Source organism: Triticum urartu, chromosome 1A (assembly GCF_056163025.1).
Source record: "Triticum urartu cultivar PI428250 chromosome 1A, HENAU_Tu73, whole genome shotgun sequence".
Classification (NCBI taxonomy): domain Eukaryota; kingdom Viridiplantae; phylum Streptophyta; class Magnoliopsida; order Poales; family Poaceae; genus Triticum; species Triticum urartu.
In genome coordinates, this window is record NC_141873.1 from 489481966 (window position 1) to 489554054 (window position 72089).

General features: G+C 46.5%; 2 protein-coding genes across 2 annotated transcripts; both read left to right on the forward strand.

Moving 5' to 3' along the window:
- Positions 1-26716: 26716 nt before the first annotated feature.
- LOC125553145 (ammonium transporter 2 member 1) lies at positions 26717-29514 on the forward strand. Its single transcript, XM_048716928.2, has 3 exons — positions 26717-27424; positions 28292-28577; positions 28785-29514. The coding sequence occupies exons 1-3, from the start codon at positions 26813-26815 to the stop codon at positions 29333-29335; spliced, it is 1449 nt and encodes a 482-aa protein (XP_048572885.2). The 5' UTR covers positions 26717-26812; the 3' UTR covers positions 29336-29514.
- A 2874-nt stretch (positions 29515-32388) lies between these two features.
- LOC125521338 (histone H4) lies at positions 32389-32944 on the forward strand. The gene has a single exon (XM_048686399.2). It carries the CDS (start codon positions 32476-32478, stop codon positions 32785-32787), a length of 312 nt encoding a protein of 103 aa, XP_048542356.1. The 5' UTR covers positions 32389-32475; the 3' UTR covers positions 32788-32944.
- The last annotated feature ends 39145 nt before the right edge of the window (positions 32945-72089 follow it).

Here is a 72089-nt window from a genome sequence, read left to right on the forward strand (position 1 = left end):
TACCCTTGGTATTATGGAGTATCAATACTACCCCGAACAGGTCTACGAGTTACACGCCTTTCTTCATGGTTTACGGAGTAGAGGCAGTTCTCCCTAGTGACATCCGTCATGACTCACCCCGTGTGGCGGCTTATGTTGAAGTTGATAATGAAAAAGCACGTCAAGATGCACTTGACCTGTTAGATGAGGAGTGTGACCTCGCGGCGGCTCGATCAACGATTTATCAGCAAGATCTGCATCGTTATCACAGCCGCCGGGTTAAGACCAGAACCTTCCAAGAAGATGACTTGGTGCTCTGGCTTATTCATGATCAAACTGATATGCATAAACTATCCCCACCTTGGGAAGGGCCTTTTGTGATCAGCAAAAATCTGAACAATGGATCATATTACCTCATTGATTTTCGAGACCACAAGGACTCACGCACGTCGGAGGAGGAGACTCGTTGGCCGTGGAATATTGCTCATCTTCGGCCTTACTACACTTGAGCCGTCGGCTCTTACGATGTACATATCCTGAAAATGTATATATTATGATGCTTATAATAAAAATGGCACCCCTGCTAATGCAGGGCCTCTGTTTGTTTCATCTCAAAGAATAATGAGTCTTTTTCACTATAAATGGACATTTGGGGGCTTCCTACTCATATTTGAAGCATAGTTGTGAATATCCCTCTTGATTCGATGCAACGCCACATCTTAACATGGTCATTTGGGGGCTTCCTGCTCATATTTGAAGCATAGCTGTGAATATCCCTCTTGATCTTCTCAATGCCACCCGTATGGTCACTTGGGGGCTTCCTGCTCATATTTGAAGCATAGCTGTGAATAGCCCTCTTGATCGGCTCAATGCCACCCTTATGGTCACTTGGGGGCTTCCTGCTCATATTTGAAGCATAGCTGTGAATATCCCTCTTAATCGGCTCAATGCCATAACCCACTTGGGGGCTTCCTGCTCATATTTGAAGCATAGCTGTGAATATCCCTCTTGGTCTGGCTTATACGCCCTAAAGCACGTGGGGGCTTCCTGTTCAAACATGGGTGTATTCACCAAATATAACATAGCATTACTACCCTCATGAACTGGCTTGAGACAATCCAGGCCATGCAATCTTCATCCTTATGGGTCGTGCTTAACCATATATGGAGTTTGATAACCCGGACTACTTTTCGACTATAAGTCGCCAGTATATGATAAATAGCCTATGTGCTTGGAGTTCTGGTTTTGAACTTCGGGATATTACCCTTTACTGTATATGATAGTTAAACAGGTCATTATGTGTCCAATCTTTCTAGGTTGACACCCTTACTGTACTGGTATGGTAAGCCGGCAGTGCGATTAAATATCAAAGGTATGATATTCTTTGATTCTATATGATTATGATTACACCGGCCCTGGTCATGACCCGTTTTAGTCACCAATGGTTTATATAGGGTATTATGACCCGCCCCGCAGTAAACCACCGGGGCACTTGTGATCTGTTGTGTGCAGGGTATTGTTAAGTCTGAGCTGCATAAATCAACATTATCATAAGCATAAAGTGGTTGTTTTTTAACTGATGAATCAACAGTTTGCACAAAACCAAATGTGCACGATGGCACGACAGATCAAAGTTTCACTAGCCTATTACATGACTTAATGAGCCAAAAAGATAAGTGTTTTTTTGGAAGATAAAATGTTTAAACCGCCCAACGGATCAATCTTCTTGGCCTTGATGACTTGAAGCTTCAGGTTCATCCTTCTTTGGTTCTTCATCCTCCGCCGTCTGGAAGTTGGGTGATGACCAGTCAATGCCACACAAGGTTTGGAATTGAGATTCGTCATCTATAAGGTCAGACGGATCAACTTCAGGGGCGAGAGTATGCTTACGGATTGGGGGAATCAGATCCATCACTTTATAAGCCAGCGTGGGCATCTTCTGGTTTTCTGCATCATAAGCCGGTTGATATTTTGAGAGATTTGTTTCATCAGCAATCAGAGTCGCCAGAGGACGTATCTCTTTAACACAGGCAGCGAAGTCTTTCTGGTCAAAAGAAGTTCCATCTTCTTTCAAGCTTGGATACCCAGTAGCTACCTCAGTTGGGTCTAGCTCTAGTAACCATGCCTTAGCACGGCTCAAGGCCATCACGGCGTCGGCTCTTGCACATGACCGTTTTATCTCTTGAATCCTCGCAGGCAGAATGGACAATTTTTTCAAGACATCACTCAGCAGATTGGGTCCTTGATTTGTTGGAGAAACCGTGGCTAGTGTGCGCTGAGTTCCGGTATATAGCTGTTCAATAAGCGTATACACGGCTTTAAGCTTCACCAGCGAATCTTGACTAAGGTTACTGCTCCTCGGACTTGTGTAACAATCATGGAGTGATCGGCGGTATTTTATGATATAAAAAGAAGAGATTCAATTTTGATGTTGGCGAGGCAGCTCACCAAAGATAGCAGAAACCATCTGGGATACACGGTGTTTTAAATTGTTAAGCTCAGTGGTCACCTTTTGAAGATCAGCCTCCGCTTTTTTGGCCCGCTGCGTTAGAGCAGTTTTCTCCTCAGCCCGGGCGGTTCTTTCAGCATCAAAATTGGTATTTAGCTTTTCTGTCTCCTCCAGACTAAAATTGAACTTTAAGTCGGCTTTCCGGGCCTCAGATTCTTGAACCTCCAGTCGAGTTTTCATATCAGCCAATTCTGATTGAATTTGAGCAGTAGTGTCCTGTATAGGCACAGATTTGAAACCATATTCATAAGTCAGCTTATGTGAATAAAGTCCCAAGCATTTTGCAAGCAACAACACTTGGCACTTGGGGGCTCATGCCTGCTGAAAAAATTTGTCATACAAACGGCTTCTATAAATAAGTCCCAAGCACATTGCAAGAAAGAGTACTAGACACTTGGGGGCTAATGTACGTTGCACGTCTTGTTACTATTTTATGATGACCCAGTTGCACTGCAAATGACCACAGCCGGCTCATGGGGACTACACAAGTAAGCTCTGATTTATAAACAATGATATACAAGTACCGTTCATTCATACTGATTAAACCGGCCCTTGGGGGCTACGGATGCAATGTTAATCATTCAAAATCTGGTTTTAACTCTAATGGTGAAAGACAGCCTTCCAAGGGTTCTATCAAAGATGTTTTTATACTCATGGCTACTCTAAGTCTACAACATATTCAATCATATCAATCATATCATATGACAGGATATGCATACTATATTAAGCCGGAATTTATACCTCATACTTCTGGTGCATCTGTTTCACCATGTCAATCTCAAGATCGCGACTGGTATGGACTTGATTGAGATATCCAGAGAGTACTTCACTGGCGCTTAGTTGAGAGTAATCAGCAATATCAAATCTCACTTTTCGCCTTTCGAGGTACTCCTCCTTGGCAGAGTGCTTGGCCAAGACAGTGGGTTGTCCCAGTTCTTTAAAGCCGGTCCCAGTGATCACAACATCGTCTGTGGATGTTCCTGACAGTTTAATGGGGCTTGATGATTCAGTGCCCAAAGGATTGACATTTGTAGGGTCAATGGAAAGGTCAGGAATTTCTGGTGGAACGTCATGGACGGGTTCTTGAGGTTGTGGCATGGAGGTGTCGGAGGCTGGAGTTTGTTGTTCCAGTTCATGGGCTTTGGGATCTTCGACCGGTTTGGTCACCTTTGCTTTGCTAGGCTTTGCTTGTCCACTGCACAGGTTATGAGAGATTAGTACAAGTATAAGAGCATAAGGAGATAGAGAATAGAAGTGATGTTACCCAGGGGCAGTTTTGAAAGCCGGCAACTGGGTCTGAGATGAGTCGCCGGAGGAAGAGCGAGAAGCCTCCTGATAGTTTGAATCAGAAGGGTTAAGTGGCTGGCGAATGAGACCCGCCAGTGGGTAAAAAGAGTTTAAATTTGGAAAGACCTTGTTTCGACGTTTTCGTGGAGCTGGAGTATTTGGTAAGCCAGACGATAACTCTTCACCTCCGCCGGTCTGAGTTTTTCGCCGGCTCTCGTGCTGCTATTGCTTCAAAAGAAAGTGAGGATCCAAATGAGCTAAGGGGTGTGAAAAGCTTACTTTCCGAGTTACCCATCAAAATTTCTGTCTTGGAAAAGGCTCTGAGTCGGATGAAATGATAGTTACCTCTTCTTCGACTGCTTGACTAGTCCGCGTGTCATCCTGATGATAATCAGTGTCAATAAGATGATTGAAAAAGGAGCCAAGGGAATCAAGGGCTACCTCGAACTCAGAACTGTTGTCTAGACCAAGCATCTTGGAAGCAGTTAATTTCTTCTTATTCCTCTTGGCTGCTTTCTTGACGGCTTTTGTTTTGGCCCTGCCTTTCTTAGCAGCTTCATAGTCATACTCCTTGTTCCAAACATCAGATGCAGCTTGTGAAAATCATCAAGGTTAAATTAACAAAAATTGGAGTAATAAGGTGAAATAAGTAATTTAAAGACTCACATATGGTGGTGGGTTAAGTTTGTAGAAAGGGTTCAGCCCTACTTTGCTGCGGCTCCCCAGGCTCTCATTCAGAAGGGTCTTTATCATTTCATTGATTGCATCATCAGTGAGGCACACGGAGCTGTGGCGCAGTGGATCTTTTGCATCACCCGAGTAAGTGCACATTAAGCCGGATCGGCGGCTCAAGGGTATAATTCACCAAGAAACCCAACACTGAACCAAGTCAATTCCAGTTAACCCATTTCCCAATAGGGCCCTGACCTTTTCAATAGTGGGAGTAAGCTTGGCACGTTCAGCAGTGGTAAGATTTTCGGGAAGATGATGCTTTGGCTCGAGCCGCTGGACACGATAACCAGGCGGTGTATTTTCATCAGCCAGAGAAGTATCTTTACAATAGAACAATGTTTGGTTCCAATCTTTGGGATGACTTGGCAGGCGAGCATACAGGAAGATAACATCTCTTCTTCGTTGAATTGAGACCCCGCCAAGTTCTAAGCTAGGCCCGTTAGTAAACTCATTCTGCCGGTTCAGATAAAAGTATTCTCTGAAGAGTTCAACAGTGGGCTCCTCTTGAAGGTAGACTTCACAGAAGACTTGAAAATTGCAAATGTTTGACACGGAATTGGGTCCGATGTCTTGAAGATGGAGTTGAAAGAAGTGTAGAACGTCTCAGAAATTTTTTGAGTCGGGCGGTGAGAAGCCCTAATTCATGTGATCAGTGAAAACGTTGACCTCACCATCCTTCGGGTGAGGTCTTTCTTCGTTTTGTTTGGGAACGCGCCAATGCAGGATGTCTTTGGCTGGTAAAAATCCGATTTTGACAAAGTCCTTGAGCTTGCTTTCGATGACAATGGAAGGAACCAATTGCATGAAGTGACTGTCTTCGGCATTGTGAAGGAAGAAGCCTAAAAGAAACAAAATTTGCTAGTTTAAGTTGTTTTCATTAAGCTGGAAATGAATGCTGCAGTATATATTCAGGTTGGCAGCTTAAACGGGGCATAATGCCATATGACTAAATTATAACTGGTGATGTAAGTCACCATCACAGCAATGGTATTCAAGATTTTTCAAGAGCGAATTCTACTAAGTGTTAAAGCAAACAAATTTCACAGATGGATGCTAGGATTTCGGATCTGTGATACTTCGAATAATGGAAAATATTTTTGACCTAAATTATAGTGCTCAAGCAGTTCACATGTTCAGATTGGTTTTTCTTACGTGAAGGGCTAATAACAAAAACAAGTATCACGACTGCCGCAGTGTGAGAGGAGTGCGAAGTTTGAATCAAAGTTACAAGCTACAGCGAAAAACAAGGATGAACTCTGACGAACTTGCAGGAAACCCTAATGAGATCTAAAGGAAAGGGAAGGAGGAAAACTTACTTGAGCTGTTAAGCAGTGGAGGCGCGGGGCCAAACTCTGGACAAATCAGGTTGATGCAGCAGCCGTGGTCGATGCAGTAGCGGAGGTTGAGGACGGCGGCGGAGCTCGGGTGCTGGGGTGATGCGAGGAAGGAGAAAGAGACGAAGAGACAAGGGGGGAGAAAATAAAGGGATCCCTGGCCCTATTTATAAGGATGGAAGGATAACTGACATGCGCGGGAATCGAGGAGACCAAAAAATGGATATGTGACAACAGAAACGCCTCGATTTTCGGGATGGTTAGTAAAGATAAGGATCTGTTAAGATATGCTAGGTATTATGCAAAATTAATAACAGATGACATCATGGCGGGTTTCCGAAATTCCAGGAGATGATGTCATGGTGGGTTACAATATCTTACATAAGGAGGTGAAGAAGGATTTTTCTAAAATGTTGAAGATTGACATGAACAAGTTCAAATCAACCTGGGGCCTAATGTTGGGGATATGACTATTGGGCATGACCCGCCCACAAGGGGCCGGGTTATCCCAATGGCGGTTCATCAAACTGAAGCCCATGAAGATGTTAACGATGGCGGTTCATGAAGTAGATTCACTAAAGGGCCCAAGTCCCAAGGGCGGCTTAAGGCCCATAGGGGTAAAACCGTCGTATATGTATGACTTGTATTATAAGGCAAGTGTAATTAGTCACCGGATCGGACATGTTTATGAGCCGGCCGGGACTCTATAGGCCGCTGGGCATCAACCTGTGTATATAAAGGGACGACCTGGAGGTGGCTTAGGGCAAGAGACAACAAATCAAAAACTAGGTTAAGCATATTCGCTCCCTGGTAATCGAGACATAATCAATACCACCTCAAACTGGATTAGGCATTTACCTTCACCGCAAGGGGCCAAACCGGTATAAATTCCTTGTGTCCTTTGTCCCGTTTAACCCCTTAAGCTAACCCTGTTGCGATGGCTCCACGACTAAGTCCTTCTGCTAGGACATCTGCCGTGACAATTCTACGACATTAGTGATGAACTATAATATGCAAGGGATGACGTAAAACGATTCCCGAGCTCTTTGCGATGCTGAAATCAGCGAAGGTAGAAATCAAGAAAAGCATCAAGTGTTGATGGTTGACAAGACCACTAGTTTCAAGTAAAAGGGCAAGGGAAATAAAGGGAACTTCAAGAAGAATGGCAAGCAAGTTGCCACTCCCATGAAGAAGCCCAAAGCTAGACCCAAGCCTGAAACTGAGTGCTTCTACTGCAAAGGAAATGGTCACTGGAAGCGAAACTTCCCCAAATACTTGGTGGATAAGAAGGATGGCATAGTGAAAGGTATATTTGATATACATGTTATTGATGTGCACCTTACTAGTGTTCATAGTAGCCCCTGGGTATTTGATACTGGATCAGTTGCTATGATTAGTAACTTGAAACAGGAGTTACAAAATGAACATAGACTAGTTGAGGGCGAGGTGGCGATGTGTGTTGGAAGTAATTCCTAGGTTGATAAGATCACCATCGCACACTCCCTTTACCTTCAGGATTAGTGTTGAACCAAAAATAAATTTTATTTGGTGTTTGCGTTGAGCATAATATGATTGGATCATGTTTATTGCAATACGGTTACTCATTTAATTCAAAGAATAATTGTTATTATGTTTTCATGAATAAAACCTTCTGTGGTCATACACCCAAGGTGAATGGTTTATTGAATCTCGATCGTAGTAATACACATATTCATAATATTGATGCCAAAAGATGTAAAGTTGATAATGATAGTGCAACATATTTGTAGCACTATCGTTTAGGTCATATTGGTGCGCATGAAGAAACTCCATACGGATGGATTTTTGGAATCACTTGATTATGAATCATTTGATGCTTGCGAACCATGCCTCATGGGCAAGATGACTAAGACTCCATTCTCCGGAACAATGGAGCAAACCACTGACTTATTGGAAATAATACATACTGATGTATGCGGTCCGAGGAGTGTTGAGGCTTGCGGCAGGTGTCGTTATTTTCTGACCTTCACAGATGATTTAAGAAGATATGGGTATATCTACTTAATGAAACACAAGTCTGAAACATTTGAAAAGTCCAAAGAAATTCAGAGTGAAGTTAAGAATCATCGTAACAAGAAAATAAAGTGTCTACGATCTGATCACGAAGGCAAATATTTGAGTTATGAGTTTGGCCTTCATTTAAAAACAATGTGGAATAAGTTTCACAACTCATGCCACCTGGAACACCACGGAGTAATGGTGTGTCCGAACGTCGTAATCGCACTTTATTAGATATGGTGCAATCTATGACGTATCTTATCGATTTACCACTATCGTTTTGGGGTTATGCATTAGAGACAGCCGCATTCACGTTAAATAGGGCACCGTCTAAAAATCCGTTGAGACGACACTGTATGAACTGTGGTTTAGCAAGAAACTTAAGTTGTCGTTTCTTAAAGCTTTGGGTTGCGATGCTTATGTGAAAAAGTTTCAGCCTGATAAGCTCAAACCCAAATCGAAGAAGTGCATCTTCATAAGATACTCAAAAGAAACTGTTGGGTACACCTTCTATCACAGATCCGAAGGCAAGATCTTTGTTACTAAGAGTGGATCCTTTCTAGAGAAGGAGTTTCTCTCGAAAGAAGTGAGTGGGAGGAAAGTAGAACTTGATGAGGTAATTGTACCTTCTCTCGAATTGGAAAGTAACTCATCACTAAAATCAGTTCGAGTGATGCCTACACCAATTAGTGAGAAGTTAATGAAACTTCAGATCAAGTTACTATCAAACCTCGTAGGTCAACCAGAGTACATTCCGCACCAGAGTGGTGCGGTAATCCTATTCTGGAAGTCATGTTACTAGACCATGAAGAACCTACGAACTATGAGGAAGCGATGATGAGCCCAGATTCCACGAAATGGCTTAAGGCCATGAAATCTGAGATGGGATCCATGTATGAGAACAAAGTATGGACTTTGATTGACTTGCCCGATGATCGGTGAGCCATTTAGAATAAATGGATCTTCAAGAGGAAGACGGACGTTGATAGTAGTGTTACTATCCACAAAGCTTGAATTGCCGCAAAACATTTTCGACAAGTTCAAGGTGTTGACTACAATGAGATTTTCTCACTCGTATCGATGCTTAAAAGTTTGTCTGAATCATGTTAGCAGTTGCCGCATTTTATGAAATCTGGCAAATGGATATCAAAACTACATTCCTTGATGGATTTATTAAAGAAGAGTTGTATATGATGCAACCAGAAGGTTTTTTCAATCCTAAAGGTGCTAACAAAGTGTGCAAGCTCTAGCGATCCATCTATGGACTGGTGCAAGCATCTCGGAGTTGGAATATATGCTTTGATGAGTTGATCAAAGCATATAGTTTTATACAGACTTTTGGAGAAGCCTGTATTTACAAGAAAGTGAGTGGGAGCCCTGTACCATTTTTAATACTATATGTGGATGACATATTGTTGATCGGAAATGATACTGAATTTTTGGATAGCATAAAAGGATACTTGAATAAGAATTTTTCAATGAAAGACCTCGGTGAAGCTGCTTACATATTGGGCATCAAGATCTATAGAGATAGATCAAGACACTTGATAAATTTTTCAATGAGTACATACCTTGACAAGTTTTTGAAGTAGTTCAAAATGGAACGGTCAAAGAAGGAGTTCTTGCCTGTGTTGCCAGGTGTGAAGTTGAGTAAAGACTCAAAACCCGACCACGGCAGAAAATAGAAAGAGAATGAAAAGTCATTCCCTCTGCCTTAGTCATAGGTTCTATAAAGCATGCTATGTTGTGTACCAGACCTATTGTATACCTTAGCATGATTTTGGCAAGGGAGTACAATAGTGATTTGGGAGTAGATCACTGGACAGCGGTCAAAATTATCCTTAGAGGACTAAAGAAATATTTCTCAGTTATGGAGGTGATAAAAGAGTTCGTCGTAAAGAGTTACGTTGATGCAAGCTTTTGACACCGATCTAGATGACTCTAAGTCTCGATCTAGATACATATTCAAAGTGGGAACAATTAGCTAGAGTAGCTCCGTGCAGAGTATTGTAGACATAGAAATTTGCAAAATACATACGGATCTGAATGTTGCAGACCCATAGACTAAACTTCTCTCACAAGCAAAACAGGATCACTCTTTGGGTGTTAATCACATAGTGATGTGAACTAGATTATTGACTCTAGTAAACCCTTTGGTTAATAGTCACATGAAGATGTGAACTAATCACATAAAGATGTGAACTATTGGTGTGAAATCACATGACGATGTGAACTAGATTATTGACTCTAGTGCAAGTGGGAGACTGAAGGAAATATGCCCTAGAGGCAATAACAAAGTTGTTATTTATATTTCCTTATATCATGATAAATGTTTATTATTCATGCTAGAATTGTATTAACCGGAAACTTAGTACATGTGTGAATACATAGACAAACAAAGTGTCCCTAGTATGCCTCTACTTGACTAGCTTGTTAATCAAAGATGGTTAAGTTTCCTAGCCATGGACATGTGTTGCCATTTGATGAACGGGATACATCATTAGAGAATGATGTGATGGAGAAGACCCATCCGTTAGCTTAGCACTATGATCGTTTAGTTTATTGATATTGCTTTCTTCATGATTTATACATGTTCCTCAGACTATGAGATTATGCAACTCCCGAATACCGAAGGAACACCTTATGTGCTATCAAACATCACAACGTAACTGGGTGATTGTAAAGATGCTCTACAGGTGTCTCCGATGGTGTTTGTTGAGTTGGCATAGATCGAGATTAGGATTTGTCACTCTGTGTATCGGAGAGGTATCTCTGGGCCCTCTCGGTAATGCACATCACTATGAGACTTGCAAGCAATGTGACTAATGATTTAGTCATGGGATGATGCATTACAGAACGAGTAAAGAGACTTGCCGGTAACGAGATTGAACTAGGTATGATGATACCAATGATCTAATCTCGGGCAAGTAACATACCAATGACAAAGGGAACAATGTATGTTGTTATGCGGTTTGACCGATAAAGATCTTCGTAGAATATGTAGGAACCAATATGAGCATCCAGGTTCCGCTATTGGTTATTGACCAGAGATGAGTCTCGGTCATGTCTACATAGTTCTCGAACCCGTAGGGTCCGCACGCTTAACGTTCGATGACGATATGTATTGTGAGTTATGTGATTTGATGTACCGAAGGTTGTTCGGAGTCCCAGATGTGATCACGGACATGACGAGGAGTCTCGAAATGTTCGAGACATAATGATTGATATATTGGACCATGTTATTCGGACACCGAAAGTGTTCCGGATAGTTTCGGATAAAACCGGAGTGCCGAAGGGTTACCGGAACCCCTCCCCCCCGGGAAGTTATGGGCCTTAGTGGGGCTTAGGGGAGAGAGAGGGCCGCAGCCAGGAGGTAGTGCCCCCCCAAGGGGGGTCCGAATAGGACAAGGGGAGGGGGGCACGACCCCTCTTTCCCTCTCCCTCTCCCTCTCCTTCCTTCTTCTCCTAGTTGGACTAGGAAAGGGGGGAACCTACTCCTACTAGGAGTAGGATTCCCCCCTTGGGTGCGCCCCTTGTGGCCGGCCGGCCCCCTCCTCCCCTCCTTTATATACGGGGGAGGGGGCACCCCATAGACACACAAGTTGATCTTTAGCCGTGTGCGGTGCCCCCTCCATAGTTTTACACCTCGGTCATATTGTCATAGTGCTTAGGCGAAACCCTGCGTCAGTAACTTCATCATCACCGTCAACACGTCATCGTTCTAACGGAAATCACCCTCGGCCTCAGCTGGATCAAGAGTACGAGGGACGTCACTGAGCTGAACGTGTGCAGATCGCGGAGATGTCGTGCGTTTGGTACTTGATCGGTTGGATCGCGAAGACGTTCGACTACATCAACCGCGTTACCAAACGCTTACGCTTTCGGTCTACGAGGGTACGTAGACACACTCTCCCCTCTCGTTGCTATGCATCTCCTAGATAGATCTTGCGTGATCGTAGGGATTTTTTGAAATACTGCGTTCCCCAACAATAAATGGATACAATACAAAAGAAATACATTTTACGCGAGTACTATGCCTCACCTGCTCCAAAACTCAAGGGTGATAAAGTTGGATATTTAGTGTGAGAGGAACCAATTTTAAACTAGTAAAATAATGTCGGTTCCTTATGCTTCAGCTGTCAGAAGCACCTTATGTATTAAGTATGAACGCATCCTCATATTTATGATTGGGATACTTGGCAAACACGCATGTAATCCATAACTGGACCATTGGAAAGCCGTTATCAAGCTTTGTAGTATATGCAAGGTGATTATTATTACATGCTCACTAATGGTGAGTTTGATGATCAAACATTGTTTTGGCGAGGTGTGTGGACATCAAGAATTCCACATCATGTTACATTCACACCCTTCCATGAGGAGCTTTATCATGGCACCATCAACGATGCAAACTATTTGTGGCATGTTAAGAGGCTACCAAGCAGGTTGTGTGTCGAAAGAATATTATTCCCGAACTTAAGAGTGGTAGACTGTTGGGAAACATTGCATGGAAAACAAAAAAAATTCTACGCACACGCAATGATCTATCCATGGAGATGCATAGCAACGCGGGGGAGAGTGTGTCTACGTACCCTTGTAGACCGTAAGCAGAAGCATTTGACAACGCGATTGATGTAGTCGAACTTATTCTAGCTCCGACCAATCAAGTACCGAACGCACGACACCTTCGAGTTCTGCACACATTCAGTTCAGTGATGTCCCTCGCCTTCTTGATCCAGCAAGACTTGAAGGTAGTAGATGAGTTCCGTCAGTACGACGGCGTGGTGATGGTGATGGTGAAGTGATCCTCGCAGGGCTTCGCCTAAGCACTACGAAGATATGACTGAGGGTGTAAACTGTGGAGGGGGGCACCGCACACGGCTAGGCAATTGTCTGTTGTGTGCTAGGCACCTCCTTCCTCATATATATAGGAGGAGGAGCCATAGGAGGCGCCCAAGTAGGAGGAATCCTACTTGGAGTCCGTCCCAAGCCGCGCGCCCCCTGCCATATATAACCGAGGTGGAAGGAAAGAGGGGGAGGAGAAGGAAGGAAGTAGTAATCCTAATCCACACTTTCCTTGCCCTCCCCTCTTTCCTTCTCCTCCTCATAGGGCTGGCCTCTATAGGGCCGCACCAGGGCTGGTGTGTTCCCTCACTTGGCCTATAAGGCTCATATCTTTGTCGGGGGTGCCTGAAACTCCTTTCTGGTGACCCGATAAGTACCCGGTACCCTCCGGAACACTTCCAGTGTCCGAATACCACCGTCCTATATATCAATATTTACCTCTCGACCATTTCGAGACTCCTCGTCATCTCCGTGATCTCATCCGGGACTCCGAACAACATTCGGTCAGCAAATCACATAACTCATATAATACTAAATCGTCATCAAAAGTTAAGCGTGCGGACCCTACGGGTTCGAGAACTATGTAGACATGACCGGGACACCTCTCCGGTCAATAATCAATAGCGGAACCTGGATGCTCATATTGGCTCCTACATATTCTATGAATATCTTTATCGGTCGAACCGTTATGACAACATATGTTATTCCCTTTGTCCATCGGTATGTTACTTGCCCGAGATTCGATAGTCGGTATCCACATACCTAGTTCAATCTCATTACCGGCATGTCTACTTACTTGTTCCATAATGCATCATCTTGTAAGTAACTCATTACTCACTTTGCTTGCAAGGCTTCTTATGATGTGCATTACCAAGAGGGCCAGAGATACCTCTCCGATACTCGGAGTGACAAACCCTAATCTCGATCTATGCCAACCCAGTAAACACCTTCGGAGATACCTGTAGAGCATCTTTATAACCACCCAGTTATGTTGTGACGTTTGATAGCACACAAGGTATTCCTCCGGTATCCGGGAGTTGCATAATCTCATAGTCGAAGGAATATGTATTTGACATGAAGAAAGCAATAGCAATAACACTGAATGATCAATATGCTAAGCTAATGGATGGGTCTTGTCCATCACATCATTCTCCTAATGATGTGATCCCGTTCATCAAATGACAACACATTTCTATGGTTAGGAAACTTAACCATCTTTGATTAACGAGCTAGTCTAGTAGAGGCTTACTAGGGACACGGTGTTTTGTCTATGTATCCACACATGTTTCAAGTTTCCGGTTAATACAATTCTAGCATGAATAATAAACATTTATCATGATATAAGGAAATATAAAATAACAACTTTATTATTGCCTCTAGGGTATATTTCCTTCATAGACAACATCTCTGAACTACTCATTGCGGTTATGATCGTGTAGTCCTCTATGCGAGTAAAAACAAGTCATTCGGTGTAGCAAAGACAATTGATAGTATGTTCCATATCGTGAAACACAGAGTCCAGGATCAAACATATGATGTTTGATTTATAGCTCGCAAATCAATCTTATATTATGGGACAGAGGGAGTATAAGTTTTGTGGTTCTACTTAGGCTTACCACCCATTCTTTTATGATTATGTTGCCGACATGGGTTTACAAAAGCCTCTTAATAGGACCATCAAAGAAACCAACTCCCATAATGTCAAATTTTACTCATTTCAAGATAGTAGAATGTTATACTATAAATATTGAGGTTCAATGACACTTTATTAGCCATTGCAACACCTTACGTGGGTGTAATTTTTCAATTGAGAGTGGGCTTATGATGTTTGTTGACCGTACGATGGAGGGGGGTGTTGGAATATTGATCTCAGGTCGTAACTGACTGAGGGAAAAGGTTGGGTGCGGATGATGAAAAATTCAAAGCCCATCCACCACCCACTTCGTAGCCACTGTCGATGATTTAACCGACATGCTCGACTTCGACTCCGAAGACATAGACGGTATGGACGCCGATGCAGGAGACGATCAAGAACCAGCGCCTATAGGGCACTGGAAAGCCACCTTGTCGTATGATATATACATGGTGGACACCCCAAAAGAAGGCAATGGCGATGGAACAGAGGAGGATGACCCCTCCAAGAAGCAGCCTAAGCGCCGGCGTCAGCGGCGCTGCTCTAAATCCCGCCAAAGCAAAAACGGTGATTCCGGCACGGGAGATAATAACACCCCGAACAGTGCCGAAGACAACCACCTCCAGCGCCTATAGGGCACTGGAAAGCCACCTTGTCGTATGATATATACATGGTGGACACCCCAAAAGAAGGCAATGGCGATGGAACAGAGGAGGATGACCCCTCCAAGAAGCAGCCTAAGCGTCGGCGTCAGCGGCGCTGCTCTAAATCCCGCCAAAGCAAAAACGGTGATTCCGGCACGGGAGATAATAACACCCCGAACAGTGCCGAAGACAACCACCTCTAGCAAGATTCAGCACGGGAGGATGGAGAAGCCAGCCCTCATGATAGAGCGGCAGACAGAGAGGTCGAGGACGATAATTATATGCCTCCCTCCGAAGATGAGGAAAGCCTCGACGACGATGAATTTGTCGTGCCGGAGGATCCCGTCGAACAAGAGCGTTTCAAACGCAGGCTTATGGCCACGGCGAGCAACCTCAAGAAAAAACAGCAACAGCTTAGAGCTGATCAAGATTTGCTAGCCGACAGATGGACTGAAGTCCTTGCGGCCGAAGAGTATGAACTCGAACGCCCCTCCAAGAGCTACCCAAAGCGCAGGTTGCTACCCCGATTAGAGGAGGAAGCACCTAAACCTACATCACCAGTGCATGATGCGGCCGACCGGCCACCCCGTGGCCGTGACAGAGAGGCCTCTCGGCCCTCCACTCAAGCCGCACCCCGACGCCGCTTAAAAAATACCAAGGAACGGGGAAACGCGCCAGACCTGCGAGATATATTGGAAGACAAGGCAAGGCAAACAAGATCGATCTACGGATCGCGTGGGCGCCCCACGACACGAGACGGTACTCGTCACGCCGGATACAGTAAATCCGGCCGGGCCGAACACAGTAGACAAAGCTCGTTTGAGCTGCGTCGTGATATAGCCCAATACAGAGGCGCCACACACCCACTATGCTTCACAGATGAAGTAATGGATCATCAAATCCCCGAGGGTTTCAAACCCGTGAACATCGAATCATACGATGGCACAACAGATCCTGCGGTATGGATCGAGGACTATCTCCTTCATATCCACATGGCCCGCGGTGATGACCTACACGCCATCAAATACCTCCCACTCAAGCTTAAAGGACCAGCTCGGCATTGGCTTAACAGCTTGCCAGTAGAATCAATTGGTTGTTGGGAGGACCTGGAAGCCGCATTCCTCGACAATTTCCAGGGCACTTATGTGCGACCACCAGACGCCGATGACCTAAGCCACATAATTCAGCAGCCAAAGCAATTGGCCAGACAATTCTGGACACGGTTCCTAACCAAGAAAAATCAAATCGTCGACTGTCCGGACGCAGAGGCCCTAGCAGCCTTCAAGCATAACATCCGTGACGAGTGGCTTGCACGGCACCTAGGACAGGAAAAGCCGAAATCTATGGCAGCCCTCACGACACTTATGACCCGCTTTTGCGCGGGAGAAGACAGCTGGCTAGCTCGCAGCAATAACATGACCAAGAGCCCTAGTAATTCAGATACCAAGGACCGCAGTGGCAGGTCGCGTCACAACAAGCAAAAGCGCCGCATTAACGGCGACAATGCTGAGGATACGGCAGTTAATGTCGGATTCAAAGGCTCTAAACCCGGTCAACGGAAAAAGCCATTCCAAAGAAATACTCCGGGCCCGTCCAGTTTGGACCGAATACTCGACCGCTCATGCCAGATACATGGCACCCCCGAAAAACCAGCCAATCACACCAACAGGGATTGTTGGGTGTTCAAGCAGGTAGGCAAGTTAAATGCCGAAAGCAGAGACAAGGGGCTGCATAGCGATGACGAGGAGGAGCCCCGGCCGCCGAACAACAATGGACAGAAAGGTTTTTCCCCACAAGTGCGGACGGTGAACATGATATACTCAACCCACATCCGCAAGAGGGAGCGGAAGCGTGCGCTAAGGAACGTATACGCGATGGAGCCAGTCGCCCCAAAGTTCAACCCATGGTCTTCCTGCCCGATCACTTTTGATCGAAGGGACCACCCCACTAGCATCCGTCATGGCGGATTCGCCGCATTGGTTCTAGACCCAATTATTGACGGATTTCACCTCACTAGAGTCCTTATGGACGGTGGCAGCAGCCTGAACCTGCTTTACCAGGATACAGTGCGGAAAATGGGCATCGATCCCTCGAGGATTAAACCCACTAAAACGACCTTTAAAGGCGTCATACCAGGTGTAGAGGCCAACTGTACAGGCTCGGTTACACTTGAAGTGGTCTTCGGATCTCCGGATAATTTCTGAAGCGAGGAGTTAATCTTCGACATAGTCTCGTTCCACAGTGGCTATCACGCACTGCTCGGGCGAACCGCATTTGCCAAGTTCAATGCGGTGCCGCACTACGCATACCTCAAGCTCAAGATGCCAGGCCCTCGAGGAGTCATCACGGTCAATGGAAACACCGAACGCTCTCTCCGAACGAAGGAGCATACGGCGGCTATCGCAGCGGAAGTACAAAGCAGCCTCTCAAGGCAATTCTCCAGTCCGGCCATTAAACGTCTGGACACCGTCAAGCGCGCCCGGAGTAACCTACAACAAGACCGCCTGGCATGTTCTGAGCAAGCGTAGCAATGCGGCCCCAACCCCAGCCCTCGCGAACTTGCGAAACCAGTGTTGCGCGTACATAACTACGCTCTGGAAATACCATGGGCACAGGGGAAGGGGCACCATCACGGCACGCCCGAAACGCGGCTTAAACCACACTAGGGGCTGCCGATTTCTTAATTTTCTCTTATTTTTAGGACTCCACTCTTCGGAAGGCCTGTCCGGCAGTACAATTGTCGCACAAATGATACAACAACCAGGGGAGCAGAAAGCTACGCCGCACTATGGAACTCTAAGGTGGTCTCTATAACGAGCAGTATACCTGTTTCACATACCATTCCGCAGCTCGCCCCTGGAAAGGACATGTTAAATAGTCCCATCTTTTGCTTATTGCACTATTTGTATCGTTCTGCTTTGATCGCAGCTTTTTTAAATAAACAATGCATAGCTTCCGTCTATTATTGCATTACTCTTTTTTACGAATATATGTTCATTAATGAAATGTTGCACCCGTACACTTTGGTACGGCCAGGACGCCAGGGGCTTAAGTACCCCACAATACGGTGTGAGAAGTCCGAACACTTTCACAAGTACGGCACCCCGAACTTATAGCATTATATGCATCGGCTCCGAATCATGTCTTAGGTCAATAGTTGGGTTTGCCCAGCTCCTATGTTTTGGTACCTTACGTTCCCCTATATCGGCTAAGGTAGCACTAGGAGAACTACTGCGATTGTGCCCCAGTTGAGCTGGGCTAAGCACCTCAGTAGAGAAAGCTAAAACTGACCGTCATGATGAGGCGATACCCGGTCGCTGTTCGAGAGGTTTTCGAGTCCCTAAAGACTTATGCCGCTTAGAGCGAGGAGTCGGCTTTGTCCGGCCTAGGCGTGGATAGCGCCCCGAACTCGGTCTTCCGAACACTAGGGGCTTCACCGAAATTTAAAATTATAGAATTCTATGGCTAAGTGAGAGTGTTCAAGCATTATAGTCCGATTGCCTTGTTCGTTGTGTTGAGCGCCTCCCTCAAAGGACCCAAGAATGGGAAAAAGAGCGCTCATGTTTATCCCGAACACCCCAGCACTCGTGGCATGGGGGCAGAAGCCGACGACTCGCCATCTCTCAAATTTGATAAACGGCCGCACAGAAGGTAATATTTTAAATTCAAAAGCGTTGCTTAGCGCATATGAACAAGTTTTCAGCGTACAGGATCACGAATGCGAGTTTACTCAAAAATTACATCTTTGGAGCATTCATCCGCTATAAGGCGGGCACCCTTCAGGACGGCCTCATAATACACTTCCGGGACACGATGCTCCTTGCCCGGCGGCGGCCCGTCCTTCACCAGCTTCTCCGCATCCATCTTGCCCCAGTGCACTTTAGCACGGGCAAGCGCCCTACGGGCACCTTCGATGCAGACGGAGCGCTTGATTACTTCAAGCCATGGACAGGCATCCACCAGCCGCCTCACCAGCCCGAAGTAGCTCCTAGGCAGAGCCTCTCCAGGCCAAAGCCGAACTATGAGGCCCTTTATGGCCTGTTCGGCCACCTTGTGGAGCTCGACCATTTGCTTCAGCTGGTTGCTCAAAGGCACCAGGTGTCCGGCCTCAGCATACTGAGACCAGAACACCTTCTTCGTCGAGCTCCCCTCCTCGGCTCGGTAGTAGGCGGCGGCATCAGACGCACTGCGGGGCAAATCTGCGAATGCTCCTGGAGAGCTCCGGACTCGGGTAAGTAACAAGTAATTCACTTTCACGTGCTTGCTTTGCATAATGAATGCCTTACCCGCCGCTACCTTCTTCATCGCTTCAATTTCTTGGAGGGCTTTCTGGGCTTTGGCCTTGGCAGACTTCGCGCTTTCGAGGGCTGCCGCAAGCTCGGACGCTTGCGTCTTTGAGTCAAGCTCCAAACTCTCGTGTTTTTTCACGAGAGCCTGGAGCTCTTTCTGCACCTCTTCCACCCGCGCCTCCTGCTTCCCTCTCTCTGTGCGCTTCGCGGCCGCTCTGTATTCGGCCTCGGACAGCGCTTTCTTAAGGGTTGCCACCTCGGTCGTGGCCCCTATAATAGCACGTTGATCCTGTCATTTTTTGCAACCACATCTTCTCTATATACTTGCGCAAGGTATTACTTACCTTCCTTCTCCTCAAGTTGCCTCTTGGCATGGCCGAGCTCGTTCTCGGACCGCGCGAGGTTTTTCTTCAGCGTATCCACCTCCGCAATCAGTGCGGCGGAAGCCAGCAGCGAAGCCTGCATACACATATTGACTTGATTATGTTAGACTCCTGCGAATGTTATTAGATCCTCTATTCGGCTTTTCTTTCCGAACGCCGAACAGAGCATCAGGGGCTACTGTCTATGCGGTAATACTTTTACATATTCTTTACTTACCTCAAATCCTGTTAGAATGCTGGCACAGGCTTCAGTCAGTCCGCTCTTGGCGGACTGAACCTTCTGGATCACCGCACTCATAATAGTGCGGTGCTCCTCGTCGATGGAGGCGCCGTTAAGCACCTCCAGCAAATTGTCCGGTGCCTCCGGTTGGACGGAGGTCACCGACTCGGTAGGCTTGCTCCTCTTGGAAGGAGGCTGCCTACCGAAGTCCGGAACCGTTGAAGGTTCCGGCGCGGTGTCCGGCTCAAGGCCGGACTCGGAGCCCTTGGGGCTTTTATCCCCTTTGCGCCTGGAGTCCGGGAGGTCGCCTTGCGGCGCCTCCGGGACCACCTCCTCCTGGCTTGGAACCTGTTGGGACAGCACCTCGGTGTCGTCCGTAGGGTGGGGGGAGGTAGCGGGCGGAAGTGAATTCACGTCCGACGAATCCAGGGAGCCGCTCGACGACTCGTCGAGCCCGGCCTTGGGCGGACTGCATAGTCATATTCGGCGTAAGGAGGAGCTGTGCAAGAAAGGAACACTATGAATTGCTCTGGTGTCCGAATACTTACGATCTCACCAGGGGCTTGGCCCTGTGCGGCCCCTCCTCTTCGCCGTCGTCGGCGTTGGTGGAGTAGTCCAGAGGAAGGGTCTTCCCCTTCTTGGACCCTTCGGCCTCCCCAGTTGGGGCGGCCTTCCTTTTCTTCCCTCCCCCCCGCTAGAGGGGGAGAGGTCTCTTCTTCCTCCTCCTCGTCTTCACGGGAGGAGTGCATCTTGGAGTCGTCGGATGATAAATCCGACACCTCCAGGCGTCGGGCACTCTTTCGAGTCCCCGTGGCCTTCGTCTTGGCCTTCGTCTCCAGCACCACATAGGGTGCCGGAACCAGCAGCTTTGCCAAGCGAGCGTCCGCTGGCCCTTCGGGCAAAGGAGCCGGTCAGTTGATCTGTCCGGACGTCTCCTGCCAATCCTGTCAAAGGTAAGGGAGCTTAGATCTCGCATGGAGTCAAACTATGAAAAACTAATACCCTATAAAAGGTAAAAACAGCTTACCGCACTAGCGTGACACTGCGTGCTGAATCCGCGATCCTCGGTAGCGGATGCGGGGGCCTTGGCGCCCTTGAAAAGCACCTTCCAGGCATCTTCGTACGTCGTGTCGAAGAGCCTGCTCAGAGTTCGGTGCTGCGCCGGGTCGAACTCCCACAGGTTGAAAGCCCGTTGTTGACATGGGAGGATCCGGTGGATGAGCATAACCTGGACTACGTTGACAAGTTTGAGCTTCTTGTCCACCAGGGTTTGGACGCATGTTTGGAGTCCGGTCAGCTCTCCTTTTTTACCCCACGACAAGCCCGTCTCTTTCCAGGAGGTGAGCCGCGTAGGGGGTCTGGATCAGAACTCGGGGGCTGCGACCCATTCAGGGTCGCGCGGCTCGGTGATGTAAAACCACCCCGATTGCCACCCCTTTAGGGTCTCCACGAAGGAGCCCTCGAGCCATAGGACTTTGGGCATCTTGCCTACCATGGCGCCTCCGCACTCCGCCTGGGTGCCGCGCACCACCTTCGGCTTGACATTGGAAGTCTTGAGCCATAGGCCAAAATGGGGGCAGATGCAGAGGAAAGCCTCGCACACGACGATAAACGCCGAGATGTTGAGGACAAAGTTCTGGGCCAAATCGTGGAAATCCAGGCCATAGTAGAACATGAGCCCTCGGACAAATGGGTGAAGAGGGAAGCCCAGTCCGCGGAGGAAATGGGGGAGGAACACCACCCTCTCATGGGGCCTAGGGGTGGGGATGAGTTGCCCCTCTTCGGGAAGCCGGTGCGCAATGTCGTTAGACAAGTATCCGGCCTTCCTTAGTTTTTTGATGTGTCCCTCCGTGACGGAGGAGACCATCCACTTGCCTCCCGCTCCGGACATGGCTGGAGAAGGTTGAGGTGGGGTGTGCGGACTTGGGCGCTGGAGCTCGAGTGCGCGGAAATGGATAGGCAAAGGAGGAAGAAGGCGTGGATGAAAAGGTGGATCCTTATCCCCTTATATGGGCGGACGCGACTATGCGTCCCCACCAGCCTGGTAAAACTCGCTTATCTCCCAAGCGTCGTAATCAATGGCGCGGTTGGGTTACCCACGCCCGTATTGATGAGAATCCCGAAATAAGGGGACACGATCTCTGCTTTGACAAGACGTGCCAAGGAAACTGCCTCGCTAAACGCGCTGAGGTGGGACAGTAAAACAATTCGAATAAAGACTTGGCCGTGGTGTGATGTCACGCTACGGAATACGTTAGCGGATTAGATTTGTGTAAATATTATTCTCTCTATGGCAATATGTGGAAACTTATTTTGCAGAGCCGGACACTACCTTTGTGTTCAAAATCTTCTATGAAGTACTTGGAGGAGGAACCCGCCTTGCAATGTCGAAGACAATCCGCGCACCGGACTTGTCGTCATTGAAGTCTGGTTCAGGGGCTACTGAGGGAGTCCTGGATTAGGGGGTGTCCGGATAGCCGGACTATACCTTCGGTCGGACTCCTGGACTATGAAGATACAAGATTGAAGACTTCGTCCCGTGTCCGGAAGGGACTTTCCTTGGCGTGGAAGGCAAGCTTGGCGATACGGATATGTAGATCTCCTACCATTGTAACCGACTCTGTGTAACCCTAGCCCTCTCCGGTGTCTATATAAACCGGAGGGTTTTAGTCCGTAGGACGAAGAACAATCATACCATAGTCTAGCTTCTAGGGTTTAGCCTCCTTGATCTCGTGGTAGATCTACTCTTGTACTACCCATATCATCAATATTAATCAAGCAGGAGTAGGGTTTTACCTCCATCGAGAGGGCCCGAACCTGGGTAAAAACATCGTGTCCCTTGTCTCCTGTTACCATCCGCCTAGACGCACAGTTCGGGACCCCCTACCCGAGATCCGCCGGTTTTGACACCGACAGGGAGCCTTTTACCCACGTACATGCCATGATCGGGGGCACCAAAGCTAGCTATTGGTTTCGGTCCTTGGTCCCTTTAGCGTCACCTATATAAAGAGCATGTCGTACCCCTTTGGGAGACACACATGTGTATGGGTTATACCCAGAACTACAAACCACCAATCCTAAAAAAAAGGTGCTTAAGGTGATCAGAAGACCGACTACCACCGTCGGCCACCGCAAGGTCAGTATGTCGCCGTCCTGCTTCCCTTCTTCCCAGCCATGTCCTCACTACCGAAGATCCCAAGGAGCAAGCATGGGCTGCTGCTAATGGACCCAACCGTTCTGGTTAGTAATCTTTCACATATGTTTAGGTGTTCTAATCATGAGATTAAGATATACGGAAATAATTTGCTACCCATGGTGGTAGCTACACATGCCCTCAATATTTATCTAATGTTTTAATGTTAATCCTAAATGAATTATGCTACCAGTATTGTCATATCATAAAACTAGCACATGTTCCCCATGTACCACTTATGCGGTGAGCTATGGTGTTCGATTCGCTTTGGCCTATCCAGGAGGTTAGCCCTCTAGTCCTTCGACGGTGGAAAAGAAGTTTGTTCATTTCATGTGGTATCAGGCAACCGACAGAAATTTGTCCACAATTGAGGGATGGTGGACATGTCCCCCGACACCTAGCATGCCCGATCAGCGTTATGTTGCACCCCGCCATGTAGATTACTACTACTCCCTCAATTCCAATGAATAAGGTGGGCTCGTATCCTAAAATTCAACTTTGTGCATAAATTAGACCAATCAAACATAGATTATGGCCTGTTTGTTTGGGCTTTTTCCTGACTTTTCCACTTCAGCTTAAAAGCCAAAAAAACTCCTATTTAGAGGCTTTTGGCTTTGACTTTTAGCTTATACCATCATATAACAATATTGAGTCATAAGTCAAAAGCTGAAGCCAAAAGCGCCTATTTAGGAGTTTTTTGGCTTTCAAGTCGAAGTGGAAAAGTCAGGAAAAAGCCCAAACAAACGGGCCTATATGTAAATATATACCGTTGAATTCGTTTTGAGAATAAGTTTTCGATGATGTAATTTTGAAGTCACAAATATATTATATTGATCTAATTTATGATCAAAGTTGGACTTTGGAAACGTGCATGTTTTATTCATTGGAATGGAGGGAGTACATGATGTGTAACATACAAAGAAGAAAGAATGAAACTGGCTACTCTGCTCTCTGGACATTCGCCATAACGTGCACTCATGCGCTCCATGAGTTAGAAGTAATAGCCTTGCAGGGAGCTACTGTTGTATAGTTCAAGTGGTAGCTAGAAAACTGTTGACGCTGTGCAACTTGTGTTGCACACCAAAAGGTGGCCTCCACTTCGTGGAGCTTCGGTTTTCGTTTCTGTTCTTTTGATTGCTAGTATATGGTCCACTATGGAGCTTCGGGATCTGGACTGCTGAACGAAAGAATATCACTGCTAACCCGGCTACTAGTGTTCAGATGCACTGTACGACTGGCAACTCCCCATGATCCAAGGTTCCAAACGGCGCCATCATGATCAAAGCTAGTCTGATTCTGATTGGGGAACACAGATTTGGAGTATATTCCAGTTATATCTGTTGAAATATATTGTCCACCTCCCTTTATCAGTTCGGACTTTTGAATGAGTTGGATGATGCATGAATTTAACATGGTATCCAAGCTAAGAGGTCTTGAGTTCAAAGATCCTGCCAAAGTAGTATTAAATAAAATGATTTTGCGGCCTATATCAATCCCATATTTAAGTACTAAAATAGCCTAGACATAGGATTAAAATATATTATTCACCTTTCTTCATCAGTTTGGATTTTTGGAAGAATTGACTGATGCATGAATTCAACAATATCTAACCACTACTGCTCCACAATCAAATCATTCCCAGGAATCCATACCGTTTAGAAAAATTAGATACTTGATGACAACTCTGGACGCCGAAGCGTACCAGTGATTGCCAGGTAAACTTCGGCACAACTGCTCCGCGGATGCTGAGAAAATCGACGGTGCGTGCTCCTCGACCTCGAGTCTCAGTCAAGGTCAGCAAAACCCGGTCTACGAATTGCGCTCCTTCGTAAACATCTTCCCGTCCCCTACCATTTAATTTCCCTTTTCTGGCGTTCTAGTCGGTCTCAAGTCTCAACTGGTCGCACCTTATCACCAACCATCTCATGCTGGGGTTGACGGGAGAAATGGACATATTTGGGTCTATATTTTTTCTGCTTTTGAGATTCTCCTCGACCGAGTGCGCGAGTAGTTGACGAAGCAGGGCACACAGACAGACAGAGACAATCCCAAGTCTTGAAACGAAACGACTCACTTATATTGTTTTCTTGGGAAGAAATCAAGACATGTCACATCTGGAGGAAGAAGAGAAGGAGAAGGAGATATAAATAAGGGATGAAAAATGCACCACGCAACACGCCACGTCCTATGGGCCGTTCGTGCCTGCCCGAGTTGACCCGGAGGCTCCCCCTCGTTCGCTGCTTCATGCGCATCACCAACCCGGCACCCCGTACACCATAATCGTACTACCACCCACTTGATTAGTTAACTGTTGCCAGTAACTAAACAGTACGCAAATGTACTACAAACAAATCGTGGGTATGGTGAGGACATGAAGGGCCGTCACGAAGAGGTAAGAGCAACTCCAACGCAAAGACCTAAACGAACACAGATTTTGTCTTCTTTTTATTCGTTTGGGTCATTTGTCCGTTTAGTGAACATAGGATGGACAAGGGCGGACTGTGGATGTATCCAACGCACAGCCCTCGAGCAGACAGAATTGACCGTTATGGACAGAGTTGAGTGCAGCAGCCAATGCCTGGGAGTCAGCAGCGAAGCTCATCGACGGCACCCCCACCCCGGCGAACCCCAGGTTGGAGCGGAACTCGTCGAAATCAGCCTTCTTATCAGCGAAGCTCAAACCGAAAACCCTCTCTAAGGTGGAGCCTAGTTGCAGTTGTCATTCAAAGAATAAATGGGAATCCAAATCCACTTTTAGGGATATAGATGAAGTCTCGCCGGCTGTGGCTGCCTTTTCCCGGCGTCGAGGAGTTGCAGCGTGGCCTGTTTGCTCCGGCCTTGCTTGGGCTTGTTGTGCTCGTTGCCGAAGCATCTCGAGAATGACCTGAGGGGCTTGTGGAGGAAGTTGGTGAGGACGACGTGGAGGTGGAGGAGGCAGTCAGGCCGGCGTTGCTGCTGCTTGGATTCGATTCGGGGAGGTCGAGGTGGTCGAGCATGGCGGTAGGCGAGCTCCTGCTTGATGCCCTGGAGGCGTCCATGGCGACGGCGTGGCGAGAGGATGCTGAGGACGACGGAGGCCGGCGGAACGCGAAGACCGGTGAGGGGCGGCGGATCCGCGCGGGACCGGATGGATCTGGACAGCCGGTGCCGAATCCGGGCAACGACGGACGGGGTTGGTGCGGCGGCGCAGGAGCTCGGGACGAGCGGGCGGCGGCGCGAGAGCTGGGACGAGCGGGGACGGCGCTATGCTCCGATCGGAGGCTGAATCGCTAGTGCGGGTTGCTGATGTGTGGGACCAGGCCGGACACGAGAGGACACGAGCAAGCGGCGAGAGTGTCCACTTTTGTCCGCGAGAACCCATTTATGGCTCAAATTTGGGTTTAGTTTAGGTCCGAATGGACAACAAACGAACAACCGACGGACGCTTTTCTGTGTGGATGACCCAAACGGAGAACATGGATCTCTTCGTTGGAGTTGCTCTAAAAAATATTTTAAAAAATCGCTGGACTGTGAATGACGTGTGGGGTCGGGGGCCACGTGCAATTGACCAGCAATTGACACGTCGGACAGATATTCTTGATCTGATTGAACGTTTTCAACTGGATGATCGATCCTATTAAACGCGAGCGCGCGGGCTGCCTCGCTGGTTGCCAAGCAGCGGGCCACCAGACTCGCGTCTCCTCTCCCCCGGCACCGGCACCGCACAAAGCGCGCGCGGTCGAGAGAGATGGCGTACGCGGCGGGCTCGCCGGCGGTGCCGGACTGGCTGAACAAGGGCGACAACGCGTGGCAGCTGACGGCGGCGACGATGGTGGGCATCCAGTCCATGCCGGGCCTGGTCGTCCTCTACGGCAGCATCGTGAAGAAGAAGTGGGCCGTCAACTCGGCCTTCATGGCGCTCTACGCCTACGCCTCCTCGCTGCTGGTGTGGGTGCTGGTGGGGTTCCGCATGGCGTTCGGCGAGCGGCTGCTGCCCTTCTGGGGCAAGGCCGGCGTGGCGCTGTCGCAGGACTACCTCGTCGGCCGCGCCAAGCTGTCGGCGACGGAGCGCGGGAGCACGCCGCTGGTGGAGCCCTTCTACCCGGAGGCGACGCTGGTGCTGTTCCAGTTCGAGTTCGCGGCCATCACGCTCATCCTGCTGGCGGGCTCCGTGCTGGGCCGCATGAACATCAAGGCCTGGATGGCCTTCACGCCGCTCTGGCTCATGCTCTCCTACACCGTCGGCGCCTTCAGCCTCTGGGGCGGCGGCTTCCTCTACCACTGGGGCGTCATCGACTACTCCGGCGGCTACGTCATCCACCTCTCCTCCGGCATCGCCGGCTTCACCGCCGCCTACTGGGTACGTGCGCAGCTTCCTTCCTTACCTCCCCTCCATGTCAGTTCGGCGGCCGGTGCTCCGGCGGCGTCTCGATCGGGTTCGGCTAACGTGTTAGGTGGTAGCAGCCAGTCGTTGCTAGCCAAGTAGTTTGACCCAGCACAGCGATGTGGACTCCTCGTTGGGATGCCATTGCCGTTGCCATGCCACCGCGGGAATACACATGACAGCACAGAGTAAAAGTACAGCTACAGTTCTACCGATGCCTGGACCGGAAATTTTCTGGGGTAGATACATGTTCTTCAAAGTAACGTTGGAAGATTTCTAAAAATAAGCCGTGTCGGAAGAAATTAGCGCGAGTCGTTGTAGACTTTCTTTGCTTTCTTTGGGCGGTCACATGATACGAGCACAAGTATTTCGGTGATAGCTGCAGGCACCCGGAAAAGGGGTCCAAGAAAACCGCTTTGCCTCATGGAACGTGTGAACCGGTTGGACCGCGTCGTTGGCTTCGGCTGGCCTCTGCCCGTGGGCGCTCGCGCGGCGTCGTTGATGGCAACTTGAACTAGTACTGGACGGAACGCCCAATTTTTTAATCTCTGGCGGGTCACGGTTACACCGGCTGCAAATATCCAGCGTCGCTGTCTCTCGCGTTATCCAACTTGTTGGTGTGGCACCCGCGTTGTGTACTTGTGTTCATCGACTATTGTGCAAATTCACAATTGGTTCTTCTTCCTTCACGAAGAACTCACAATTAAGTCGCTCCTGAAAAACTACGGAGTATGGTGAACTAGCTAAGTTTGTTTCTGGATTTTTTTAGTAAGATTCGGTCGAACAATCCCGTTATGTCAAACTGTGAGTCGATTTCATTTCGCACCATGTTGTGGCTGGCAGGTGGGACCGAGGCTGAAGAGCGACCGGGAGCGGTTCTCCCCGAACAACATCCTGCTCATGATCGCCGGCGGCGGGCTGCTGTGGATGGGGTGGGCCGGGTTCAACGGCGGCGCGCCCTACGCCGCCAACATCACGGCGTCCATCGCCGTGCTCAACACCAACGTCAGCGCGGCGACGAGCCTCCTCACCTGGACCTGCCTCGACGTCATCTTCTTCGGCAAGCCGTCCGTCATCGGCGCCGTCCAGGGCATGATGACCGGCCTCGTCTGCATCACCCCCGGCGCAGGTACCAAACATCTCATTGCACGCAGCACGTACGGATCACAGGAGTAGGCGGAGTTTTCGTCGCTCAATCAATGTGTTGTCGTGGAGTACTACTAGCACAAAAAAGTCAAATAGACAGCTCGTAGAGTACGCTAACAAGTCCACACCAACGTAACAACAGTAGTTCATTGTGTTTTGACCTGAAATTTCTTCATTAATCTACGTACAGGGCTGGTGCAGACGTGGGCGGCCGTGGTGATGGGCATCTTCGCGGGCAGCGTGCCGTGGTTCACCATGATGATCCTGCACAAGAAGTCGGCGCTGCTGATGAAGGTGGACGACACGCTGGCCGTCTTCCACACGCACGCCGTGGCGGGGCTCCTCGGCGGGGTCCTCACGGGGCTCCTGGCCACGCCGGAGCTGATGATGATGGAGTCGTCGGTGCCGGGGCCCAAGGGCGCCTTCTACGGCGGCGGCATCAAGCAGGTGGGCAAGCAGCTGGCCGGCGCGGCGTTCGTGATCGTGTGGAACCTCGTGGTCACCACGCTCATCCTGCTCGGCATCGGGCTGTTCGTGCCGCTGCGGATGCCCGACGACCAGCTCATGATCGGCGACGACGCCGCGCACGGGGAGGAGGCCTACGCGCTGTGGGGCGACGGCGAGAAGTTCGACGCCACGCGGCACGACGTGTCCAGGGGCGCCGGCGGCGAGAGGGAGATGGGCACCGCGGAGCAGCGGCTCGCCGGCATGGGAGCCAGGGGCGTCACCATCCAGTTGTAGGAGGGTATCCAACGAGGAAGGCTCTGTACTGTTAATTCTTCTCGTAGGACTGTAGGAATAGTTATGCTTTTAACTGCAGAGTGTGAGAGCCTCCTGTGTAGATTGCTGATGTCATGTTGGCTGTTGCGACATAGTAATATTATTTTTCCGAGTAAAGTGTAGGAAATCACCGGTTTGAATGCTGGGTTTGCGGAAAACAATATGTCATGTTTTTGTTGCAGAAAACATCGTGTCTTCTGTAATGGTTTTGCAAAAAACATTGATTGATGGATCAGGCTCTGTTAAGTGGATTTATGACAGGTGGGGCCTGTTTTTTGCCTACCTGGCACTGGCAGCCGTCCCGACAGCCGTTAGATGCGCTGCTCGGGCCATCTATATTTCCTTCCCGCTTGCGCCGCATCCGCATTCCCCCCTCCTTCTCCCTTCCCGCTTCTTCCCGCTCCCACCCCCCCTCGCACTACGCAGATGGGTACCCCGGCGAAACCAGGCGGTGCTGACGGTGGCGGGCCACCCGGCAGTGGCGCCAACGACGCGGATCCCGAGCCATATGAGCTTTGCGGGAGCTTGAACCCTAGCAAGGCGACGGAGAATGTGGAGCTGCAATATTCAGTGGAATACGTGATGGCCAGAGCCTTCGCCGCGACGGTGAAGGTCAATCCAACAAACCACCATATCGCGTCATCCTTCGGCGGCGTATAGTAAGATCCCCCTCCCCTTCTCCATTCCTTCATCTCATCCCTATTGATTCGTTACTAGGGTTAGGATAACAATTGCATATTGTTGGGCCTAGGGTTTGTTATCGCTATGATTTTCTGTGAAATTAGGTGATTAAGTTGAAATTAGGTGATGTTTGTGTGTTATTTAGTTAAAATTAGGTGTTGTCTAACCCTATGGTTGGGTGTGCTATGTCAAATTAGTTGTTGTTAAAATGCTCTCTAATTAACCAACGCATTTTATTCTACCGTGTTTGTGTATGGTTTTTTAATGTGCCAAAGCTTTAATTAACCAAAGTGGGGGTTAGTGTACTATGTTGCTTTGTATTGCACTGTTTTCTAATTAACCCAAAGCTTTGTATTGCTCTGTTTTCTTGTTGTTCTGCTTTTTAGGAAGTGTTCTAATTAAACACTTATACTGCACTGCTATGTTAATTTTATTATTTGCGGTTTGGATGATGAGTTTTGTGAATTGAGGACGCATTTCCATGACAGAGACAATCTCAAGAGAACTATGATGTTGTCATACGATACATCATATTTTACAATCTAGTAGCACTGATAGAGACTGAAGGATATGTTTTGAGGGATTACATGTACTATGTAAAGGATCCAGGCCGAGGGATAGAAGGAACGGAAGAAATATGGGATGATGACAGGTTGGGGGAAAATTTCAACCACAATCATGCAGAAGCAGAAGATCTTGAATGTGACAGTTCTTAGGGCCAGTTTCCCAAAATCTACACATATAAACAACATCGGTACCATCATCTGACGAGGACGGGAAACCTCTGGACTTGTGTCTGGAAGATGATGATGGTGTCGGACAATGGCATATGTGTTTCTCGGTAGTAGGAAGAGCAGAGCAAAGAAGATTAAACCAAGGATATAGTATGATGAGGAGAGATCTCACCCAGATAAACAATTTGTGAAGCATCTTTGCTTCCTTGACGTGTACCTGTGTTTTGATGTGATTTTCAGTGCTGGGGCGTCTGAAACCCAGGCAAGGCATCGGTTCCTGGTTTTTTCAGTCGGACAGCCGGTCTGGTCCATTTTCAAAAACTATGGATGAGAGAATGGAAAATTGGTCATTTGCCCCGCCGCCCTATGTTTTCAATGCCCATATGTCCGACACCTGACACGGCGTCGCAAGAGACTTGGCACAGCAGGGCGCAACCCCTAGCCCGGATGTCTCACTAGCGACTTGGACGTGCAGCACCTAATATGTTTGTGCAAAAAAATTTGACTGGAAAATTTGGTCATAGCTCTAGCGGGCGGACGTCTGGCTTGCTGCCCGGATGTCGGGCGCCTAAAACAGTTTGCTGAAATTTTGGCTATTTCCCTCCTTATGGTCAACACTGGAGCAACCTATAGTTGCTTGTCGGAGTTGATGTTCCCATTTTTATCATCACGAGTGTGTAAGAGTTGAGTTGTTTGTTGCAAGCCTCCGTTGGAGTGAGATAATTGTTTCCCAGAAAGGCCACTACTATTCTTCCCCTCCCGCAACTTCATTTTCCGGGACTCTCGGGCAGCCGGTGAGCTCGCCGGACATGGGGAAGACATGTCCTGGGAAAATAGGCACTGCCGCGGCCGACGATCATTTAGACCGGGTTAAAAACTTTAGCCCGCTATAGTTTAGTTGTGTTGAAAATGTAACAATTTTGGCCTTTAGATAAAAATCATCCGGTTTGCATGGAATTCGTTCGGTTTGTTTCGAATCCTATTGGATGGCCGGCTCTCGCATCATTGTCTGACGTGTCCGCGAACAAATACCATTTTCGTTAGGGTTTTCCATTGGAGTTGCCCTTAGACTTACCAAATAAAATTGGTGGGTATTACGCGTCCCCGTCCGCTCCACCTCACAATTTTCATAATTTTTTATCTTGATCTAAAGATTCACATGAAATAAATTTTTCAATGCCAAATTTTACTTTTCATTTTCTTCAAATTTTCTTTTGTTCCTAGAACTAGGTTGCCTAGTTAAGAAGACTTTGTGGAATTACCTTGCTCAGAAAAACAATGTTTTCTCAAACACACACACACACACACACACACACACACACACACACACAATATTTTGGTAAAATCGACGGGGACCGGACAGACTCCGTGCCGTTCCTAGTTCGCGCCATTGTGTGCACCAACGCGAAAACATCGCGCCCGCCCACAGCCCAAAACTTTGGCGCCGGCGGCCATTCCCGCAATCGGCGCCTCCCGCCAGGTCATCGATCCGCGGCATCCGTCCCCCGGATCGCAATCTCAACCGTGCATTCCATCTGCATCGAACGGCAGCAACGCGCCTCCTCCCACCTCTCGTCCACCTTAAAATCCCCTCCCCACATCGGGCAAATCTCACAACACAATTCACCACCGCTCCTCGACCTCCTCCGTCCGCTCGCAGCTCGAACCAAGGAGAGACCGTCAGCCATGTCCGGCCGCGGCAAGGGAGGCAAGGGGCTCGGCAAGGGCGGCGCCAAGCGCCACCGGAAGGTGCTGCGCGACAACATCCAGGGCATCACCAAGCCGGCGATCCGGCGCCTCGCTCGGAGGGGCGGCGTGAAGCGCATCTCCGGCCTCATCTACGAGGAGACCCGCGGCGTGCTCAAGATCTTCCTCGAGAACGTCATCCGCGACGCCGTCACCTACACGGAGCACGCCCGCCGCAAGACCGTCACCGCCATGGACGTCGTCTACGCGCTCAAGCGCCAGGGCCGCACCCTCTACGGCTTCGGCGGCTAGGCTCTTCCTCGCCACCCCACTGCAGATCCCGAAAGTTTGATGATACCGCGACTTGTGTAGTTCGCTAGTTCCTCTGTAGTTCGCTATTTCCTCTGTATTTCGTACTGAATCGTGGAGCAAAGTTATTCGCAGTTTGTTAGAAATCAAACATGTCTCTGAAATACCTTGTCTCTGACTTTGTTCTGCTGCATTTCTGTTACGTAAAATTGTACTATCTTCTGTGATGCAGAATTGTGTGTGCTTGGGAGTTGGATTGTTTTGCTATTCTTTTACCAGGAGCCCCTGACGGATTGCATTTGCTTGCGGAATAGCTAGTGCATGGCCAAATCAGGAACATCAGTTGCCCCGTTTCTGCTATTTTATCTGATGCATTTGTACCAGGCATCATTTATGATTGTTCTGTGTTGCAACAATGTGTTTAATTAAGGTTGGGATTAGTCTGTATTTCATACATCGATTTCTAGATTGATTTGGTATGCCACTTGCTCTGTGCAAATCATCATGTGTTTCTTGTTAATCAAATGTCACTTTGCTCTATTTCTGCTGTTTTTTTTTGTTACTGCAGTAATACTTCATCTGATGCATCAAACATTTTGGCCGTGGCAGCAACAACTTAATCCTTCAGCTTATATTAACTAGCTTATCAACATAATTCTCCATCTTCATTTTCCTAATATCATATGATGCTCTAGATTAGGGGAGTTTAGTGACAGAATAATTTATCTTAAAACCTGGGAAGATCAGTTCTTACTTGATGCGTTTACTGTATTAGCAGGAATGAAAAACAGTTAGAGCAATGACCCGTGAATCCTAGAATCCTACAGAAGCGAACACCAGCGAGCAATGAAAAATGATAATAGTAGTGATACATTGCATTGGGTCAAGTTTCTTGTAGATTATATTTATTTAACAAGAACAATTCAGATGAAGGAAGAATAATTTGTCCTTGGAAGACATTTTACAGCAATGCAGCAATTTCTTTCTTTCTTGAAGGAGCAAGTTTATCCAAGTTGAGATTGATATCCACAGTGAATTAGTGACTGAAGAAGTCTGTTCCTTGCAGAATAACCAAAGACGATAAAAAATTTCATAGACACATTACACTATCCCAATGCAATCTTCCTTTGATACCTACAGGGTACAGGCTACAGGTGTGGGCACTCTTCCACATGAACAATTTCAGTAACACGTATTATGAAACTAAATACTTGATATCGGATGATGACTCAATACACACTAAAGACAAGATACACACAAGTGCTGAAGTATACAGCAAAAAGACCCTATAATTTTGCAATACAAATACACAAAAGGAAAAAAAATATCACTATGATTTGTGGGCAACAAGATTACTGAAATTTCACAGGTGGAGAAAATGGAAGTATCAAGTTCTTGGTGTTGTATTTACTCGATTCAGAGAACCACAATCCAAGTAGTGCAACCATACTTTTCAAGGTGTACACATCACAGCAGTTCAGAACTTTAGATTGCTGCCATACAGCAAAAGGAATACCAGAGTCTCGGATGAGAACTTTAGATTGCATTTAGTCTTGATTATAGGTTTCGTCGTGCTCATAAGCGGTACCAATTTGACAACGCGAGAAGAAATCCCAAACCAACACTTCAGTATTCTTCTGTATACCTACAGAAGTTTAAATTATGTATGTCCCATGTATTGAATCGTGTCAAAGCAGGTGTGACTGTCAGCAGCCAATGTTACCTGCAGTAACTATAGGGTCCAATTATCTTCTTGAGCTATAGTATTTCTCATAAACCATGATCTCTTGCAAGAAACCGAGGGCCGACAATTAATAACTTCACTTCACTTGCTTGGAGCCGGCACCCTTTCTATGTGATCTGTGAGAGCTCTGATCCCACACCCAATAAAATGTGTCTGGCCAACGTACTTAGTTGAGCAAAAATATAATTTTACGACTCCTTTGATTTTCACAGATAATTTTTTTTAATTTTACAAATAAAATTGTATAAAATAGAATATTTCAAAATATATCAAGAAACCAATTCGTAGATTTAAAAGATAATATTTTCTAATAATTGTTCACCAACACTTAAAACAGATCACATATTTTAAAAATACTCATGATTTTATAAAACATGCTTTGAAAATTTAAAATGTTTTCAAGTTTTAGACATATCCGCAAATTTCTTAATTTTTCAGGAATTCAATAATGATCGTATATTTTAAAAAGTAAGCATTTAAAATATGCTCACAAATTTAAAAAATGCCCATGAAGGTAAAAAACCTCAAGAATTTTAATAAACATTCGGGGACTTTAATAATATTCGTGCAATTTTAAAAACATAACAAAACGAAATAAAAAGGGACTCTCACAAAAACAAAATAGTACACGAAAAATTGCAAATGAAAAGCAAAAACAGGAAACAAAGGAAAAAATCAGAAGAAAGAAAGCACGGAAGAAATAACGCCCCACCCTCATTCGGCCATCCCAAAATTGCAAATGAAAAGCAAAAAAAGGAAACAAAGGAAAAAAATCAGAAGAAAGAAAGCACGGAAAAAATAACGCCCCACCCTCATTCGGCCATCCCAACAGTGTGACGAAGGCGGACTAGCTTACATTGCTCATTGTTCCAAGCACACAAACTCGGCGCAGTAGCTGGAGCGGCCACTTTTGACCGTCGCGGCGCATGACCGAATTTGCCGGTGCATGTGCCTTCCCTTCCTTTTTTTCTGTTATTAAGTATATATGCATTTATTTATTTTAATATTTTAAAAGTTATATAAAAATATTGAGCTTGTTTCTAGAAAAAATGTTCACTCGTTTATTAAGATATGTTCATCATGTATTAAAAAATGTTCAACATGTATTTAAAAAATCATGCACTTAAAATTATTAAATACAGACAAAAATATTTTTTCATATGAATATAAAAAAGTTACAACGTGTATGAAAAAAGTGGGCATCAAACTTATATTTCAAAAAAAGTGTGAATCATGTATTTAAGAAATGTTAAACATGTATAAAAATAATGTTATGTATATACAACTAAATTTACAACGTGTATGAAAAAGTATAGACATCAAATCATATGTTTGAAAAAAGGTCAATCATGCAATTTAAAAATATTAAATTTGTATAAAAATAATGTTTCAGATGTATACAGAAAATATATAATGTGTATGAAAAAAGTAGACATCAAAACAAGTATCTGAAAAGAATGTAACATGTATAAAGTGTTAAATGTGCACGGAAAAATATTTTGATGTATACGAATAATGTACAACGTGTATGAAAAAAGTAGACATCAAATCATATAAATGATTTTTTAAGAATCTATTAAAAATGTATCATGTGTAAAAAATATATTCCTGATGTATACGAAAAATGTGCAATGTGTATGAAAAAAGCAGACACCAAACACATATATTTTAACAAAATGTTAATCATGTATTTGAAAAACGTTAACCATGTATAAAAATAAGGTTTCAAATGTGTACAATTTCTATCACATACTCTCTATGTGAAGAAATACAGGAGAGTTTAGATCTCTATTTTAGTGTTCTAAACGGTTTTTATTTCTTTACAGAGAGAGTATATGATAAAATGTTTAACATATATTTAAAAAAAATTAAACATGTGTAAATAAGTGTTACTTATATATTCGGAGAATGTACATGTGACGCCCCCGATTCAATCGTACACTAATCATACACGCAAACGTGTACGATCAAGATCAAGGCTCACGGGAAGATACCACAACACAACTCTACAAATAAAATAAGTCATACAAGCATCATATTACAAGCCAGGGGCCTCAAGGGCTCGAATACAAGAGCTCGATCATAGACGAGTCAGCGGAAGCAACATAATCTGAGTACAGACATAAGTTAAACAAGTTTGTCTTAAGAAGGCTAGCACAAACTGGGATACAGATCGAAAGAGGCGCAGGCCTCCTGCCTGGGATCCTCCTAAACTACTCCTGGTCGTCGTCAGCGGCCTACACGTAGTAGTAGGCACCTTCCGAGTAGTAGCAGTCGTCATCGATAGTGGCGTCTGGCTCCTGGACTCCAACGTCTGGTCGCAACAATCGAATAGAGGAAGGGGGAAAAGGGGGGAGCAAAGCAACCGTGAGTACTCATCCAAAGTACTCGCAAGCAAGGAGCTACACTAGATATGCATTGGTATGAATGAAAGGGGGTAGTATAAGTGGACAGAACTACAGAATGCCAGAATAAGAAGGGGATAGCTAGTCCTATCGAAGACTATGCTTCTGGTAACCTCCATCTTGCAGCATGTAGAAGAGAGTAGATGGTAAGTTCATCAAGTAACATCGCATAGCATAACCCTACCCGGTGATGCTCCCCTCGTCGCCCTGTGAGAGAGTGATCATCGGTTGTATCTGACACTTGGAAGGTTGTGTTTTATTAAGTATCCGGTTCTAGTTGTCATAAGGTCAAGGTACAACTCTGGGTTATCCTTTTACCGAGGGACACATGTATTCGAATAGATCAACTTCCCTGCAGGTGTGCACCACATTTCCCAACACGCTCGATCCCCTTTGTCCGAACACACTTTTCTGGGTCATGCCCGGCCTCGGAAGATCAACACGTCGCAGCCCCACCTAGGCACAACAAAGAGGTCAGCACGCCGGTCTAAATCCTATGGCGCAGGGGTCTGGGCCCATCGCCCATTGCACACCTGCATGTTGCGTACGCGGCCGATGAGCAGACCTAGCAACCTCCATTACAAAGGAAGTTGTGTTACGCGGTCCAACCCGGTGCGCGCCGCTCAGTCGCTGATGTCACGAGGGCTTCGGCTCATACCACGACGTCGAGTGCCCATAACTATTCCCGCGTAGTTGGTTAGTGCGTATAGGCCAGTGGCCAGACTCAGATCAAATACCAAGATCTCGTTAAGCGTGTTATCTTGAAGTAACCGCGAACGCCGACCAGGGCCAGGCCCACCTCTCTCCTGGGTGGTCTCAACCTGCCCTGTTGCTCCGCCACAAAGATCCACACAGAGAACCGTCGGGAAAATATGTCCTTTCAGCCCCCAATTCGTGAATCAACCACGGGTACTCAACGAGCCAACACGACTTTAGTCACAACATGTATCATGTGCAATATGTATAGTATATACCCGTGATCAACACCCGACGTGATCACGACCCGATAGTATAGCATGGCAGACTGACAAGAATGTAGGGCCACTGATGATAAACTAGCATCCTATACTAAGCATTTAGGATTGCAGGTAAGGTATCAACAACTGTAGCAACAATGACAGGCTATGCATCAAAATAGGATTAACGGAAAGCAGTAACATGCTACACTACTCTAATGAAAGCAGTAGAGAGTGGAATAGGCGATATCTGGTGATCAGGGGGGGCTTGCTGGTTGCTCTGGCAAGAAAGAGGGGTCGTCAACAGCGTAGTCGATCGGGGCACCAGCAGCGGCGTCAGTGTCATAGTCTACCAGAGAGAAGAGGGGGACAAACAATAAATACAATGCAAACAGATGCATAATGATGCATGACATGACAAGTAGCGGTGCTAGGTGTGCCCTAACGCGGTATGAGGTGATACCGGTGAAGGGGGGAAACATTCGGGAAAATATCCTCGGTGTTTCGCGTTTTCAGACAGATGAATCGGAGGGGGAAAGTTGCGTGTTTGCTATGCTAGGGATGTGTGGTGGATGAACGGGCTGCCTATCCGAATTCGTCTCGTCGTTCTGAGCAACTTTCATGTACAAAGTTTTTCCATCCGAGCTACAGTTTATTTTATATTAATTTTAAAAGATTTAGAACATTTTTAGGATTTATTTAATTACTTTAATTCAACATTATCCAAAATAGCGCATGCTGATGTCAGCATGACGTCAGCAGTCAACAGGGGTGTTGACTGGTCAAACTAACATGTGGGCCCCGTTCGTCATTGACTAGACTAACTAATCATGATTACTTAGTTTAATTAATCAAAATTAATTAAATAAATATTTAAATTATTATTCATTTATTTTATTATTTTTTAATTTCCTATTTTTTAAACGTTCTGGGCGTGGGCCTTGTTTGTCATAGGGCCAGTGGGCCTTAGCGGGCGCGGGCGTCGGCCATAGGCGCTGGGCGCTAGCCCGTTTGGGCGCATGCCAAGGCTACCAGGGGGCGCCAGCCACGGCGGGGTGCCGGAGCAGCACAGCAGGGGGGGGGGGAAGCGCGGCGCAAGGCGCGTGCGGCCAAGGCAGCAGGCGCGAGCGGGAGGGGCTGCGGTGGTGCGTGGCGCGGCGGCTGGAGTGGGCGACTGAAGGCGGGCTTCGGGCAGGGGCCGACCGGCGCGTGTGGGACAACGTCGGCGGCCTCCGGCAGTAGCAGAGGCTGCAACGGTAGTGCAGAGCGGCAGCGAGTGGCAGGGACGAGGCAGGGCGTGGGCGTCGGTGCGTGGCGCGCGCGGCCTCGAAGCCAGCAGGGGAGGGGCGCAGGGAGGAGGTGGCGGCAAGCACGCGGCGGTGCGAGTGCGGCCCGAAGTGCGGGCAGCGCGCGACTGCGGGGGGAGGCGGCGGCCTCGGAGCGGCGGCGGGTGCGCGCGGTGGGGGATGCGGGCGGGCGTAGGGTAGCGCCAGCGGGCGCGGGCTGGTGAGCGGGATGGAGGGGGCGGCGGTCGCGAGGTGCGGCCGGGCGCGCGGCGGCATGGCGACGGCTAGTGGTGGCCATGGGGGTCGGGCACGATGTCCATCCAGAGGAGGCGCGACGAGCGCGGGGAGGCCGCGAGCGAGCACGGCCTCGGGTGCGCGGTGACAGGGGAAGAGGGGAGAGGAGGAAGGCGTTCACGGCGGGGTCGTAGGGTAAATGGCAGCGGGGCGCGCGCGGGGGGGGGGGGGGGGGATGACGGGGACGAGGTCGACGATGGAGGCAGTCCGACAAGGAGGTCCTGGTCGACGAGGTCTGGGCGGCAATGGCATGGTTCGTTCCTGGCGGCGTTCGAGCCCCCCCTCTCCCAATCTAGATCGGGATCGATGGGGGGTGGAGGAGAGACGTGCGAGAGTGGGAGGGAGCGAGTGTGGAGTGAGGTAGGTTAGGATTTGGGTGTCCAGGGGGATATGGAGTGCGGTTGGGCCGGCCCAATTGGGTCGGTTGGTTCGGCGGCCAGCTGGGTCGAATGGCCCAGTTGGCCAAGGGGTTTCTTTTTTTCTTTTTATTTCTTTTCCTTTTCGTTTTAAATCATTTTAAAATGTTGAGGCATTTTCAAGAAAAACATTTTCTACACAATAATTACCTACGTAATATTTGACACTAACCGAACAATTTTCTTTTAACGTTTGAAAACTTTTGTTGTTTGACATTATTTAAATTTTGAATTTGAAAAGTTTTGAACCGACGCGAGATTAAACAGTGACCCAGGTGACGTGGCATATTTAGCAGAGATTTATCGTAGCCTAATCATCCGGGCGTTACAAAACTCCTCCACTACAAGAAATCTCGTCCCGAGATTTAGGAGGTAGAAGGAAACATTGCGGGGTATTCATCACGCAGGCGGTCCTCGCATTCCCAAGTGGCTTCATCTTCAGAGTGATGCGACCACTGGACCTTGACGAACTTGATTGCTTTCTGACGTGTGCGGCGTTCAACTTGGTCGAGAATGCGGACCGGATGCTCTTTATAGGAGAGGTCGTGTCGCAATTCGAGCACTTCATGATCCACTGCTCGGATTGGGTCCTTGAAGCAACGGCGGAGATGCGACACTGCTACCTCTTGAGCACTGCGTTGGATTTCCCTGAAGAGGAGAGGATGATGCAGCAAAGTAGCGTAAGTATTTCCCTCAATTTTTGAGAACCAAGGTATCAATCCAGTAGGAGGCTACGCACGAGTCCCTCGTACCTACACAAAAACAATAGCTCAACGCAACCAACACGCTTAGGGGTTGTCAATCCCTTCACGGTCACTTACGAAAGTGAGATCTGATAGAGATGATAAATAATATTTTTGGTATTTTTGGTATAGAGATGCAAAGTAAAAAGTAAAAGCAAAGTAAAAGCAAAGCAATAATAAAGTGATGGAGATTGATATGATGAGAAAGAGACCCGGGGGCCATAGGTTTCACTAGTGGCTTCTCTCAAGAGCATAAGTATTCTACGGTGGGTGAACAAATTACTGTTGAGCAATTGACAGAATTGAGCATAGTTATGAGAATATCTAGGTATGATCATGTATATAGGCATCACGTCCGAGACAAGTAGACCGAAACGATTCTGCATCTACTATTATTACTCCACTCATCGACCGCTATCCAGCATGCATCTAGAGTATTAAGTTAAAAACAGAGTAACGCCTTAAGCAAGATGACATGATGTAGAGGGATAGTTTCATGCAATATGATGAAAACCCATCTTGTTATCCTTGATCGCAATGATACAATACGTGCCTTGCTGCCCCTTCTGTCACTGGGAAAGGACACCGCAAGATCGAACCAAAAGCTAAGCACTTCTCCCATGGCAAGAACAACCAATCTAGTAGGCCAAACCAAACTGATAATTCGAAGATACTTGCAAAGATAACCAATCATACATAAAGGAATTCAGAGAAGATTCAAATATTATTCATAGATAGACTTGATCATAAACCCACAATTCATCGGTCTCAACAAACACACCGCAAAAAGAAGATTACATCGAATAGATCTCCACGAGAGAGGGGGAGAACATTGTATTGAGATCCAAAAAGAGAGAAGAAGCCATCTAGCTACTAACTATGGACCCGTAGGTCTGAAGTAAACTACTCACACTTCATCGGAGGGGCTTGGATGATGATGTAGAAGCCCTCCATGATCGATGCCCCCTCCGGCGGATCTCCAGAACAGTCCCCAAGATGGGATCTCGTGGATACAGAAAGTTGCGGCGGTGGAATTGGGTTTTTGGCTCCGTATCTAATCGTTTGGGGGTACGTGGATATATATAGGAGGAAGAAGTACGCTGGTGGAGCTTCGAGGGGCCCACGAGGCAGGGGCGCGCCCTAGGGGGGGGCCCTGCACCCTCGTGACCGCCTCGTGGCTTTCTTGACGGAGGGTCCAAGTCTCGTGGATCTTATCTAATGAGAAAATCACGTTTCCGAAGGTTTCATTCCGTTTGGACTCCGTTTGATATTCCTTTTCTTTGAAACCCTAAAACAGGCAAAAAACAACAATTCTGGGATGGGCCTCCGATTAATAGGTTAGTCCCAAAAATAATATAAAAGTGGATAATAAAGCCCAATAATGTCCAAAACAGTAGATAATATAGCATGGAGCAATAAAAAATTATAGATACGTTGGAGACGTATCAAGCATCCTCAAGCTTAATTCCTGCTCGTCCTCGAGTAGGTAAATGATAAAAACAGAATTTTTGATGCGGAGTGCTACTTGGCATAATTTCAATGTAAATCTTCTTAATTGTGGTATGAATATTCAGATTCAAAAGATTCAAGACAAAACTTCATGTTGACATGAAAATAATAATACTTCAAGCAAACTAACAAAGCAATTATGTCTTCTCAAAATAACATGGCCAAAGAAAGCTATCCCTACAAAATCATATAGTCTGGCTATGCTCTATCTTCACCACACAAAGTATTTAAATCATGCACAACCCCGATGACAAGCCAAGCAATTGTTTCATACTTTTGAAATTTTCAAAACTTTTTCGATCTTCACGCAATACATGAGCATGAGCCATGGATATAGCACTATATGTGGAATAGAATGGTGGTTGTGGAGAAGACAAAAAGGAGAAGATAGTCTCACATCAACTAGGCGTATCAATGGGCTATGGAGATGCCCATCAATAGATATCAATGTGAGTGAGTAGGGATTGCCATGCAACGGATGCACTAGAGCTATAAGTATATGAAAGCTCAACAAAAGAAAGTAAGTGGGTGTGCATCCAACTCGCTTGCTCACGAAGACCTAGGGCATTTTGAGGAAGCCCATCATTGGAATATACAGGCCAAGTTCTATAATGAAAAATTCCCACTAGTATATGAAAGTGCCAGAATGAAAGACTCTCTATCATGAAGATCATGGTGCTACTTTGAAGCACAAGTGTGGTAAAAGGATAGTAACATTGTCCCTTCTCTCTTTTCTCTCATTTTTTTGTTTGGGCCTTCTCTTTTTTTATGGCCTCTTTTTTTTTGTCCGGAGTCTCATCCCGACTTGTGGGGGAATCATAGTCTCCATCATCCTTTCCTCACTTGGGACAATGCTCTAAAAATGATGATGAACACATTTTTCATTTTTTCTTACAACTCAACAATTACAACTCAATACTTAGAATAAAATATGACTCTATATGAATGCCTCCAGCGGTGTACCGGGATATGCAATGAATCAAGAGTGACATGTATGAAAGAATTATGAACGGTGGCTTTGCCACAAATACGATGTCAACTACATGATCATGCTAGCAATATGACAATGATGGAGCGTGTCAGAATGGTGGAAAGTTGCATGGCAATATATCTCGGAATGGCTATGGAAATGCCATGATAGGTAGGTATGGTGGCTGTTTTGAGGAAGGTATATGGTGGATGTATGATACCGGCAAAAGGTGCGTGGTATTAGAGAGGCTAGCAATGGTGGAAGGAAAGTGCGTATAATCCATGGACTCAACATTAGTCATAAAGAACTCATATACTTATTGCAAAAATCTAGAAGTTATCAAAGCAAAGTATTACGCGCATGCTCCTAGGGGGATAGATTGGTAGGAAAAGACCATCGCTCGTCCCCGACCGCCACTCATAAGGAAGACAATCAATAAATAAATCATGCTCCGACTTCATCACATAACGGTTCACCATACGTGCATGCTACGGGAATCACAAACTTTAACACAAGCATTTCTCAAATTCACAACTACTCAACTAGCATGACTCTAATATCACCATCCTCATATCTCAAAACAATTATCAAGCATCAATTTTTTTCTTAGTATTCAACGCACTCAAAAGAAAGTTTTACAAATCTTGAATACCAAGCATATTATTATTAAGCAAATTACCATGCTATTAAGACTCTCAAAATAATCTAAGTGAAGCATGAGAGATCAATAGTTTCTATAAAACAAATCCACCACCGTGCTCTAAAAGATATAAGTGAAGCACTAGAGCAAAATTATATAACTCAAAAGATATAAGTGAAGCACAAGAGTAAAATTATAGAGCTCAAAAGATATAAGTGAAGCACATAGAGTATTCTATCAAATTCCAAATTATGTATGGCTCTCTAAAAAGGTGTGTACAACAAGGATGATTGTGGTAGACTAACAAGCAAAGACTCAAATCATAAAAGACGCTCCAAGCAAAACACATATCATGTGGTGAATAAAAATATAGCTCCAAGTAAAGTTACCGATAGAAGTAGACGAAAGAGGGGATGCCTTCCGGGGCATCCCCAAGCTTTGGATTTTAGGTGTCCTTGGATTATCTTGGGGGTGCCATGGGCATACCCAATCTTAGGATCTTGCCACTCCTTGTTCCATAGTCCATCAAATCTTTACCCAAAACTTGAAAACTTCACAACACAAAACTTAAAGTAGAAAATCTCGTGAGCTCCGTTAGCGAAAGAAAACAAAAGACCACTTCAAGGTACTGTAATGAAATCATTCTTTATTTATATGGGTGTTATACCTACTGTATTCCAACTTCTCTATGGATTATAAACTATTTTATTAGCCATAGATTCATCAAAATAAGCAAACAACACACGAAAAACAGAATCTGTCAAAAACAGAACAGTCTGTAGTAATCTGTAGCTAGCGCAAGATATGGAACCCCAAAAATTCTAAAATAAATTTCTGGACGTGAGGAATTTATCTATTAATCATATGCAAAAAGAATTAACTAAATAGCACTCTCCAAATAAAAATTACAGCAGTTCTCGTGAGCGCTAAAGTTTCTGTTTTTTACAGCAAGTTCAACAAGACTTTCCCCAAGTCTTCCCAACGGTTCTACTCGGCACAAACACTAATTAAACACAAAAAACACAACCAAAACAGAGGCTAAACAATTTATTTATTGAATAACAGCAAGGAATCATATTGGGTTGTCTCCCAACAAGCGCTTTTCTTTAAAGCCTTATAGCTAGGCATTGATAATTTTAATGATGCTCACATGAAAGACAAGAATTGAAGCACAAAAGGAGCATCATAAAGCATGTGACAAACACATCTAAGTCTAACATACTTCCTATGCATAGACATCTTATAGGAAAACAAATTATCAAGGCAAGCAAAAACTAGCATATGCAAGGAAGTGGAAAGAAACAATAGCAATCTCAACATGACGAGAGGTAATTTAGTAACATGAAAATTTCTACCACCATATTTTCCTCTCTCGTAATAATTATATGTATGATCATAAGCAAATTCAACAAAATAGCTATCACATAAAATATTTTCAACATGATCCACATGCATGCAAAGTTGACACTCTTCCAAAATAGTGGGATTAACATTAACTACAGTCATCCTTTCCAGACCCACTTTTATCAAAAATTTCATAAGATTGATCATTCTCCAAATATGTGGGATCTAAACTTGACACTCTTCCAAACCCACTTTCAATAATATTGCAAACACTATTATCAATCTCATATTCATCATGGGGATTAAATAGATTTTCAAGATCAAAAGAAGAATCACCCCAATCATGATCATTGCAACAAATAGTAGTCATAGCAAAACTAGCATCCCCAAGCTTAGTTTTTTGCAAATCATTAACACAATTGACATTAAGAGAATTTATAATAACATCATTACAATCATGCTTTTCATCAAAGTAACTATCAAGTATGGGTGCAATAGCAACGATCTCATGTGTAACATAAGGAACTATAGCAGATTCATCTTCATAAATATTGGCATCATGGCCACAAGCATAGCACACATCATGTTCATCAAGGGATATTTCAACCAAATCATCGGAATCATCATTATCTATAGATTCATGCATATCATTATTTTCTTCCGAAGCAACGGTCATTCTTTCAATAAATTCTTGGACACAGACATTATGGGCAAGGTTTTCATTGCAATATTTAAGTATGACGGAATTTTCAGATTTATTGAGAGTGAAATCATACTTTTCAATCAAAGAAGCAACTTCATGAGCACCCTTAAAAACGACAAATTCTTCAATTTGTTCGATATCATAGTAACTATAAACACCCTTTGCATAAGAGGATAAGATTTCATTATCATTGAACTCACATAGGTAGGGAAGGTGTTTTTTAGGGTTCTTAGAGCAACAAGTAAAATCACAAATATCACAAAGATTCCAAGCATAACATAGCAAACTATTTATATGATACCATAAGAGCTTCCCCTTTTCGGACAAACGATGACGCACAAAATGAGCATGCTCATCTAAAGATTTCCCATCAAGTAGGCTAGTTGGGGTTTCAACACGAGCGCATAAGGATCGAAGATGATCCAAGTAGAAAACTCTAAGTGGATCTATAACAATAGATTATTAGCAAGCAAAGATGCAAGCAAATGGAAGGCACATGGTAACACAAGCAAACAAGCAAAAGAGGCAAATAGAGAAAGAGAGGGAGGATAGAGAGAGAGGGCGAATAAAATGGCAAGGGTGAATGGGGGAGAGGAAAATGAGAGGCAAATGGCAAATAATGTAATGCGGGAGATAGGGATTGTGATGGGTACTTGGTATGTTGACTTTTGCGCGGACTCCCCGGCAACGGCGCCAGAAATTCTTCTTGCTACCTCTTGAGCACTGCGTTGGATTTCCCCGAAGAAGAGAGGATGATGCAGCAAAGTAGCGTAAGTATTTCCCTCAGTTTTCGAGAACCAAGGTATCAATCCAGTAGGAGGCTACGCATGAGTCCCTCGTACCTACACAAAAACAATAGCCCAACGCAACCAACGCGCTTAGGGGTTGTCAATCCCTTCACGGTCACTTACGAAAGTGAGATCTGATAGAGATGATAAATAATGTTTTTGGTATTTTTGGTATAGAGATGCAAAGTAAAAAGTAAAAGCAAAGTAAAAGCAAAGCAATAATAAAGTGATGGAGATTGATATGATGAGAAAGAGACCCGGGGGCCATAGGTGTCACTAGTGGCTTCTCTCAAGAGCATAAGTATTTTACGGTGGGTGAACAAATTACTGTTGAGCAATTAACATAATTGAGCATAGTTATGAGAATATCTAGGTATGATCATGTATATAGGCATCACGTCCGAGACAAGTAGACCGAAACGATTCTGCATCTACTACTATTACTCCACTCATTGACCGCTATGTAGCATGCATCTAGAGTATTAAGTTAAAAACAGAGTAACACCATAAGCAAGATGACATGATGTAGAGGGATAGTTTCATGCAATATGATAAAAACCCCATCTTGTTATCCTCGATGGCAACGATACAATACGTGCCTTGCTGCCCCTTCTGTCACTGGGAAAGGACACCGCAAGATCGAACCCAAAGCTAAGCACTTCTCCCATGGCAAGAACAACCAATCTAGTAGGCCAAACCAAACTGATAATTCGAAGAGACTTGCAAAGATAACCAATCATACATAAAAGAATTCAGAGAAGATTCAAATATTATTCATAGATAGACTTGATCATAAACCCACAATTCATCGGTCTCAACAAACACACCGCAAAAAGAAGATTACATCGAATAGATCTCCACGAGAGAGGGGGATAACATTGTATTGAGATCCAAAAAGAGAGAAGAAGCCATCTAGCTACTAACTATGGACCCGTAGGTCTGAAGTAAACTAGTCACACTTCATCGGAGGGGCTTGGATGATGATGTAGAAGCCCTCCGTGATCGATGCCCCCTCCGGCGGAGCTTCGGAACAGGCCCCAAGATGGGATCTCATGGATACAGAAAGTTGCGGCGGTGGAATTAGGTTTTTGGCTCCGTATCTGATCGTTTGGGGGTACGTGGATATATAGGAGGAAGAAGTACGTCGGTGGAGTTTCGAGGGGCCCACGAGGCAGGGGGCGCGCCCTAGGGGGGCGCCCTCCACCCTCGTGACCGCCTCGTGGCTTTCTTGACGGAGGGTCCAAGTCTCCTAGATCTTATCTGATGATAAAATCATGTTTCCGAAGGTTTCACTCCGTTTGGACTCCGTTTGATATTCCTTTTCTTCGAAACCCTAAAACAGGCAAAAAACAACAATTCTGGGTTGGGCCTCCGGTTAATAGTTTAGTCCCAAAAATAATATAAAAGTGGATAATAAGGCCCAATAATGTACAAAACAGTAGATAATATAGCATGGAGCAATCAAAAATTATAGATACGTTGGAGACGTATCAGACCCATGGAACACATCATGAACCTGAGGAAGGTTCGACGGAAGCTCCAGTTGATATGCCACTTTTCCACGCCTTTCACAAATAGTGAATGGGCCAATATAGCGAGGAGCTAGCTTGCCCTTGATCCCGAAGCGATGAGCACCCTTCATTGGTGTAACCCGAAGATAAGCCTTTTTTGCCAGGTTGATAGAGCATGTCTTTATGATGACGGTCATACTGACTTTTCTGACGTGACTGAGCAGTCTTGAGATTCTCGCGAATAATGCGGACTTGTTCTTCGGCCTATTGGATAATATCCGGACCGAAGAGTGGACGTTCCCCAGTTTCTGACCAGCTCAGAGGGGTCCGACACTTTCGTCCATATAGCACTTCGAAGGGGGCCATCTTCAGACTAGCTTGATAGCTATTATTATAAGAGAACTCGGCATATGGAAGAGATTCCTCCCATTTCTTGCCAAAGGAAATTACACAAGCTCGAAGCATGTCTTCGAGAACTTGGTTGACATGTTCAACTTGTCCTTGCAACTGAGGATGAAATGCAATACTGAACGACAGATGAGTTCCCATAGCTTCTTGGAAACTTGCCCAGAATCTTGAAGTGAACAAGCTGCCATGGTCTGAATTGATAACCAGCGGAATACCGTGAAGTGAAACAATTCTGGACATGTAGAGAGTTGCAAGCTGACTAGCGGTGATTGTTTCTTTGACCGCCAGAAAATGTGCAACTTTAGAAAGCCGGTCAATGACGACAAGAATAGCATCATTACCTTTCTGCGATTTGGGAAACCCAGTGACGATGTCCATTTCAACATGGTCCCATTTCCATTCAGGAATAGAGATAGGTTGCAAAGTTCCAGCAGGCCTTTGATGCTCTGCCTTGATACGATGGCAAATGTCACACTCAGCAACATAACGAGCAATGTCTTGCATCATATTAGACCACCAGAACCTCTGACGGATGTCTTGGTACATCTTTGTACTACTAGGATGGATGGACAGAGGCGCATCATGAGCTTATTTCATAACCTTTTTAGTCTGATCCAGGTTTTTCCTCGAACATGGTACCACTAGGAGGCCTTTGAAGTATAAGGCCCCATCATTGGCGATAGTGAAGAATGAGGGCTTTCCTTCTGCGAGATGGCGTTTAATCTTCTGGACTTTAGAGTCATAACCTTGAATAGTCTTTATACTGTCTACGAGATCTGGTACGACAGCCAAGGTATTTAGAGAACCCTTAGTTACAACACGAAGATTCATCTTTTGGAACTCTGGGGGAGGGGGAGCGAGTGCACCAGGAGGGACAATATGAAGGTTCAGCTTTCTAAACTCTTCGACCAACGAGGGCAGAACTTTGTGAACCTTGAGGTGATTGCAGTAAGACTTGTGGCTCAAGGCATCAGCCATTACATTAGCCTTGCCTGGGGTATAGGATATACCTACATCAAAGTCTGCAACAGTCTCCATCCATCTCTGCTGACGAAGGTTTAGGTCTGGCTGAGTAAACAGATACTTCAGACTTTGGTGGTCGGTGAAGATCTCGCAACGATTACCAAGAAGGTAATGTCTTCACTGCTTCAGAGTATGAATGACAACAGCAAGCTTGAGGTCGTGAACTGGGTAGTTTTGTTCGTGAGGGCGCAGTTGACGAGAGGCATAAGCAATCACTCTGCTGTGACGCCTGGATAATTAAGCTACACTAAACCTCTGCTAATGATGCCACGTCACCACGGTTACCGTTGCTAATGTCGCGTTAGTTCGAAACCGATTCAAATTCAAATTCAAAATCAAATCAAACAGTGAAAGTTCTCAAAAACTAAAACTAAAATGTTCTAAATGTGACAAATAAATTCATGAGTAATAATGTTGGAGAAACCAACATTTCTTGTAATATTTAAATACACTAAAACAACCAAAATAGAGGGAAAATAATTAATTAAGTGCCTTTTATAAAGTTATAATAATGTAACTAATTTAGTAGTGTGCCAAAATAATTGTGGCCGTGGACTAATTAGTAATACTAATTTAGGTGCTCAATTGGTATTTTATAAAACTAACATAAAAGAAACTTCAAGTGAAAACAGTAAAGAAATAAAATAAATAAAAAGAAAAGGTCTAAACAAAAACAAAACAAAACAAAAAGAAAAGGAAGAAAGACCCCCCCCCCCCCCCCCCGACTGGGCCCTGGCCCAGTTGGCCGAAGGGGCCAACCGGCCCACCCCAATACCCCTGGCCTATATGGCATATCCCCCCCGCACCCGACCGAAACCCTAACCCACTACCACCACGCACCCCCACCACTCGCTCTCTTTCCCCCCATGATCCCCCTCGCTCTCCCTGATCTAAATTGGGGATCCACCCCGATGAGCGCGCCCCGCGCCACCCGACGTCGGCGCCCGTCCTCGACACGGCCCCACCCCGTCACCGGACCCCCTCATCGACCCTCCCCCCTTGCACGACGCCCACCCGTGGCCTCTGCCTCACCGACACCTGAGCCCCGCGCCGCCACGACTCCGTCACCGCCCGTCGTCCTCGTCTCCTCCTCGCCGGACGCAACCTCAACTCCTCCCCGAGCCCACTACCAGATCCCTACGCCTCCCTTGTGAGCTCCCCTTCTCCTGGCCCAGTCACCGCGCGACCGCGCCGCCGCGCTCACCGCGGTCGGGCCGCTCCCTGGCCGCGCCCGTCGCCCCGCATCGACGCGCCTCACCTGCGATGCTCGCTCACCGCGCATCGCCCGCACCACCGCTACCCCGTTCTCCGCTCACTACGGCTTGCTGTCGCTGCCACCAGGGCCTTCCCCGCAGCCATCGCAACCGCCGCCGCCCTCTCCTGCTCGGCCGCGCCCGAGCCCCACCCCTGCACGCGAGTTGCGCCGTTGCCGCTCACCCGCGCGACCGCCTCTCTACAATTGCCGCGGTCGTGCTTGCCGCCGGCGATTTCGGCCGCCCCAGCATGAACCGCGGGGACCATCCGTCTCTCCTCGCTGCGGGCATCCCGACCACGCGCCCGCCCTGCGTCGTGACCTCGCTCGCCGCCCCCTCCCCGCTGCTGCTCCGCACCATCCTGGCGCCCTTGCGGCCCCCGCTCGCGCCCACGTCGTCCCGTGCACTCCGTTGCTCCGCCACGGCCGTGCCGCAGCCCCCTGCTGCCGCGCCTATCGCTGTCTCCGGCGAGCGCGTGCCCCGGCCTGCCGTTGCCTAGATCGCCCGCGCGCCCTGTCGGGTGCGCCCCCGTGGGCCAGCGCCCGTTCGGGCTGTGCCCTACGCCCGCGCCCGCAATGGCCCTCCGGGCCAATGATAAGGGGGCCCCACCCCCACAGAACGGTTAAAAAAATAATAAATAATTAATTAAAAAGAATATATAAGAAATAAATAATAATAATAATAATTAATTAATTAACTAAATAATTAACTTAATTAATTCTTTTTAAATTAACTAATTAAGATTAGTTAACCTAATAATTAGTTAACCTAATTAACTACTGTTAATTAGTCAAACAGTCGCTGACATGTGGGACCCACCTGTCAGGTTGACCAGGTCAACGGTCAACGTTGACTGCTGATGTCATGCTGACGTCAACATACACTATTCTGGATAATGTTGAATTAAATTAATTAAATAAATGCTAAAATTAATTTAAATCTTTTAAAATTAATAAAGAATAAACTGTAGCTCGGATGGAAAAACTTTGTACATGAAAGTTGCTCAGAACGATGAGATGAATCCGAATACGCAACTTGTTCGTCCGCCATGCATCCCTAGCATAGCAAACACGCAACTTTCCCCCTCCGGTTCATCAGTCCGAAAACGCGAAACACCGGGAATACTTTCCCGGATGTTTCCCCCCTTCACCGGTACCACCTCGTACCGTGTTAGGGCACACCTAGCATGACGCTTTGTCATGTCATGTATTGTCATGCATTTGTTTGCATTATATTTATTGTTTCTTCCCCCTCTTCTCTCGCTAGACACCGAGACCGACACCGCTGCTACCCAGTACGACTACGGTGTTGACGACTCCTCTCTCTTGCCAGAGCAACCAGGCAAGCCCCCCCCTTGATCACCAGATATCGCCTACTCTTCTCTATACTGCTTGCATTAGAGTAGTGTAGCATGTTACTGCTTAATCCTATCCTGATGCATAGCCTGTCCTTGCTACTACTGTTGTTACCTTTACCTGCAATCCTAATGCTTAGTATAGGATGCTAGTTTATCATTAGTGGCCCTACATTCTTGTCCGTCTGCCATGCTATACTATCGGGCCGTGATCACTGGTATATACTTATACATATATACATGCTATACAGGTGGTGACTAAAGTCGGGTCGGCTTGTAGGAGTACCCGCGAGTGATTCCGATGTTGGGGGCTGAAGGGGCATGTGGCTCCATCCCGGTAGAGGTGGGCCTGAGTTCCCGAAGGCCCCCGACTGTTACTTTGTGGCGGAGCGACAGGGCAGGTTGAGACCACCTAGGAGAGAGGTGGGCCTGGCCCTGGTCGGCGTCCGTGGTTTTTCAAAATAACACGCTTAACGAGATCTTGGTATTTGATCTGAGTCTGGCTACTGACCTATACGCACTAACCATCTACGCGGGGACAATTATGGGCACTCGACGTCGTGGTATCAGCCGAAGCCTTCGTGACGTCAGTGACTGAGCGGCGCGCGCCGGGTTGGACCACGTAACGCAACTTCCTTTGTAATGGAGGTTGCTAGGTCTGCTCTCCGGCTGCCCACGCAACGTGCAGGTGTGCAATGGGCGATGGGCCCAGACCCCTGCGCCATAGGATTTAGACCGGCGTGCTGACCTCTCTGTTGTGCCTAGGTAGGGCTGCGACGTGTTGATCTTCCGAGGCCGGGCATGACCCAGAAAAGTGTGTCCGGACAAAGGGGATCGAGCGTGTTGGGAAATGTGGTGCACCCCTGCAGGGAAGTTAATCTATTCAAATAGCCGTGTCCCTCGGTAAAAGGACGACCCGGAGTTGTACCTTGACCTTATGACAACTAGAACCGGATACTTAATAAAACACACCCTTCCAAGTGTCAGATACAACCGGTGATCGCTCTCTCACAGGGCGATGAGGGGAGGATCATCGGTTAGGATTATGCTACACGATGCTACTTGGTGAACTTACCATCTCCTCTCTTCTCCTGCTGCAAGATGGAAGTTACCAGAAGCGTAGTCTTCGATAGGACTAGATATCCCCCTCTTATTCCGGCTTTCTGCAGTTCAGTCCACATATGATACCCTTTTTCCATTTGATACCAATGCATACATATGTAGTGTAGCTCCTTGCTTGCGAGTACTTTGGATGAGTACTCACGGTTGCTTTGCTCCCTCTTTTTCCCCTTTCTATACCCGATTGCTGCGACCAGACGTTGGAGTCCAGGAGCCACACGCCACCGTCGACGACGACTACTACTACTCGGGAGGTGCCTACTACTACGTGCAACCCGCTGACGACGACTAGGAGTAGTTTAGGAGGATCCCAGGCAGGAGGCCTGCACCTCTTTCGATCTGTATCCCAGTTGGTGCTAGCCTTCTTAAGGCAAACTTGTTTAACTTATGTCTGTACTCAGATATTGTTGCTTCCGCTGAGTCGTCTATGATCGAGCTCTTGTATTCGAGCCCTCAAGGCCCCTGGCTTGTAATATGATGCTTGTATGACTTACTTTTATTTGTAGAGTTGTGTTGTGGTATCTTCCCGTGAGTCCCTGATCTTGACCGTACACGTTTGCGTGTATGATTAGTGTACGATTAAATTGGGGGCGTCACATCTGCGCTCTTGCATTAGGACACAGCCTAATCCTTGACGGGAAGCGTCGCAGTAAATGACGAAGTCCTTCGTAGTATCAGGTGGAACTTGACGCTCTTATGCAACAGGTTGGTCAGGGGCCTGGTAATCTTGGAGAAGTTCTCGACGAATCGACGATAATAGCTGGCGAGACCAAGAAAACTTCGGACTTGCTTGACATTCTTCGAAGGAGTCCAATCGAGAATAGCCTAGACTCGTTCAGGGTTGACGGCAATACCATCCTTGGATATGACATGCCCGAGATAGGTTACTTCGGGAAGCCAGAATTCACACTTGGATTACTTAGCGTAGAGTTGATGCTCTCGAAGCTTTTCCAACACAAGACGAAGATGTTCAGCATGTTCTTCTTTGTTCTTGGAAAATACAAGGATATCATCCAGATAAACCACGACGAACTTGTCGAGGTAATCCATGAATATATAGTTCATCAGACGAGAGAAGGTGGCTGGAGCATTCGTTAAGCCGAATGACATGACGGTGTACTCGTATGATCTGTATCGAGTCACGAAGGCGATCTTTGGGATATCCCTGGGTGAGGTTGTGGAACTTGCGCTTCTTCTGGTCCATGACTCCCTGAGGAGTGAAGCAGGCACGGAAAGCAGCTTGGAAGTCTGGCCAGGTGATGATTGTTCCAACCGGCAGAGTACGCCTGTGGCTGTCCCACCATTGAGCAGCGGGTCCCTTCAAGAAGAAGGAAGCAAAGGTGGCATAGCTGGCAGGGGCTACATCAGCAAACTCCATCTCATAGGTGATATCACGGAGCCATTCATCAGCATCCAGAGGCTGAGTTGAGCTGCGGTACACAGTTGGGTTGAGGCGCATGAAATCCTGCAGAGTCACTTGGGCTGGCTGCTGGTTTATATTGGGGCAAGGAAACTGAGCCATAATATTCTCCATGAACTGGCGATTCAGCTCGAACTATTGCATCATCCCGGCCATGTACTCAGGCGGTGGTGGGGGATGACCACCATGACCACGACCACCTGGTCTAACCATCCTGCTAAAATATAACAGGGGTAATTCAACATTGAGAAATTTGCAAAGACAAGCATCATTCACGATGAGGCATGCATAATGAAAGGAACACGATAGATATTACATATTAGTTGGCATATCTTACAAAAGGGATCATGCATAGAGTTTGGTACATAGGCTAAAGACAACATAGGCGGCATGCAGGCTCGCGGCGAATGCATCTAATACTAATAAGCAAGACTATATCAGTCCCAGGAAGAGCTATGGAGGTAGGTGTAGCCTGACAGCTGGTAGTGACGCGGCGGGAAGTCCTCCATGTCAGTAGCCTCGGGTCCGTGGATACTCTGGTGCAGTACCCGACGCACAGGAGGCAGAAGAGGACCAAGTGTGGGAGAGTAGCCTCCCACATCTGGCCAACCGACACCCTGGGGCATCACGGTCCTGGCAGGGTAGATCACCAGATCAGACAAAGGGGTGCAACAACGTCAGATCACGGTAAAGGTGCTGACGGGTGGTGTATAACTCGTGGCGAAGAGCTCAATTAGCTCTATCCATCCCATCAGCATGCAGAACCAAGTTCTGATGGTAGAAGGGCTCTCGGGTGACAGTGGAGTAGGCAGCAGTGTAGTATCCCTCCGCACCAACATCGGATGTGATAGCAATGTGCCTGAAAGGGGAGGTGTCCAACTCCTGATACTCTCCATGAAGACGTGTGAGAGCAACATAAGCAGCATCGTGGACTGCCATGTCGATAGTCACTCCAACACCATGAGCAATGTGCAGCACGGTAGTGGAGTCATACTCCCGAGAGTAGAGGTGGACGATGGCACGGTACTGCTCCTGGTTAAAGTTCTGATACTCCTCGTAGACGGTGTACTCAGGGTGCCAGCGATAGCCCAGATAGGTCATCATCTCAACCAACACAGCAGGTAATCCTAACGTACCAATGGCCGTCGTGTGGCGCACTACCTGTCTCGTGGGTTCCACCTAAAAACAAAGATGTTTCAAAGGAGTCAAATGATAGTGTGGATAATGTTCACTGTACTACTCTAAGGAATAGCTAGGGCTTATCCAACTTTGGGGTGAATGTGGTCACGGGATCCTAATGTTAGAGTTAGTAAATTTGTTTAACCCGAGTAGAAGAGAGTTCAGAGTCCCAGAGTAAGGATCGAGGAGTAAAAGATCCTAATACCACCCAAATGGCAACGTGGGACCGTAAGACACACAACCATTGTTACGGCATATCTCTCTCAAGGTAGTTTTGGTGATTGATGACAACATGTTTGCGGACTAATCATGTGCTTTGAATAGTTCACAGATTCACCCCTGGCACGAGAAGTTTTCTTCCCTTCGGAGTGTCTTTCAAGACGGTGTAGCTCTTTCGTTTCTTTCTCGGTGGAGTAGTTGCGTAGAGGGCACCGTACTATCAAGAGGGGGTCCGCTGGGGTATTGCATGGGTGGAATCAACACGTACACATGAGCTTCTCACCCTCCGAGCTTTTCCATTCCATTGAAGAGATCTCTCCACTTTTCTTTGTCCTGTCTGGGTCCCAGCGGTAGTACCGCGCAACCCAGCCGTAGTACCGCTGAGGAGCCACAAGCGGCAGTACCGCTCCACAGCGGTAGTACCGCCCGTGACTCCACAGCAGTAGTACCGCTGGGGTGCCTGGCACCACCGCCTCATCCTCAGCCTCTTTGGAGAGATTCTCTCTCTCTCTCTCTTCTGTGTCCCAGCGGTAGTACCGCACTACCAGCGGTAGTACGGCCGAAGGGTCACAAGCGGCAGTTCCGCTCCACAGCGGTAGTACCGCCCGTGACCCCGCTGCCGTAGTACCGCTGGGCTGTCTGGCTCCTACCGCCTCGACTCGAGGGGTCTTTTTCTCGTGTCGGGTTTTGCAGCACTAGTTGCGGTTGTAGAGGCGGTAGTACCGTTTCAGGAGCGGTAGTACCGCCCCTACCACCGCGGTAGTACCGTGTTGGGTCCTATTCCCTACTAGTCTCCTCTGCGCGGCAGTGCCGCTGACCTAGCGGTAGTACTGCCCCCTCTTTCCGGTAGTACCGCCCTGTGTGGGGCTGGTTGGTGGGGGGGCAACGGTTGGATTGTTGCCCCCACTATAAAAGGGGGTCCCCTTCCTCCCTTTGACCTACCTCTCCCCCTCAAGCTCCATTTATTGCTCAAGCTCCATTAAATGCTCCAAGCTCCATTTTCACCCGATCTATCTCTCTAGCCAATCAAACTTGTTGATTTGCTCGGGAGTGGTTGAGAAGGCCCCGATCTACACTTCCACCAAGGGATTTTCGATTCCCCCACTCATCCCTAGCGGATCTTGTTATTCTTGGGTGTTTGAGCACCCTAGACGGTTGAGGTCACCACGGAGCCATAGTCCATTGTGGTGAAGCTTCGTGGTTTTGTTGGGAGCCTTTGATTAAGTTGTGGAGATTGCCCCAACCTTGTTTGTAAAGGTTCGGTCGCCGCCTTCAAGGGCACCAATAGTGGAATCACGGCATCTCGCATTGTGTGAGGGCTTGAGGAGAATACGGTGGCCCTAGTGGCTTCTTGGGGAGCATTGTGCCTCCACACCACTCTAACGGAGACGTACTTCCCTTCAAAGGGAAGGAACTTCGGTAACACATCCTCGTCTTCACCGGATCCACTCTTGGTTATCTCTTACCTTTACTTGTGCAAGCTCTTTAGTGTTACTTCTCTTGCTTGCTTGTTTGCTTGTTGGTACTGCATCATATAGGTTGCTCACCTAGTTGCACATCTAGACAACCTACTTTGATGCAAAGTTTAATTTGTTAAAGTTAAGTTAAAAATTGGTAGTTGCCTATTCACCCCCCTCTAGTCAACCATATCGATCCTTTCAATTGGTATCAGAGCCTCGTCTCTTTATTAAGGACTTTACTGTCCAAAGAGTATGGTTGATACCGTAGACGGTGTGGAGGAACACTCCGGTGTGAATCCGATCTCGTCTACGGGCGATGGGGGAACCTCAGTCTCTCGTGAGGAGTTCAATGTGGCCTTGGAGACATTGAAAACCTCCATGACGACCGAAGTTGAAAGCATGTTTACTAAATTTCTTGAGGGGCTTAAACTATCCGCCGCACCATTGAAAGTGGGTGACCCCGCCAACAAGGTGACGGATGCTATCCCCGACAAGGGGGAAGCTAGTAGTGAAAAGGCTCCTTCTTCTAGTGGTAAGAATGGCACCGGCATCTTTTCCCATGTGGAACCACCACTTGTTTATGGTGGACCGGACCCCTCCACTCATTTGAATCATGCCGGTCCTCCCCCTAAGATTGTGAAAAATGAGGACTTTGATTCTTGGGTTTACCGCTTTAAACGTCATTTAAATCATGTGAACACTAACCTTTGGAGAATCATTGAAGAAGGTTTCTATCCACATGATCCAAGCAACTTCACTCCTCGAGAAGCCGCGGACAATCAATTCAATGAGAATGCTCTCTTCATCATTCAAGATGCAATTCCACCCGAAGACCTACCTCATCTTCGTCCCTTCGCCTTGGCCAAAGATGCATGGCATTGTGTTGTCTCTCTCTACCGGGGAAGCGCAAGCATTCAATGCTCCAACTATGAAGTGGTACAAGATGAGGCCGATGAGTTTGAAATGAAAGAAGATGAAGAACCTCGTGAGCTTTATCGGAGAGTAACCAAACTCGCGGTCTCACTACGAGATCACGGGAGCAAGGACACGGATGACAATTGGATCAAGCAAAAATTCCTCAAGGAAATGATGCCCTATCACAAGGCCATGTCCTCTGTCATTCGTCAAAGACCGGACTTCCATACTTTGACCTCAAGCGAAGTGTTGGATGAGTTTGTGGCCATGAACATTTTGGACAAGACCACCGACAATGCGGTGCTTCGTTCTCAAAGGGCAAAGAGGCCTAACCTTGCATTGAAGGCCAAGCTCACCGTTGAAGAAGAAGAAGAGGAAGAAGAGGAGAGCAACCCCGAAGATACGAAGTATGCATATCATGAACACATGGCACTTGCTTCAAGGCAATTTTGGAGCAAGAAAAACTCGAGGCCAAACTTCAGCAAAAACAACTCAAGTGGCACGAAAAGCAAGCAACGTGTAAGGACTTGCTACAATTGCGACAACGTGAGTCATTTTGTTGCGGAATGCCCATATGAGAAGAGGGAAGACAATGGTGGCAAGCTCATCCGAAAGGACAAGGCCAAGTCGTTCCCCAACAAGAGCAACTTCACCAAGAAGACTCCTCCCAAGGCATTGGTGGTACAAGAAGAGTACAATGAGGATGATGATGAAAGTGATGAGTCGGTTGCCATGGCCTCCATTGCCATTGCGACGACTCCACGGGTATCTCTCTTCGACTCACCCAATGAGAGCATCACCTCCAAGTGCCTCATGGCTAAAGCCACCAACAAGGTAACCTCCAACATCAAAACTACCATCATTAATCATCCTTCTCCGGCGGATAGCATTAATGAACTTGATGAAGATAATGTGGAGGCTAATGAGTTTGAGGCCTTTATGGGCAAACTCCATGGAAAATCCAAGAAGCACTTTGTTGCTCTCTTGGAACAACTTGGTGAAGCCAATGACATGATCGAGGCTCACGAAAACACCATCACTAAGATGGAAGGGCATAGTCGTGACTATGCCGATGAGATTTCGGATCTTTCCAATGCTCTTGAGGAAGAGTGTGGTCTTCGTTTGGCTCTTGAGGAGTCACACAACATTGATCATGCTAAGTTAAAGAAAGATTATGATCATGTCCTCATTGTTTCTCGTGTGCTAAATTCTGAGAAGGCCAAACTCGGGGTTGATCTTGCTAGACTCAAAGAGGAGTTTGATATACTTGACAAGGCCCACAAGGCCTTGAAGGGTATTCACGCTAGTCTCAAGGAGTCTCATGATCAACTCCAAGTGAAGCTAACTAAGGAGAAAGCAACATTTCCTCATATGGTTTTAATTGACAATGCAAATGCTACTAACCCGTGTTGTGAGCATATACATATTGTTGAGGAAAATGCTAAGTTGAAGGAGCAACTTGAGAGAGGTCTTGCGACTTGCATACAAGGCAAGAAGAACCTCAACGATCTCTTGATCAACCAAAAGGGAGTTGTGGCCAAGGAAGGGGTTGGGTACGTGCCCGACTCCAAGAACAACAAGAAGAATGACAAGACCAAAAGACCTCCTCATCTCATGCAAACCTTTGTGAAGGAGGGAGAGAGTGCCTCCGAGGAGAAGAAAAAGAACACTGCAAGGGGCGGCAATGTCAAGAAGGGCAATGCCACCCCTCCCAACAAAGCCGGCGATTTTAACCCTTCTTATGTGTTATGCCGTGCTAGTGATGGGCACGTTTATGCCAAATTTGTTGGTTCTCTTCATGAGTACATTGAATGGTCTATTTGGGTTCCAAAGACCCTTGTTACTAACATCAAAGGACCCATTACAAAATGGGTACCTAAACCAAGCATTGATCTCTTGTAGGTGTTTGCTTCCGGTGGTGGATCATGGTTGCTCGATAGCGGAGCTACAAATCATATGACCGGAAGCAAGGACTTGGTGGTGGACGTGCACAAGGTTCCATCTATGCCCACCAATGTCGAGTGGGGTGACGCCTCATCTTCTAAGGTATTGGGACTTGGCAAGGTGGTCATCTCTCATGATCTCATGATCGAGAAGGTCATGCTTGTTGAGTCCCTTGCATACAATTTACTTTCGGTTCATCAACTTGCAATCATGGGCTTTGCCACTTTCTTTGATATCGATACCGTGGCCCTCTTGTGGAGCAAGACTCTTAAAGTAGCCTTTGTTGGGCATGTCGAGAACGGTCTATATGTGATTAACTTTTCGGAGCGACCCACTAAGACCGCGACGTGCCTAATGGCTAAATTTGATGTGGGATGGCTTTGGCATCGCTGTTTAGCCCATGTCAATATGAGATCTTTGCAAAGTCTCCTCAAGGGGGACCATGTCCGTGGACTAACGAATGTTAGTTTTGCTAAAGATCGTGCTTGCAGTGCCTGTATCGAAGGAAAGCTACATGAGAAGGCTCACCCTCCCACGACTATCATTTATTCGAAGAGGCCTTTGGAGCTCCTTCACATGGATCTCTTTGGGCCTCCATCTTTCGATAGTCTTGGAGGTAGGAAGTATTGCTTGGTGATTGTGGATGACTACTCAAGGTACACGTGGGTGTATTTCTTCAAGAGGAAGAGCGAGACCCAACAAACCATCATTGACTTTGCAAATGAAGCACAACGTCAACACAATGCAAAGATCTTGACAATAAGAAGTGACAACGGCACCGAGTTCAAGAACTACACCTTGGATGAGTTTCTTAGTGATGAGGGAATCAAGCATCAATATTCCGCACCCTACACCCCTCAACAAAACGGTGTTGCGGAGAGGAAGAACCAGACGTTGATGGATGCGGCAAGGACCATGATGGCGGAGTTCAAGTCTCCGTACAACTTTTCGGCCGAATCCATCAACACCGTGTGTCATGCATCCAATCGGCTCTACCTCCGCAAGGGCTTGAACAAGACTCCATATGAGATACTCACCGGTAACAAGCCCAATCTCAAGTACTTCCGGGTATTCGGGTGTAAGTGTTTCACTCTCAAGAAATGTGTTCGGTTGTCTAAATTTGAGGCTAGAGCTTGTGAGGGCATATTTGTTGGCTATGCTACAAACTCTCATGCTTACCGTGTCCTTAATAAGTCCACGGGACTTATTGAGGAGACGTGTAACGTGGAGTTTAATGAGAATAACGGCTCCCAAGTGGAGCAAAGTGGCACTTGTGATGTAGGTGATGAAATTACTCCCCAAGCCATAATAAGAATGGGTATTGGCTTTATCCTACCCATTGAGGAACCCCTTGTGGCCGAAGGAGAAGGACAAAGCTCCACTCAAGTGGAGCCATCACCAACCCAAGGCCCACACGCTTCCGAAGAACAACATGAAGGCCCTCATCCTCAAGAACCTGACCAAGGGCAAGATCACACTCAAGACGGTGTTGAAACATCAAGTGATGCCCAAGGTCAAGTTCTCTCCTCCGAGCAAGTTCAAGAACAAGAACAAGCCCAAGACGATGTTGGGGAACGTAGCAGAAATTCAAAATTTTCCTACGTATCACCAAGATCTATCTATGGAGAAACCAGCAACGAGGGGAAAGAGAGTGCATCTACATACCTTTGTAGATCTCTAAGCGGAAGCGTTCAAGTGAACGGGGTTGATGGAGTCGTACTCGTCGTGATTCAAATCACCGATGATCAAGTGCCGAACGCACGGCACCTCCGCGTTCAACACACGTACGGAACGGAGACGTCTCCCATGCCTTGATCCAGCAAGGAGGAGGGAGAGGTTGATGGAGATCCAGCAGCACGACGGCGTGGTGGAAGTAGCGGGATTCCAACAGGGCTTCGCTAAGCGCTGCGGGAGGAGGTAGATGTGTCACGGGAGGGAGAGGGAGGCGCCAGGCCTTAGATTGGTTTGCTCCTCCTTTTCCCCCACTATATATAGGGCCAAGGGAGAGGGGGAGGCGCAGCCCTTGCCCCTTCCTCCAAGGAAGGGTGCGGCCAAGGGTGGGGAGGAGTCCATCCTCCCCAAGGCACCTCGGAGGTGCCTTCCCCTTTTAGGACTCTCCCCTTTTTCTCTACTCTTGGCGCATGGGCCTCTTGGGGCTGGTGCCCTTGGCCCATATAGGTCAAGGCACACCCCCTACAGCCCATGTGGCCCCCCGGGGCAGGTGGCCCCACCCGGTGGACCCCCGGGACCCTTCCGGTGGTCCCGGTACAATACCGGTGACCCCGAAACTTGTCCCGATGGCCGAAATAGCACTTCCTATATATAATTCTTTACCTCCGGACCATTCCGGAACTCCTCGTGACGTCCGGGATCTTATCCGGGACTCCGAACAACATTCGGGTTACCGTATACTAATATCTCCATAACCCTAGCGTCACCGAACCTTAAGTGTGTAGACCCTACGGGTTCGGGAGACATGCAGACATGACCGAGACGACTCTTCGGTCAATAACCAACATCGGGATCTGGATACCCATGTTGGCTCCCACATGTTCCACGATGATCTCATCGGATGAACCACGATGTCAAGGACTTAATCAATCCCGTATACAATTCCCTTTGTCTAGCGGTATGTTACTTGCCCGAGATTCGATCGTCGGTATCCATATACCTTGTTCAATCTCGTTACCGGCAAGTCTCTTTACTCGTTCCGTAACACATCATCCCGTGATCAACTCCTTGGTCACATTGCGCATATGATGATGTCCTACCGAGTGGGCCCAGAGATACCTCTCCGTTTACACGGAGTGACAAATCCCAGTCTCGATCCGTGTCAACCCAACAGACACTTTCGGAGATACCTGTAATGCACCTTTATAGTCACCCAGTTACGTTGTGACGTTTGATACACCCAAAGCACTCCTACGGTATCCGGGAGTTACACGATCTCATGGTCAAAGGAAAAGATACTTGACATTGGAAAAGCTTTAGCATACGAACTACACGATCTAGTGCTATGCTTAGGATTGGGTCTTGTCCATCACATCATTCTCCTAATGATGTGATCCCATTATCAATGACATTCAATGTCCATGGTCAGGAAACCGTAACCATCTATTGATCAACGAGCTAGTCAACTAGAGGCTCACTAGGGACATGGTGTTGTCTATGTATCCACACATGTATCTGAGTTTCCTATCAATACAATTATAGCATGGATAATAAACGATTATCATGAACAAGGAAATATAATAATAATCAATTTATTATTGCCTCTAGGGCATATTTCCAACAGTCTCCCACTTGCACTAGAGTCAATAATCTAGTTCACATCGCCATGTGATTAACACTCACAGGTCACATCGCCATGTGACTAACACCCAAGAGTTTACTAGAGTCAGTAGTCTAGTTCACATCACTATGTGATTAACACTCAATGAGTTTTAGGTTTGATCATGTTTCTTGTGAGAGAGGTTTTAGTCAACGGGTCCGAACCTTTCAGATCCGTGTGTGCTTTACAAATCTCTATGTCATCTCCTAGATGTAGCTACCACGCTCTATTTGGAGCTATTCCAAATAACTGTTCTACTTGGAGCTATTCTAAATTGTTGCTCCATTATATGCATCCGGTATCTCTACTCAGAGCTATCCGGATAGGTGTTAAGCTTGCATCGACGTAACCCTTTACGACGAACTCTTTTACCACCTCCATAATCGAGAAAAATTCCTTAGTCCACTAGTTACTAAGGATAACTTTGACCGCTGTACTGCGATCCATTCTTGGATCACTCTTGTACCCCTTGACTGACTCATGGCAAGGCACACTTCAGGTGCGGTACACAGCATAGCATACTGTAGAGCCTATGTCTTAAGCATAGGGGACGACCTTCGTCTTTTTCTCTCTATTCTGCCGTGGTCGAGCTTTAAGTCTTAACTTCATACCTTATAACTCAGGTAAGAACTCCTTCTTTGACTGATCCATCTTGAACACCTTCAAGATCATGTCAAGGTATGTGCTCATTTGAAAGTACCATTATGCGTTTTGATCTATCCTTATAGATCTTGATGCTCAATGTTCAAGTAGCTTAATCCAGGCTTTCCATTGAAAAACACTTTCCAAATAACCCTATATGCTTTCCAGAAATTCTACGTCATTTCCGATCAACAACATATATTCATCAGAAATTCTATAGTGCTCCCACTCACTTCTTTGGAAATACCAGGTTCTCATAAACTTTGTATAACCCAAAATCTTTGATCATCTCATCAAAGCATACATTCCAACTCCGAGATGCTTACTCTAGTCCTCAGAAGGATTGCTGGAGCTTTGCATACTTATTAGCATCTTTCAGGATTGACAAAACCTTCCGGTTGTATCACATACAACCTTTCCTCAAGAAAATCGTCAAGGAAACAATGTTTTGACATGCTATCTGCAAGATTTCATAAATAATGCAGTAATCGCTAATATAATTCCAATAGACTCTTAGCATCACTACGAGTGAGAAAGTCTCATCGTAGTCAACTCTTTGAACTTGTCGAAAAACATCTTAATGACAAGTCGAGCTTTCTTAATGGTGACATTTACCATCATTGTCCGTCTTCCTTTTAAAATCCATCTGTACTCAACAGCCTTACGACCATCAAGTAGTTCTTCCAAAGTCTACACTTTGTTTTCATATATGGATCCTCTCTCGGATTTCATGGCCTCGAGCCATTTATCGGAATCCAGGCCCACCATCGCTTCTCCATAGCTTGTAGGCTCATTGTTGTCTAGAAACATGACTTTCAAGACAGGACTACGTACCACTCTGAAGTAGCACGCATCCTTGTCATCCCACGAGGTTTGTTAGTGACTTGATCTGAAGTTTCATGATCACCATCATAAGCTTCCACTTCAATTGGTGTAGGTGCCACAGGAACAACTTCCTGTGCCCTGCCACACACTAGTTGAAGAGACGGTTCAATAACCTCATCAAGTCTCCACCATCCTCCCACTCAATTCTTTTGAGAGAAACTTTTCCTCGAGAAAGGACCCGATTCTAGAAACAATCCCTTATTGCTTTAGGATCTGAGACAGGAGGTATACCCAACTGTTTTTGGGTTGTCCTATGAAGATGCATTTATCCGCTTTGGGTTCGAGCTTATCAGCCTGAAACTTTTCCATATAAGCGTCGCAGCCCCAAACTTTTAAGAAATGACAGCTTAGGTTTCTCTAAACCATAGTTCATACGGTGTCATCTCATCGGAATTACGTGGTGCCCTATTTAAAGTGAATGTGGTTGTCTCTAATGCTTAACCCATAAACTATTGTGGTAATTCGATAAGAGACATCATGGTATGCATCATATCCAATAGGGTGCAGTTATGATGTTCGGACACACCATCACACTATGGTGTTCCAGGCTGTATCAGTTGTGAAACAATTTCCACAATGTCTTAATTCTGTGCCAAACTCGTAATTCAGATATTCATCTCTATGATCATATCATAGATATTTTATCCTCTTGTCACGACGATCTTTCAACTTCACCCTGAAATTACTTGAACCTTTCAATAATTCAGACTCGTGATTCATCAAGTAAATATACTCAACATTTACTCAAATCATCTGTGAAGTAAGAACATAACGATATCCACTACATGCCTCAGCACTCATTGGACTGCACACATCAAAAATGTATTACTTCCAACAAGTTGCTTTCTAGTTCCATTTTACTGAAAACGAGGCTTTCAGTCATCTTGCCCATATGGTATGATTTGCATGTCTCAAGTGATTCAAAATCAAGTGAGTTCAAACAGTCCATTTGCATGGAGTTTCTTCATGCATATACACCAATAGACATGGTTCGCATGTCTCAAACCTTTCAAAAATGAGTGAGTCCAAAGATCCATCAACATGGAGCTTCTTCATGCGTTTTATACCGATATGACTTACGCGGCTGTGCCACAAGTAGGTGGTACTATCATTACTATCTTTTGGCATGAACATGTGTATCACTACGATCGAGATTCAATAAACTATTCTTTTTAGGCGTAAGACCATTGAGGTATTATTCAAATAAATAGAGTAACCGTTATTCTCCTTAAATGAATAACCGTATTGCGATAGACATAATCCAATCATGTCTATGCTCAACACAAACACCAATCTCGATGGTAGAAGGAGCGTACGATATTTGATTATATCAACATTGGAAACACTTCCAACACATATCGTCAGCTCACCTTTAGCTAGTCTCCGTTTATTCCGTAGCTTTTATTTCGAGTTACTAACACTTAGCAACCGAACCGGTATCTAATACCCTGGTGCTACTAGGAGTACTATTAAAGTACACATCAACACAATGTATATCCAATATACTACTATCGACTTTGCCAGCCTTCTCATCTACCAAGTATCTAGGGTAATTCTGCTCCAGTGGCTGTTCCCTTTATTACAGAAGCACTTAGTCTCGGGTTTGGGTTCAACCTTGGGTTTCTTCACTAGAGCAGCAGCTGAATTGCCGTTTCATGAAGTATCCCTTCTTGCCCTTGCCCTTCTTGAAACTAGTGGTTTCACTAACCATCAACAATTGATGCTCCTTCTTGATTTCTACTTTCGCGGTGTCATACATCACGAACAACTCAAGGATCATCATATATATCCCTGATATATTATAGTTCAACACGAAGCTCTAGCAGCTTGGTGGTAATGACTTCGGAGAAACATCACTCTCTCATCTGGAAGATCAACTCCCACTTGATTCAAGCGATTGTTGTACTCAGACAATCTGAGCACAAGCACAACAATTGAGCTTTTCTCCTTAGTTTGCAGGCCAAGAAAATCGTCGAAGGTCTTATACCTCTTGACGTGGGCACGAGCCTGAAATTCCAATTTCAGCCCTCAAAACATCTCATATGTTTCGTGACGTTTCAAAACGTCTTTGGTGCCTCAACTCTAAACCGTTTAACTGAACTATCATGTAGTTATCAAAACGTGTATGTCAGATGTTCACAACATCCACAGACAACTTTCGAGGTTCAGCACACTGAGCGGTGCATTAAGGACATCAGCCTTCTATGAAGCAATGAGGACAATCCTCAGTTTACGGACCTAGTCCGCATAATTGCTACTATCAACTTTCAACTAAATTTTCTCTAGGAACATAATTAAACAGTAGAACTAAAGCGTGAGATATGACATAATTTGCAAAATCCTTTTGACTATGTTCAGAATAATTAAGTTCATCTTATGAACTCCCACTTAGATTAGACATCCCTCTAGTCATCTAAGTATTACACGATCCGAGTCGACTAGGCCATGTCCGATTAACACGTGAGACGGACTAGTCAACGTCGGTGAACATCTTCATGTTGATCGTATCTTCCATACGACTCGTGTTCGACCTTTCGGTCTCTGTGTTCCGAGGCCATGTCTTCACATGCTTAGGCTCGTCAAGTTAACCCTAAGTGTTTTTGCATGTGTAAATCTTGCTTACACCCGTTGTATGTGAACGAAAGGATCTATCACACCCGATTAACACGTGATGCTTCGAAGCGACGAACTGTAGCAACGGTGCACAGTTAGGGGAGAACACTTCTTGAAATTTTAATGAGGGATCATCTTATTTACTACCGTCGTACTAAGTAAACAAGATGCATAACATGATAAACATCATATGCAATCAATTAGTGACATGATATGGCCAATATCATGTAGCTCCTTTGATCTCCATCTTGGGGATCCATGATCATCTATTACAAGAACATGATCAATCTCATACATTACATATATCATTCATCACATCCTTTTGGCCATATCACATCACATAGCATACCCTGCAAAAACAAGTTAGACGTCCTCTAATTGTTGTTTGCATGTTTTACGTGGCTGCTATGGGTTTCTAGCAAGAACGTTTCTTACCTACGCAAAACCACAACGTGATATGCCAATTTCTATTTACCCTTCATAAGGACCCTTTTCATCGAATCCGATCCGACTAAAGTAGGAGAGACAGACACCCGCTAGCCACCTTATGCAACTAGTGCATGTCAGTCGGTGGAACCTGTCTCACGTAAGAGTACGTGTAAGGTTGGTCCGGGCCGCTTCATCCCACGATGCCACCGAATCAAGATAAGACTAGTAACGGCAAGCATATTGAACAAAATCAACGCCCACAACTACTTTGTGTTCTACTCGTGCATAGAAACTACGCATAGACCTAGCTCATGATGCCACTGTTGGGGAACGTAGCAGAAATTCAAAATTTTCCTACGTATCACCAAGATCTATCTATGGAGAAACCAGCAACGAGGGGAAAGAGAGTGCATCTACATACCTTTGTAGATCGCTAAGCGGAAGCGTTCAAGTGAACGGGGTTGATGGAGTCGTACTCGTCGTGATTCAAATCACCGATGATCAAGTGCCGAACGCACGGCACCTCCGCGTTCAACACACGTACGGAACGGAGACGTTTCCCATGCCTTGATCCAGCAAGGAGGAGGGAGAGGTTGATGGAGATCCAGCAGCACGACGGCGTGGTGGAAGTAGCGGGATTCCAACAGGGCTTCGCTAAGCGCTGCGGGAGGAGGTAGATGTGTCACGGGAGGGAGAGGGAGGCGCCAGGCCTTAGATTGGTTTGCTCCTCCTTTTTCCCCACTATATATAGGGCCAAGGGAGAGGGGGAGGCGCAGCCCTTGCCCCTTCCTCCAAGGAAGGGTGCGGCCAAGGGTGGGGAGGAGTCCATCCTCCCCAAGGCACCTCGGAGGTGCCTTCCCCTTTTAGGACTCTCCCCTTTTTCTCTACTCTTGGCGCATGGGCCTCTTGGGGCTGGTGCCCTTGGCCCATATAGGTCAAGGCACACCCCTACAGCCCATGTGGCCCCCCGGGGCAGGTGGCCCCACCAGGTGGACCCCCGGGACCCTTCCGGTGGTCCCGGTACAATACCGGTGACCCCGAAACTTGTCCCGATGGCCGAAATAGCACTTCCTATATATAATTCTTTACCTCCGGACCATTCCGGAACTCCTCATGACGTCCGGGATCTTATCCGGGACTCCGAACAACATTAGGGTTACCGTATACTAATATCTCCATAACCCTAGCGTCACCGAACCTTAAGTGTGTAGACCCTACGGGTTCGGGAGACATGCAGACATGACCGGGACGACTCTTCGGTCAATAACCAACAGCAGGATCTGGATACCCATGTTGGCTCCCACATGTTCCACGATGATCTCATCGGATGAACCACGATGTCAAGGACTTAATCAATCCCGTATACAATTCCCTTTGTCTAGCGGTATGTTACTTGCCCGAGATTCGATCGTCGGTATCCATATACCTTGTTCAATCTCGTTACCGGCAAGTCTCTTTACTCGTTCCGTAACACATCATCCCATGATCAACTCCTTGGTCACATTGCGCATATGATGATGTCCTACCGAGTGGGCCCAGAGATACCTCTCCGTTTACACGGAGTGACAAATCCCAGTCTCGATCCGTGTCAACCCAACAGACACTTTCGGAGATACCTGTAATGCACCTTTATAGTCACCCAGTTACGTTGTGACATTTGATACACCCAAAGCACTCCTACGGTATCCGGGAGTTACACGATCTCATGGTCAAAGGAAAAGATACTTGACATTGGAAAAGCTTTAGCATACGAACTACACGATCTAGTGCTATGCTTAGGATTGGGTCTTGTCCATCACATCATTCTCCTAATGATGTGATCCCGTTATCAATGACATTCAATGTCCATGGTCAGGAAACCATAACCATCTATTGATCAACGAGCTAGTCAACTAGAGGCTCACTAGGGACATGGTGTTGTCTATGTATCCACACATGTATCTGAGTTTCCTATCAATACAATTATAGCATGGATAATAAACGATTATCATGAACAAGGAAATATAATAATAATCAATTTATTATTGCCTCTAGGGCATATTTCCAACAGAGACGCTCAAGATGATCAAGTGACCACTACTCGTCTCACCCCCGAGGAGGAATTAGAGCATCGTGCCGCCAAGGTTGCTTCCAAGCTCTCCACCAAGGATCATCTCATGACGAATGTGCTTGGAAGCTTAAGAAAGGGGGTAAGCACTCATAGACAATTAGCAAATTATTGTGAGCATCACGCATTTGTCTCTTGTGTGGAACCCCACAAGGTCTATGAAGCGCTAGAAGATCCGGATTGGCTCAATGCCATGTATGAATAACTCAACAACTTCGAGCGCAACAAAGTGTGGAGATTGGTGCCAAGACCGACCGGGAATCACAATGTCATAGGAACCAAGTGGATATTTAAGAACAAGCAAGATGCCCATGGGATTATCATTCGCAACAAGGCTCGTTTGGTAGCACAAGGCTACTCCCAAGTTGAGGGTATCGACTATGGTGAAACCTTTGCTCCCGTTGCTCGTCTTGAATCCATTTGCATGTTGATTGCATATGCTTCTCATCATAACTTTAAGTTACAACAAATGGATGTGAAAAGTGCTTTTCTTAATGGTCCTATTAATGAGTTGGTTTACGTCAAGCAACCCCCCGGGTTCGAGGATCCCTACTTTCCCGATCATGTGTATCAACTTGATAAGGCACTCTATGGCCTTAAACAAGCCCCACGTGCGTGGTATGACCACCTTACCAAGTTGTTACAAGACCGTGGTTTTGAAGTTGGGCTAATCGACCCCACTCTTTTTACTAAGAAGGTCAAAGGGGAGTTGTTTGTGTGCCAATTATACGTTGATGACATTATCTTTGGTTCTCCTAACAAAGCTTTCAATGAGGAATTTTCCGCTCTCATGACCTCAAAGTTCGAGATGTCCTCCATGGGAGAGTTGAAGTTCTTTCTAGGGTTCGAAGTGAAGCAAAGAAGAGAAGTAACCTTCATCAATCAATCCAAATACACTCAAGACATGCTCAAGAGATTCAAGCTAAGTGACGTCAAGCCGACTTCCACTCCAATGCCCACCAAGTGCCAACTTGACTTAGATCCCAATGGTAAAGTGGTGGATCAAAAGGTATATCGTTCCATGATTGGATCCTTGCTTTACCTTTGTGCATCTAGACCGGACATCATGTTGAGTGTGGGAATTTGTGCACGGTTTCAAGCCGCACCTAAGGAAAGTCACTATGTGGCGGTCAAACGAATCTTCCAATATTTGGCTCATACCCCAAACTTTGGCTTATGGTACCCAAGAGGATCAAACTTCAAGCTTGTAGGGTACTCGGATTCCGATTGGGCGGGAGACAAAGTGGATAGGAAGTCCACTTACGGAGGGTGCCAATTCCTTGGTTGCTCTTTGGTAAGTTGGTCTTCCAAAAAGCAAAGTTGTGTGTCTCTCTCGTCCACTGAGACGGAGTATGTTGCAGCCGGTAGTTGTTGTGCACAACTCCTATGGATGAGGCAGACTTTGAAGGATTATGGTGTCACTTGTGACAAAGTGCCTCTTTGGTGTGACAATGAAAGTGCCATCAAGATCTCTCTCAACTCGGTGCAACACTTCAAGACGAAACATATTTAGATTCGGTATCACTTCATCCGGGATCACATTAGGCGAGGAGAGATCGAGCTCAACTATGTCAACACTCATGACAACCTTGCAAATATTTTCACGAAGCCCTTAGATGAAGCAAGATTTCGCGAGTTAAGGCATGAGCTAAATATCATTCATTCGAGCAATGTGGCTTGAACCCTTGCACACTC

Bases quoted from the DNA above. Each gene is read 5' to 3' on its own strand.
- LOC125553145 (XM_048716928.2), top strand. From the start codon at position 26,813: ATGGCGTACGCGGCGGGCTCGCCGGCGGTGCCGGACTGGCTGAACAAG. The intron at 27,425-28,291 runs GTACGTGCGCAG...TGTGGCTGGCAG, and splicing joins GCTTCACCGCCGCCTACTGG to GTGGGACCGAGGCTGAAGAG. The intron at 28,578-28,784 runs GTACCAAACATC...ATCTACGTACAG, and splicing joins CTGCATCACCCCCGGCGCAG to GGCTGGTGCAGACGTGGGCG.
- LOC125521338 (XM_048686399.2), top strand. From the start codon at position 32,476: ATGTCCGGCCGCGGCAAGGGAGGCAAGGGGCTCGGCAAGGGCGGCGCC.